Consider the following 63,892-nt stretch of genomic DNA (forward strand, 5'->3'; position numbering starts at 1 on the left):
GTAAAGCTGCCATTCATCTTCTATAGGTACAGTCACTGCCATGATAAGAGGCCATTGGTTTTGCAATGTAAGGCTTGTGGGTCCTCCGTGGGAGAAGGTGATATGGGCTCTGGGCTTTGTTAGTAAGTCTCTTCTCAGCAGGAAATTGGGCATTCTGGTAGGTATAAGAATTTGTGAGTTACCATGTGTCCAGGATCCATAGAACTGCAGTTTGGGTGCCAGTGGTGCTGACTATTGTAGCCCCGTACTCAATGACAGGGGCTCTGTGCTCTAGTGACCATGGAGTGTTCAGTACCTGTATCAACCATGAAAATCATTGATTGGGCCCCCACTTTCATTTTGACCATAGGTTCTCAGGGGCCCAGTAGTAAGGAAACTGGTTTCCCCTAATCTGATTTGATTCTGGTCAGACCAATGAGGTTCTGGGTTTTTGGTTTGGGTTACCATTTTGTCTTCTTCCCTGAAGCAGTCTTGTTGGGTCCTTGTGTTGGTCCCTTAAGGTGAGGACAATCATTCTTTCAGTGGCCAGTCTCCTTGCAATGGGTGCATTGGTTTTCTCAGAGGGGGCTCTTCTATTGGGTCCCCCCTTTCATGGTGGGGTTGACTGCCCAGTCAGGTCCAGTTTCCCCAGTGCTGCAGTCAATAAAGACACTTTGATTTTCATTCTCTTCTTGGCTTCCCATTTGACCTCATGGCCTCAATTCACAAAGACCATGTTTGCCACTTCCATCAGCTGAGTGGTATTCATTCCAGTGAAGTTCTCAAGTTTCTGGATTTTCTGTGAATGTCAGTGTATGGTTGGACCACAAACATTGTGTTGACCATTCACTGGTTTTCTGGTGCTTCTGGGTGAAAGGCAGTATACAATAGGAAGGCCTCACACAGTCTCTCATAGAAGTTAATTGGTGACTCCCTTGGTTTCTGGATAACTGCTGTGGTTTGGGACATGTAAGTTGGTTTCTTAGCTCCTGCCAAGCCCGCAGGAGGGCAGTACAGTATTGGCTGAGGGTTCCTTGTCCATCTGCTGTTTTGAAGTCCCAGGCAGGCCAAGTATCAGGGATACCTCTGTTGCCCAAGCTTTTGCATCTTGGGTTCCTGCTGGGGCTTGACCTTGAAGCCAACAGTCAGCCTCCGTCAAGATTCCTTGTTGTTCATCTATGTTGAAAAATGTCAGGAGGATCTGGTAGCAAGCACCCCAAGTAGGTTAGTGGTTCTGAAATATGGACTCTAGGAAGTTGATTATGGTCCGGGACTTCTCTGAATAGGGTGATGTGTGGTTTCTCCAGCTTAGGAGATCTGTGGTACTGAAAGGTTGGTAATAAAGGATAGAGTGCCCAGGCTGGCCCATGCTGTCAGCATTGATCTGGAGTGGCATCTGGAGGGTCACAGTCAAAAGGGCTGGTGCTTGGGATAAACAAAGCAATCATCTCATGGGCTATGGAACTGGGCTACAGGCCAGGGGAAGGCTTAAGATGCTGTCTGGACTGGGAAGCTGCTAAAAAGGTTGAGGGGGACTCACTGAAGGCAGCAGGATATCTGGGAGATGCAGCATTAGTTGCCTCGGTGGTGTCAGCATGCTAGGAATGTATGGTGGGGGCACAGATGGCTTATTCTCTGGCTCCCCTTGGACAGGTTTGGTCAGCTCATGGTCTTTGGGTTTCTTTACCTAGGCCACAAAAACTGCTTGTCCCCCCCCCCTTTTCTTTGTTTGACACAGAATCAGACTCAAGGAGGCAGGGTCTGGCTATCTGAAGCCAGGAGTTAATATAGGGGAACTGATCTGGGTGTCTGGGGGTCCCTATTACACTTGATAGATAGCCCTAACAGTAAGTCTTCAGAGGGCCACTTCAATTTGCATAGTGTGTGCGATTTTCCTGGAGACATTTTGATCCCAGAGTCTCTTGAGAATCCCTTCTTGAAATTTTTAAGCATACAGTCAGTCTTCAGTTTCAAAGAATTTCTACCCATGGTCATCAGGAGTGCTATTTCCCCCCTATGTGTTTTCCCCTTCTGAATCAGTGGTGCAAAGACAGACAAGGGTGGGTGACCCTTCAAGAGAAGAGACCAACCAGATATCTGCCTGGCTGCCTTCAGAAGGAACTTAGGTGCCCTTAGTATCAATGGCAAGGTATCATGACTCTGGTTTGGGTTGCCTAGATGCCACCTTAAGCTGTATGAGGGCCACCACAGAATCATAGGACAGACCCACTCAGACTCCATAGCTTTCCACCATGGAGCCTCAAACTCAAATCTGAGACAACAGCAAATCAGGTCACTCATTTACACGCGCATTTACAGATCAGAGGTTATTGCATTTCCTCCCAGCTTTGGGAAGTCCCTGACCTGTAGAGTTCCTTTCGGAGATTCCTAGGAGATGATCAAGCTTCCCTTCCACTCGGCGGGATGGTACCTGACTGGGGACTGACTTTTCCTGGGACTTACTGAGTCTGGGTGAGTTGCCAAGTGAGTTGGTCCATTTCTCCTTGCAGTCTGGTTGGGGCAAGGCTGCCTGGAGGGTAAGAACTCCAAGGTGAAGGAGGATCCAAAATACCTATGGGTACAATGCAGCCTCATGGGTCCCTTCCTACTCTGGTGCAGTCCAGCCACTGGCTGGTGGCTCAAGGGGCCAGAACATTGGGATCTCCCTGGGGCCTCCAGAAATGTGGAAAAACAGACTGACAAGAAACCAAGAGAAGGGCTGGGGTATAGCTCTGTTGGTAGAGTGCTTGCCTCACAAACACAAGGCACTGGGTTCAAACCCCAGCACCGCAAAAAAAAAAGTGACACTCAAATCAGAAGAACTTGGGTTTATTTATGCTGGCAGACACGAGGAGCACACACTGGAAAATTCTGAAACCCAAGCAGTGGAGTTACAATGCAGTGCAGGAGATCAGGTTACAAGGAGATAAGGTAGTGCAGGAGATCAGGTTACAGAGTGGCACTGGCTACTAATAGGTGGATACAAAATTGGTAAAGCACCTAGGACGAGGCAGGAAGCTTGTGGCAAAGCCTGATTTCAGAAGCTGAAATGGCTGTTATCTCTGTGTGGTGACTTCCACTTTGGCTCTGGGCACATTTCTGGTTTAACTGATAACGTCTGTTCTCCTGTAGTCTACTGGGTCTGTTCTGGGTAATTTTCCTGTTCACTAGAATTGCAAGATCTCTAAACCGTATTTTTGATGGGATGATCATCCTGAGCTAAGCTTCCAGAAGAGATGGAAAACTACTTAAGGCTGATGAACCCCTAAGAAAACATTTTGTGGGTGCCAAGTAGAGCTTTAAAGCTCACTTCGATGTGCCAACTTATAAAGAAAGGAACATTGAGTCAGTCTCCTCAGCTCAGACATGCGACACAAGGAGACATATAGTGGTCTTGGTGAAAGAAGCGCACGGAGCCACTGTCCAAAGCAAATCACCGGAGAAGTTCCGCTTTATTCTGAAAATGCATGCTCTTTTATAGGGCTGGGAAGAGCTAATAGTTCAGGGAGAGAGGCGGGGTGGCAGTTGATTGGACAGGGCCCTATTGCTGAGGTCCTGGAACAGGGTGGCAAGGGCTGATATGCTGCAGGTTCGCCCCGGGGGGGAAGAAGTTATGAGGAGTAAAATCAGGAAGAGAAGCTTGGCCAGCGCCATGTTGGCACCTGGGGTGGGAGGTGACCTTATAGTCCTCCCTTTCTTGTTTTATATTGGAAGGGGGCGTAGTTCAGTCCGGCTACTTCCTGCTGGATGGGGGCGGAGTCAGGGACGGGGTGCGGGAATTGGGAGGAACATGGTCAAGAAGTCCCATAACAAGGCTGAAAAAGGGAAGATCTGTTGGGGACTAAAGTCACAAAATGTTCCCTGTAGCCAGAGGTCCTGCATTGCTTCATTCCATTCCTCTAGGTGGTAGACAGGTGGAATAAGCCAGGCGTCCTGATGGAGGGCCACTAGGAAGGAGGTCCATAGGTTGGTTACAGCTCCCTCAACAGGTAGTGAGGTGTTCCTGAGAGGAGGCGCTGGGCTCACCTGTTGCCAGTAGCTGATAATTCCTGAGGAGAAGCTGGTTAAAAGCCTGGTTAGAGATTTTACCCACTTGGTTCTGAAGGAACTTAATGATACAGGGTATAAAGAGACAGGTGAGAAAAACGATGGATAATGGTCCTAGAATGGGCCATACCCATGTTAGAAGGGGAGACTGGAACCACAAGGAGAATGGGGAATGGGGGGGGTCTTTGTAGGTCTGCTGCTAAATTACGTAATTTGACGATATTTTGTTCCACTAGGCTGGATTCATTAATATAATAGCAACATTCTTCTTGAAGGAATATACAGGTTCCCCCTTTTTCGGCTGTAAGGAGGTCCAGAGCCCGGCGATTCTAGAGAGTCACCTGGGCCAAGAAGGTTACCTGCTTTTGCAGAGAGGCAAGGGAGGAGGCAGTAGAGGAGAGAGCGCTTTCCAGCTGGGTGTTGATATCCTCAACAGCCCATAAGGAGTGGGCAAGAGCACCTCCTGATAGACCCGTCCCAGAAAGGGAAGTGGTCAATGAAACACCAACCAGTATGGGTAGGAAAGCTGCGCGCTTAGCACGTGAGGGTGGGGACATAAGGAACCGAAGTTCTGAGCTGCTGTAAAGGGTTAACAGTGGAACAATTGTAACAAGGACACAAGGGGAGGTTAAGTTCTTAAAGAGGACATTTGTGAGGCTTCTTCTGTTACACCAAAAGAAATGTCTGGGTTGGGCATAAGTAGCTCTGTTAAGAGTGATGTTAATGGCACAGGTCATGGAAGGAGCAGCTTGGGTTTGGGTTCCGTAGATGCAGGTTCGGGGAGGTGAGTGGGAGGAGATGTCCTCAGGTTCCCACAAGGGGATGTGAGAAAAATGTTTTATGGAAGACTCCTGAGAAGGGAATGTGTAGCTTGTAGCATTTAGGGGAACCGCAGCTAGCAGAGGTCGGTTTAGAGAAGTGCAAAGAAAACAATCGGCTAATAGTGGGAAAGATGTGATTGAGGAGTCCAATGGTGTCTTTTAGTATCTGAAGCCAGGAGTAAAATGAGTCAGAAGAGGAGGAGGAATTTTGTAAGGCCTGCGTGATGATTTTTTCTGAATGCTTGATGTCAGAGGATACCTAAGACACCTGGGTGCCTATGGAGACATATTCCCGAGATATGTGGAGGGATCCACATGGAGTGCGAGAATATCCATTACAGTAAACGGAAGCAGTTACTCCCGAAGCCCACCGAGGATCCCATGAGTCCTTGATGGTGAGATTGTAGGTGTGGGCATTGCTATCGTAGGAAAAGATGCCTATGTTCAGCTGTCCCAAAAAGGCATCATGAACCCTGCAAGACCAATATGGGCAGCCTCCATAGGTGTCAGGCCACCATTTGCAGTAATCTCGGGTTTGATCGTATAAAAAGCAAAGGTAGGGGCGGGTAGCCTGTTGAAATAGCTTGGTAGTCAGGGGAATTGAGATATGAATAACGCTAGAGCAACCCATCAGGGGACAGTCGGCTGTTGCTGCCAGAGAGGTGGTCTTGGCGTTCTTTTCTGTGTATGTTTGCCTCACCTTAAATCTCCACACAAAAGGTGTGGAGGTTATTAAGAGGGGCATAAGGAGAAGGGGTAGGAGGATAGGGGTTAGGGCTGGACTAACATGGATCATGTTCAGGAACTGGCTCAAGAAGGGAGACGTGGGAAAAATGAAGCTTTAAGGGGTTATGAGGAGAGGGAGAGCAAGAATATTTTGTTTGAGGTCCGCAGGAAGGTGTCACTGAAGACTCCAGGCGACTTCTTCAGGGCCCGGGGAACTGGAGACTGGCTTTAGCCTGGAAATATGAATCAATGGAGTAAGCCGATTGTTAGGGAGGGTCAGCTTGGCAGCTGTCGGAGTACACGAGATCACCGAAGTTGGGCCCTCCCATTTTGGTTTGAGGGGGGGGGTCTCTCTCTCCCGGGGGACAATAGTACACAAACTGACCAGGTGTTAGAGGGAGGGAGTTCTGGGAGAGGTCGGGGTCAGGGAGAAGCCAGTCTTGGTGTTTCCATAATTTAGTTCGGAGGTGGAAGAGAAGGGGTAGGGCATAGTTCTCGGGAAGGGGTCAGGCTTTTGGTGAGATGCCAGGGGGAAGAAGAGGGCGCCGTACATAATCTCAAAGGGGGAAAGGAGTGAGGGTTTCTTTGGCAGAGCCTGCAGGCGGAGAAGGGCCAGAGGAAGTAGCTTCACCCAATCCATACTAAACTCCATGGTGAGCTTTGTAAGGATATCTTTGAGAGTTCGGTATGTTCTTTCAACTTTCCCTGATGCGTGTGGGCGATAAGGACAATGGAAATGCCAAGGAAAGGACAGAGCCTGAGTGAGAGACTGGGTGATCTGTGAGGTGAACTCCGGGCCGTAGTCGGGCTGGATTGAGGTGGGCATTCCAAATCGAGGAATGATTGGAGTCATTAGAGTGGAGGCTACTGTAGAGGCTCTTTTGTTGGATGTAGGAAAGGCTTTGACCCAGCCAGAGAAGGTGTCTACTAAGACCAGCAGATATTTTATGTGTTTAACCCTGGGCATGTTGTAAAGTCAATCTGCCAGTCTGCCACAGGGGTGTGCCCGCAGGCTTGGTGAGAGGGAAAAGATTTGGGTCGCAAGGGTGTGTTGGTGTTGGTTCGCTGGCAGATGCGACATGTTGAGGATATGTGTTGCAAGAGGGCTTTGTTGTCCGCAGAAGAGGAGAAGAAAGATTGGAGGAAGGTTGACAGGCTTTGGGGGCTATAGTGGAACAGGGAATGAATGAAGTGAAAAAGGTGTTTATGGTCTTCCTTGTGCATATCACCGGAGGGGGTGAGCATGAGCACAGTGGAGGGGTTCGGGGTTTTGAGGGTGGCTGCCTGTATCGCTTGGTCAGCCCTAGAGTTTCCGACTGTGATGGGAGAAGAGCCAGATTCATGTGCCTTGCAATGAGTGACTCCAAGCCTGGAGGGCACTGTGCAGCCCTGAGTAGGTGAGAAATAAGTTTGGAATTGGTAACAGAAGTGCCCTTGGATGTTAGTAGTCCTCTTTCCTTCCATATGGCAGCATGGGACAGCAAAGTGTGAAAAACATATTTAGAATCTGTGTAGAGGGATAGAGCTTTCCCTGCTGCCAATTCACAGGCTCGAATAGCTGCCAGAAGTTCGGCCTGTTGGTTAGTAGAGTTTGATGGGAGAGAGTTGGCTTTGCTGCCAATTCACAGGCTCAAATAGCTGCCAGAAGTTCGGCCTGTTGGTTAGTAGAGTTTGATGGGAGAGAGTTGGCTTCTATTGTTGAATGGGAGACGACAGTGTATCTCGCTCTCCGTGTGCCATCGTGCATGATTGAACTACCATCCGCAAACCAAATAAGGTTGGGATGTGGCAAAGGGCCTTTGGAGATTGAAGTGGGACAGGGTAAAAAGGTTTCTAAGGTTTCTGTACAATTGTGTATGGGGAAATCAGCCGGGGGAGGGGAGGTCGGGAGCAGAGAGGCAGGGTTTAATGGAGGGCAAGGTTTAAAGGATACCACCGGATTCTGGAGAAAAGACACAAGTAAGGAAAGCACCCTAGAGGGGAGAAGTGACTGGAGTCCCTTGTAGGTTAGCAGGTCCTTCAGGTGGTGTAGCGAAAGAATGGTAAGAGGGGATCCAAAGGTCAGCTTATGAGCTTCCTTCTGGAGGACCTGGCTGGCAGCTAGGGCTCGCAGGCAAGGTACCCACCCTCTAATGGTGGGATCTAGCTGTTTAGAAAGATAGGCTACTGGAGCGAAAGTGGGGCCATACTCTCGTCCTAAGACCCCCAAACCTTGGCCTCCCTTTTCATGAACATACAAGAGAAATGGTTTGGATAAATTAGGCAAGTGAAGGGCCGGAGCTCAAAGGAGCGCTTGTTTGAGCGTCTGAAAAGGCCGTCCAGCGGTTGAAAGTAGTGGCTACAGAGGAGGAGATCATCTACATACTGAAGGAGGGTGGAGGGGCAGGCTGAGTGGAAGCCTTCCAGGTCCACTGCCAAAACCTGCCCAAAGATATGGGGACTATCCCTAAAACCCTGAGGAAGGACAGTCCATGTGAGTGTGTCTGGTTTTTGGGTCAGTCCAGGTGAATGCAAAAATGTCTTGGGATTTAGGTGCAAGGGGAATAGAGAAAAAGGCATCTTTTAAATCAATAACAGAAATGGGTAGAGGTGGCCGGGATCTGGGAAAGAAGAGTGTAACGGTTTAGGGACCAGGGGGTGGATAGGAATAACAGAGGAATTAATGAGGTGAAAGTCTTGTACCAACCGGTAGGTACCATTAGGTTTCTTAACCGCTAATATGGGGGTGTTATAGAGAGAATGGGTAGGAGGAGAACCCAAGGCCCGTCAATCGTTGTGTGCCAGGCCCAGGAGATCAGCGTTAGGGTTCCTGGCCGCAGCTCCCCTTCGGGAGGTGGGACAATCTGATCCCCAGTTACCCATTTGTTGGCATTTCAGGCAAGGGGTAATAGGGGTCCTTGGGGTGGGACATGCTTTCGCCCAGTGGCCTTCTTTTCCACATTTGAAGCAGGCACCTCGAGGATTTTTACTTTGTGGATGATGTTGGCGCCGAGTCTGGGGGGTCCCTTGAAGGACCTGAGCGAGCATCTGAAACTTACTATGGTCTGCCTTTTCATATCTCTGGTATTTGCAGCGTTCAGTTTCCTCATCACGGTTATGGAAGACCTTGAAAGCCATAGCCAGAATTTCAAACTGAGGTGTTGCAGGCCCTTGTTCAAGTGTTTTTAATCTAGCCTTAATGTCAGGGCTAAATAAGAAAATAAGTCATAAGGACGTGTGTACCATCGGGGGTCTCGGGATCTAAGTTGGTATATTGTTGGAGAGCCTTAGTGAGATGATCTAAATACTCAGAAGGGGTTTCATCTTTTTTCTGCATTATTTCCTGGATTTTTTGGAAATTAACTGCCTTACGGGCAGCCTTCTTAAGGCCAGCAACTATGCAGGTAGCAAACTGATTTCTCAGCTGCACTCCAGCTGCGGTGTTAGAGTCCCACTCTGGGTCCTGTTCAGGAACCGCATGGGGGACGGTGGGATGGTTAGGATTAACACGATGGGTGTCATCTGCATGGGCTTGGGCTAATTCCCATACCTGCCTACGTTCTTCAGGAAGAAGGGTATTGGCTAGAAGCATGTAGATGTCATGGTGGGTGAGACTGTAAGCCTAGAGGACCCACTGGAATTCCCGAATATATTTAGTGGGATCAGTCATGAAAGAGCCCAATCTCTTCTCAAGCTGGGTGAGATCAGTCATGGAAAATGGAACATGAACCCAAATAACCCCTTCGGGTCCAGCGACCTCTCGAAGGGGTGCCAGGACATGGGAATGGGTGGTTTGGGAGCACAACCTAGTGGCTGGAGGGCTGAAGGAGTTAGGGGCAGGGGAGGGTGATGGTGAAGAGGACTCAGGAGAGGATGGTGAAGGAAAGGAAGGGACAGAGGGAGGTGGGCGGTAGGGGGGTGGTTCTCCATGGATCAAAAGAGGAGGTGGTAGGCTCGGCAGTAGGGGAGGGTTTGCAGGCGAGGAGAACCTGATGAGGGCTGCAGGAAGAACAGAGATTGGGGTGAGAACGGAGGAGGGTAAAGGCTTCAACATAGGGGATCTCCTTCCACTTTTTCCAGCGCTGGCAGTAATTGAAAAGATCCTGGAGAATTTGGGGGTCAAAGGAGCCTTCGGGAGGCCACCGCCTAAGATTGTCTAATAGGTACGACGGCCAATCTTGGGTGCAGAATTTAATGAGGTTTTAGGTTTAATATCTGGAGTGAGTGAGAGACCAGCCAAGTTGGAGAGTAGGCATTTTAAGGGGGAGTCGTTTGGGAGGGAAGAAGAGGCCCCCATTGTTTACAGAGGAGAGGAAGTGAGGGAGATGAGAGGCAGAGGAGTGGGAGAGGGAGGGAGAGAGGGAGGGAGAGAGGGAGGGAGGGAGAAGGAGGGGGGGAGGGAGAGAGAGAGAGATCTCCGGACTGGGGGAAGTGAATGGCGACTCATTCAGGCATCCCCAACGAGCGAAACCATTCACGGGACTTGATAGAGTCGGTGGCAAGGGAAAAGTCAGGGTGTCACCCGAGATTTTCCCTGCCAGGGCGAAATGCCGGAGGTCACGGAGTACCTAGCGCCAGGATTTTGCCAGGCGGCGTGGGAGAGGAGAGGAGAGAAGAGAGAAAGATCGAGAGAAGAGGAAGGGGTCTGTTGTTCCCTCCCGACCAACTGAGGCGAGGAAAGAGGCACCTAAGAGTCCACCGAGGTCGTGAAGGCCGAGGTGGGGTGTGGTCTCCCCGTATAACCAGACGTCGGGGTTTGCCAGACGATCACCACCAAAGTCCCGCGGTAGTCTGATTAAGGGTGGTCGCCTCTCAAAGGGTGACTCACCTAACAGTTGGCCGGTGATGGTTGGAGGGTAGCCAGCGCTGGAGAAGGTGGAGGAGGGCGAGAAGCTTTGGCTGGGTGGATGGAGGGGGTCCTCAAATGAGGAGGGATCTCCCTCCCGGGTTTCGGCACCAATGAAAGAAGCGCACAGAGCCACCGTCCAAAACAAATCACCGGAGAAGTTCCGCTTTATTCTGAAAATACATGCTCTTTTATAGGGCTGGGAAGAGCTAATAGTTCAGGGAGAGAGGCGGGGTGGCAGTTGATTGGACGGGGCCCTATTGCTGAGGTCCCAGAAGGGGGTGGCAAGGGCTTATTTGCTGCAGGTTCGCAGCGGGGAATAAAATCAGGAAGATAGCTTGGCCAGCGCCATGTTGGCAGGGGGCGGGGGTGTGACCTTATACTTGGGCTCAGCTAGAGATGAATACAATGTGACTGTCCAGAACCCAGAGTGGTCCATATCTATAAAACTGACCGGATATCGCAGCACCATTAACTCCCACCAAAGTCCCACAATTAACAAAACCAACCTCACCACACAGGTGAAACAACTTTTGAGGCAATAAAAAGTACACAGTGAAGATCACTACCGTCGTTTACAAAATTATCGTTTTTCATCCTTATCTATCATCACCTCTCTGACACTAAAATAGCGAAAATTGTATTCAGCGCAAGGGTATTTTTGGAGGAATCGATCAAGTGCCTTCAATCACTGTCTACTTGATTCGTACCAAGATTCGTAGTTAAGGAAGAAAAAAATGAAACGAAAAGTTTGTACTTACACAAATCTACGCCGGGAAACCCGAATGCCTGAAGGTGGTGCCGGGATACGTCGGCATTGCACGCGACAGCCACTGACACAGACGCCCTCTGCATCCGGGCGCGCACCCGAGCGCAAGCCCGACGTTAACGGCTGCGCGAAGTGCGTGCGCATGCGTCCTCCGCCAGGGAAAACTTTTACTTGCGGGACCCATAGTTGAGCTCTAGAAGGCGGGGTAGCTGCGAATCACAAGCAGAAACTTCCGTCAGCGAGTAGTCGTGATTGGTGGATACTAGGAGAGGGGCGGGTCACCGGGCAATTCGAATGGGAGAGGCGGGCCTGAAGGAGGGAGTGGAATGGACGCGGGGGCCTCTGTTCGGCTGAGGCGACGCGAGATGGCGGCGGCTACCTCAGGTACACGGACCCGAGAAGGGTCTAGCGGGGTACCAAAGTCTGCAGCCTGGCCTGGGCTCCGTGGGTTGCCAGGGAGAGTCCTGGATGGCGCAGGGACAGGGCGAGGGAGAAAGTGGGAGTAGGGGTTGCGAGCGTCAGGCCTCGGCCCTCACTGCTTCCTGCTCTCGGCTTAGATCAGTAGACTCAGGTTGAGACCCTACCTCGACCTAATTGCTTGGTTTGAGACTGGTGCATTTTTTCCTTTTTGAGCTTCAGTTTTTTCGTCCGTAAAATAAGGACAACGACCCCATCCCTGGGGGTTACTTGAGTAATAAGGGTTTCTGACGCTCTGACTCTAAGGATAAAAAGGAAGGAGTTGGTTGGGTGTCTGAGAAGGTTTTTGTGCAGGACATGGAGTTTGGGTGCGGAGAGGTCCCTGGAGATGCAGACGTGTTAGTTGAGGTTCGCACTAGACTGCAGGTGGGTGTGAGCTGACAGCAAAAAATGAGCCGAGATCACAGAAAAGGAAATTAAAGGACTGTTTCCTTCCCCTCTAATCGTGGAAGTGAATGCTGTTTTAGGATTAAAAAGACTGTTAGGACATTTAGAAACGTGTATGCAAGTGTTTGTTTACATGGGCCTCTCCTCTCTGCCTATGGACCGAATTCTGATCAGTGATTATGGTGGACACTATAACAACTATAACAAATTATATGAGCCCCTGTTTTTCAGGGAAACAGGCATTTAGGAGAGTGTCCAACACACGTTGAGCTCTTACTGCGCTTCAGACACAGTTGTAAGCATTTTATGATTATAAATCATTTAAGGCTCACACAGTTTTACTAGGTGGTTACTGTTATTGTCCTTGTTTCCAAAATGAGGAAACTGCGGCATAAGTGGGTTAAATGACTTGCTCAGCATTAACAAAACTAGTAAAATTGGGGTCTGTATTCACGCTCAGTCAATTATTTATTTTGCTTATTTATTTTTGAGACAGGGTCTCCCTAAGCTGCCCAAGCTGACTTCAAACTTGTAATCCTCCTGCCTCAGCCTCCCGAATAGGTGTCACACTAAAAAATGTTTGAAGTGGGTTTCAACAGCTGAATAGGAGTTTGCTAAGCATTTATAAGAAAAGAGCACCAAGTGTTATTTATAATGTAAAGAAGGCCAAAGATTCTGTTGGCTCAATCTCCTCATCCATAAAGGAGAGAAAAGTTGAATGAAACTTGGGAATTGGAGAGGAGAAAATTAACATCAGCCAATCTCAGGGTTGTTTTTATGATGAGAGAGAAAAATTCTTGTACTATAAGCAGTTCTTAACATGTGCCTCTCCTTCTGTCCTAGATTGTGAGCTGTGGGGCAGGGATAGCAGTGAGACATTTTAATGAAGAAAATGTGAAATGAACAAGCCAAATCATCAAATCTTAATTTGTTCAGCAAGTACTTCCTGAGTACCTATTCTGTGCCAGGCATTGGGAATAGAAAGGAGAGCAGGGTAAAACCTGTTCTAGCAGAGTTCACCAACAAACCTGCAGTTACTATGAAATACTTGGATGGAGGAGCTAAAGAGAGCAGTGGGTGCCCCTGGCAAAGCCTGAATGGGGTAGTAATGACTACAGGGGAAAGGCTTTTTAAGAGGAGAATCAAGATTTGATATTTCAAACACTTGGAAGTGAGGGATGAAGAACAGCAGTTTCAGAGAGAGAGAATAGCATGGACAAAGGCCCAAAGGTGTGAAAGAACTTGATGTTTTGTAAAAACTTTAGGAAATTTAGGATAGCTGAAAATTTAAAGAACAAAAAAGGAAGTGGAAGAGTGGAATATTGATTGGAGAGGAGTGAGACTGGAAGCAGCAAGACCAGGTAGGAGGCTGCAGAGATGACTACCATTTGAGCAAAGGTAGTGCTGTGGGATGGAGAAAAGTGGACTCAATAAAGAGATATTTAAAAAGATCAAATTGACATATGTTAGCTGGGCATGGTTGTGAACACCTGTAATCCCAGCAACTCAGGAAGCTGAGGCAGGAGGACTGCAAGTTCAAGACCAGCCTCAGCATCTTAGTGAGACCTTTCTCAAAAACCAAAAGAAATTAAAAAAATAAAAAGGACTGGAGGGGCTGGGGAGATAGCTCAGTCGGTAGAGTGCTTGCCTTGTAAGCACAAGGCCCTGGGTTCGATCCCCAGCACCCCAAAAAAAAAAAAAAAAAAAAAAAGGACTGGAGATGTAGGGATATAACTCAGTGGTTAAGTGCCCCAGGGTTCAATCCCCAGTAGCAAAAGCCAGGGAAAAAGAATTGACATATATTAATCATTAACTGATGTTAAGAAAGAAGGTAAAGTTGATTCCCATCTTTAGGATCTGTGCTATTCGTGTGTTACAGAGCAGATGAGAAGGCTGCAGAAAGATGGGATGGATTCAGTTTAAGACAGGAGGAGTTTGAGTACCTATCTAAGAGATGTCAGGATAGCATCTTAGAATATGAATCTATAGTTCAAAAGAGTGCCCTGGTGTAGAAGTGCTGAGTAGAAGTCATCAACTTTAAGAAGACAACTGAACTCAACAGAGCAGGTGGTCATGCCCATGAACTTATCTGGAATGGTTTCAACTGTGGGGCACTTTTGTCCCCCATTGAACAGAGTGGAGGTACAGAATGCTACTGGGACCTACTGAGTAGGTCCCAGCCTAAAATGCACAGGACAGCTCCACAACAAAGAATTATCTAGCCCAAGAAGTCAGTGGGGAGGAAGTCAAGAGACCCTGGTCTAGAGAGAGGATAAATATTGAAGAATGACTAAGGAGCAAACTGAGAGCTAGTAAGACAACCTGAGGAGTGGATAGCATGGTAAAGGAAAATAGTGTGTCTCCCAAGAGTGTTGAATACTGCTGGGAAGTCAGATAGGATTGGTACTGAGTGTATCTACTGGATCTTGTAGAGAGGTTATTGGTGACCCCGCTGAATAATAAGGGCAGAAGCAAGTTGCAGGGGTTGAAGTGTGAGTAGTAAGAGAGTATGATAATCATAATAATGATAGCTAATTTTTACTGAGTATTTGCTGCTAGGCACTTTGCTAAATATGTACATTATTACTTTGAATCGATCTTATGTGGAATATATACTGTTATTTTTATAAAGAGAAATTGAAGTTTGGGTGGTTAAGTAACCTTTCCAAGATTACACAGCTAATGGATAGAACTTGTCTCTGACTCCAGGTGCAACAGGGATACAAAGATGGAAGGGGCTGAGGAGGGATTCACATACAGACTTTGAAGTTAGACCGTCATTTGAAGCTGTTACTTGCTAGCTGTTGAACATGGGCAAGTAGATTAATCCCTCTATTCTGAGATTTCCTTATGTGGAAAATGGGGATGAATATACAATAAGACAACTGAGCTTTTTATCAAGTACCAGATGCTGTTTTAAGTACTTTTACATGAAATATTTTACTCCCCTAACAACCCAATGAGTAGGTATTTTTAATTTATTCTCATTATATGGTTAAGGAAATTGAGGCACAGAAATGGAAAATCATCTCTCTAGGATATTCAATTTGTTGAACCCAAGTCATTTTATCTTGAATAATGACTCTCCCTACTATATGCTAGTCACTGTGCTGGCATTTTGTAGTAATTCCTTCAAATCCTCATAACATCTTTACAAGGCCCACCCCCACCTCTGTTTTCTTGTTAGTTTTCTTAATGGCATTGGGGATTGAACCTAAGGGTACTCTGCCACTGAGTTACATCCCCAGCTCTTTTTATTTTGAGACCAGGTCTCACCAAGTTACACCAGGCTATCCTCAAATTTGTAATCTTGTAAAATCTTTGTAAAATTGTAATCTTCCTGAGTAGCTGGGATTCCACTGCACCTGGCCAGAACTGGAATTTATTTATTTATTTATTTATTTATTTATTTATTTATTTATTTCGGTGCTGGGGATCGAACCCAGGGCCTTGTGCTTGCAAAACAAGCACTCTACCAACTGAGCTATCTCCCCAGCCCAGAACTGGAATTTAAACACAGCTGTCTGATTAAAATCTATACTCTTCCTCATTGTAGACTTGACCTCCTCTTGTATGGATCACTGAGCTTCCCTAAGTATTTATAGCTTTCCTCTTTGTTCTCTCAAAACACACTGGAAAAAAGAGAGGAGGCTCCTGCACACATTTTTGACAAGACAGTAAAGCTCTCTGCACCTCAATTTTCTATCTACACACATGCAATTGCAGGTTTTTACCAGTTGGCTCCCAACTTTCAGGACTGCCATGAGGAACAAATGAAGACTAGAAAGCCAAGTGGTTTGTGAACCATACAGTGGAAATGGAGTTACTGACCCCATTTGTCAGATGAAGAAACAGGCCCAGTTTTTCAAACAGGCCCTCTACTTATGGGCATGCCTACTTATGTATAAGATTTTTTCCAGGGGCAATGTGTCTGCCTTTTTGTCTTGCTGTTTCTCTGATGACTTCATACACCAACCATTCTTTTGACCTCTATGAGGCCTCTGACTCCCAGCAACCAGCTGCTGCCACCAGCAAGGAAGAGAAATTCAGAGTTGCCAAGAGCTTTCCACATTAGTACATAAAAAGGAGGCAATACAGCATCCTTGTTAAAAACAGAATTTTGGGAGTAAAGGGATCTAGGTTCGAATCCTACTATTAGCAATCAGCTTTAGTATTCTATCTTCCAACATAAAATAGAATAATGCCCTCCTCAGATGTTTTTTTTTACCTCACTTAATCCCAACAAAAACAGGATTTTTTTTTTTTTTTTTTTTTGGTGGTGCTGGGAATTGAACCAGGACCTTGTGCATGCTAGGCAGGCACTCTACCAACTGAGCTATATCCCCAGCCCTGCCACTGTATTTTCTAATGATAAAAATAATTCATAGTTGCTATTTTTTTCTCAAATGACTTAGATTTAATCATCAGAAGAAAACTAACAAAAAGCTTATGAGAAAGAAGAATTATATGTCAGTACCTTTTGCAGAAAACTAGGGCAGAAAGGGACAAGGGGCTGTTCTTCAACCTAATTCCTTCCAAACAAAAACATCCACACTGTTATTTTTTTAAAATGTCACTGTTACAGCATTACAGAGCACCATAAAAAAATAAGCCCACATAATCCTCCATCAGGAGAAAACCACTATTAATTGTTTAGGGGGATGTGTAAGGATATTATAACCTCAGATAAGAAATAGAGGCATAGCCGGGCACAGTGTCACATTCCTGTAATCCTATCCACTGAGGTTAAAGCAGGAGGATTGCCAGTTCAAGGCCAGCCTCAGCAACTTAGTGAGACCTGTCTCAAAAAATAAAAAGGGCTAGGGGTATAGCTTAATGATTAAGTGCTTCTGGGTTAGATTCCCAATACAAAAAAAAGTACAAACAACTTAAAACTACTGTCTGGTTTTAAGCGGGATCAGATGTTGCCTTTTTTTTTTTTTTTTTTTTTTTTAATTTTTCCCCAGTACTGGAGGTACTGAGCTATATCCCTAGCCCCAGCCCAGATATTAAGTGTTATTCCTCAGAACAACTCTATGAAGTACTTAGTATAGTACTACTATACCTTGACAATTCAAAATAAGCCCCAACAGCAGAGTGTCCAGGAGTTCTTTAGAAATATAAAATCTCAGGTTTGATCCCCAGCACTTCAGAAAAAAAGAATAAGAAATGCAAAGTCTCAGGCATCACCCTATGGACTCAAGACAAATTTGAATTTTAACAAGGTAATCCCAGGTTATTTATATACACAGTACAGCTTGAGAAGCCTCTGTACCCCAGTGAACTTGCAGAGAAGGTAGGAATTCGGCCTAGGCTTGCAGAGGTAGGAGGGCACCCACAGCACAACCAAGCATGGAAAGAGTTTTCCCCTTAGTGACCTGTGGCCCCTGGGCCTCCCAGCAAAGTTGGTCCCTGTTTCCTCTGTGCTACCACCATACTTTATGCCCATACCTTCTCTTCTCCAGGAGCTGGTCGCTGTCGGCTAAGCAAGGTGGGGTCTGGCCGGCGCCCGCCTCCAGCTCGAGTAAGGGTGGCTGTGCGGCTGAGGCCGTTTGTGGATGGAACTTCTGGAACAAGTGAACCCCCCTGTGTGCGAGGCATAGATAGCTGCTCTCTTGAGGTTGCCAACTGGAGAAACTACCAGGAGACTCTAAAATACCAGTAAGTTTCAGGCTACTCCTTCCTCTCCTAGGCCTGCTCATATCACTTTCCTTTTCAGTTTCTTAGATCTGTGTCCCTAGGATCCTGCTCCCTCAGTACAGCTTTGTTCCCTAAACCTTCATTTGTTTATTCAGGAAATGTTCATGGATGCACATGCTGACAAGTCCTTTGTAGGAAAGACTAGAGGCTGAATCTGACACACATTACTATTCAATCTTATGGGGGAAACTGGCACAAATGGAGGAAGAAACAGCAAAGGGAAGCAGGGGATCCTCAAGAAGCGTTTGGGGGACATATGGAAGGATAGGAAAATATAGACCAGCCAGCCAACCCAGGCTACAGCTGGGCAGTGTCAGAGGGGATCACCCAGATTTTGGGAATGGAACTCATAAAGGCAACTACTTGAAGATTCCATTGGGGATTCAAAGTTCAAACTCCTTGGCCTGTTATTCTAGGCTGGGGGTGGCAAGGCTGCAGGTCAGATCTAACAAGGAGTCTTTATGTAAATAAATAAAATTATATCACTTGTTTACATATTGTCCATAGCTGCTTTGGATAGTAGTCACAGAGTTAAGTGACTGAATGGAACCACATGGCCCATGAAGCCTAAAATATTTACTGTCTGGCTCGTTACAGAAGTTTGCTGGCTCCTATTCTAGCCCCTTAATAATCTGGCTTAAGTTTCTTTGCAGCCTTATCCTGTCAACATGTACTAATTTCCCTGTTGTAGCCTAAGTCACAGCCTCTCTGCCAGGGTGTAGTGAATGAGCTACAGGTGTGTTGAGCATCCTCTTAGCTACTCCCACAAAATACTATTCTGTATGTGCTGCCATATGAAACAGATTGGGAAGCTGAGCCCTTTCACATAATGTCTTATCTATGTGCTATTCTTTATACTTAATTTTTAAATTTTTTTGTAGCAGGAATTGGACCCAAGTGTGCTCAACCATTGAGCCACATCCCCAGCCCTTTTAAAAATTTTTTTTCATTTTGGGACAGGGTCTCACCAAGTTGCTTACAACCTTGCTAAGTTGCTGAGGCTAACTTTGAACCTGTGATCCTCCTGCCTCAGCCTCCCAAGCTGTTGGGATTACAGGCCTGTACCACCATGCCTGGCAAATTTCTTTCTTTCTCTTCTGGCAAAATCATTCTCCAGCAGAATTAACTAACTCCTATTATGATCTTATTTTTGTTTTCTGTTTCATAGCAAAGTATGGGTATTAATTTGTCTATCCCACTAGATTGCAAAATTCCAAGAGCAGCAACATCAGATTTATTTCAGTTTTCCTAACACCAATGCAGAGACTGGGACAAAGGAGCTGTTCAGTGGATGCTTTTAAGGTCTTTGAACCAGAAAAAAGGGATAGAGATTTTCTTTTAATCTAAAATCAGTGTGCTCTGGGTCTGGGTGTTATCAGAATGCCCAGCTAAAAATCCTTCCTACCTACAGGTTTGATGCCTTCTATGGGGAGAGGAGCTCTCAGCAGGACATCTATGCAGGCTCTGTGCAGCCCATCCTGAGGCACTTGCTAGAAGGACAGAATGCCAGTGTGCTTGCCTATGGGCCTACTGGGGCAGGTAAGGGAGCCAGAAGGGAACAACTATGGTTCAGAAAGGGCTAAGGAAATAGGAAAACCTCATAGCTTTCTCCACTGTTTCTCCAGGGAAGACACACACAATGCTGGGTAGCCCAGAGCAACCTGGAGTGATTCCCCGGGCTCTCATGGACCTCCTACAGATGACAAGGGAGGAGGGTGCTGAGGGCCGGCCATGGGCCCTCTCTGTTACTATGTCGTATTTAGAGATCTACCAGGAAAAGGTGAGGCTCATCTCTGGTTGGGGAGGGAAGAAACAAAGAGCCAAGACAGGGTTCTAGAACATGAAGCTCTACTGAGGTAAGGGTAGCAGATTGTACAACTTTTTGAGAATCCAATAGAGAAAAAGAGACTGGTCCCTAGGAAATTAGCAGACTATGCACGGAGAATTGGCCCTACCTGTTACTCCTTAGGTATTAGACCTCTTGGACCCTGCATCAGGAGACCTGGTGATCCGAGAAGACTGTAGAGGAAACATCCTGATTCCAGGCCTCACACAAAAACCCATCACTAGCTTTGCTGATTTTGAGCGGCACTTCTTGCCAGCCAGTGGAAATCGGACTGTAGGAGCCACCCGGCTCAACCAGCGCTCCTCCCGTAGTCATGCAGTGCTCCTGGTTAAGGTGAGACCCATTGGCAAAGGGGAAGCCCTGGCAAGCCCTGGGAGTCTGAACTAAGCCTAGTGCCCTTACTCTTCCCCTTCAGGTGGATCAGCGGGAACGTCTGGCCCCATTTCGGCAGCGGGAGGGAAAACTCTACCTGATTGATTTGGCTGGCTCAGAGGACAACCGGCGCACAGGAAACCAGGGTCTCCGGCTCAAGGAGAGTGGAGCCATCAACACCTCCCTGTTTGTACTGGGCAAGGTGGTGGATGCGCTGAACCAGGGCCTCCCTCGTGTACCCTACAGGGACAGCAAGCTCACTCGCTTACTGCAGGTCAGACCCAGAAAGGGCCAGGAAAGGAGGTTCTTAGGCTTGCTGGGGGTTGAGAGAATAGTGGTTGGGAAGGCTAACATTCTGACCCATCCACTCCAATTCCCATCTGTCAGGACTCTCTGGGTGGCTCTGCCCACAGCATCCTCATTGCCAACATTGCCCCCGAGAGACGCTTCTACCTAGATACAGTCTCTGCACTCAACTTTGCTGCTAGGTCCAAGGAGGTGATCAACCGGCCTTTCACCAATGAGAGCTTGCAGCTTCATGGTGAGAACTAGGGGAAGCAAGTGGAAAGGCCAGGTCTTGGCAGTTGGGGGAGTTTGCTGAAGCCACCCTTCACCACCCCCCATATACTTTGCCCCAATCTTTTAGTCTTGGCACCTGTTAAGCTATCACAAAAAGAACTGCTAGGCCCATCAGAGGTGAAGAAAGCCCAAGGTTCTGAAGAAGAGGAGATTGGAAGCCCTGAGCCCACAGCAGCTCCAGTCTCTGCCTCCCAGAAACTCAGGTGAGAAGTGGTACCCTGGGTGTATCCCCATTCCTGCTAGATCTCAGTGAGCTACAGAATAACAGTGGGTTTATCTTGTCAGATCCTTGAGCAAAGACCTCTGTGAACTTGTTCTTCACCCAGTGAATTCACTCAAAATCCTACTCTGTTGAAATACTGAAGTGCTAAGATCAGTTTGTTCTCAGTGCCACTGCCTTGGAGATATATGGAAGCCTCTTTGTTGGGCTTACGGCCTCCTCCCTTTCCATTTTCCAGTTCCTTTACACACCTTTGGCAAAACTTCAAATTTGGGGGCAGCTGTTTCAAGGATGAGCAGTTTGCTTTTGGTTCAAGAATAATCTGAGATCTTTCAGGTTCAGAGGTGATAGCAAAGCAAAGGAGTCAAGGAAGAGATGAAGACAGATGCCTCACTTGTGACTTCTCAGTCTGTGTTAGGGGCCAGCCTCTCCAGGATTCTAAGGAGCTAGCTGCTGTCTACCCTTAATCTCAACAAATCCTTCCTCCCTCCCCATTTTTGATTGTCCCATCTCATGCCCAGTATATACTAATTCTCAGATCACTTCTGTTCAGTGGTCTTGGATTTTCCCTGACCACTTGACCTTCCCTGACCCCAAGGAGCCACTTTGCCCTTATTTTACCCCTGGCCACATAAAGCCACTATATAAGTGCTAAGACTACTGAACAGAGGTGACCTAAGAATGCCAAGGATCACTGGACACCTCAGGGGGCAGTAATAGTTGAGGAGGATGCCATATACAAAAGGTGCTTGCTTATTCATGACCCCATCTCTCAATCTTGTCTTTCCCAAGCCATATGTTAGCAGTTCCCTCTCCTATGTGCACAAACTTTAAATTAGAGAAACTTACACATTTGTATTATATAAACAGGAGGGTTCTCTTATCAAATAGATAGTCTGATAAGGGGAGCCCATCATACTCAGACCCTGAGGTTTCATTTTTCAGGAGGGGTAAGATTGGAATGTTAGCATGTGATGTCAGATAGGTAGTATAGAGAGAATAAGTTGCTAGTTCTGTGAGAGCAAACAAGGAAGAAATGACTTTTAGTTTGCCCCCGTGTATTCTGATCTAGTCTTCTAAGGACTTGCACATTAAGAACAGGATATTGTCCCTGTCCTTGATGAGCTAGTTCTTAGTGTAGCAAAGAAGATGCACAGTTACTCTGAACATAATAGGAAAGGCAGCTTCAGACTAACTTTGAAAGATAACTGAGATCAGAGAGATGAGGGGTGATGTTCCAGGCAGAAGGAATGAATGATAGACATTACTGAACACAGCCAGTACTTAAGACAGGCCTTTCCCACTGCCCACAGGTTAAAGGCTTGGCATTTCAGGTTTTCAGTGGCTCTCCTAGCCCTGCTAAAGATGACCTCCTCCAGAGCCCTTGCTGTCACTCATTATGATCTCTTTACTTATTAGACAGTGAGTTTCTCCAGGGCAGGGCACTGTCACAGATTTCTAATACCTGGCACTTGTGTTCTTAGAGGTTACTTAGCCTAAAATATAATAGAGAGGCTGGATCACTTATTTAGGATTCTGAAATCATAGATACACCAAATTGAGCAACAAAAGGTGATGAGAGGAGGGAGAAGGGGAGTAACTTCTTTGTCTGCTCAGCCCCCTTCAGAAGCTAAGCAGCATGGACCCAGCCATGCTGGAACGCCTCCTGAGCTTGGACCGCCTGCTGGGTTCCCAGGGGACCCAGGGCACCCCTCTGCTGAATACCCCGAGACGAGAGCGGATGGTGCTTATTAAGACAGTGGAGGAGAAGGAGCTGGAGATTGAGGTAAGTGTTGGAGGTGGGCTAGGGTTCTTACTGGTCTTGAGAAGTGATCCCAGTATCTCCAGACAGGGAAAGACACTCAGGCTAGACTACAGTCCAGTTTTCACCCTGTACTGAAAGCTCTCAGACTTGTGCTTGAATGCCCTTAATATGACTGAACTTTGAAAAACAACTGAGATGAGATGTGAGGAGGTAAGAGGAAAATATTCCAAATAAATTTTGCATTGTATTTCCTAAAACCCAGCTCAACTCTATTTGAACAGTCTTTTCTTCTGTATTTACAAATAGTCGCGTTCCACCTCTTGGTAGCCCCTTAATCATTCAAAAGCCCTTAGTTATTTTAGGTCTTACCTGTGTCATGGTAGCTTCTCCCTGTTTCAAGTTCCTGTTCCTAATTTGCTGCTCTGGGATGGGATCTGGGTCATATCTTCCTGAACCTTTCCAACAGAGGCTTAAGATGAAGCAAAAAGAACTGGAGGCCAAGGTCCTGGCTCAGGAGGCCTCGGACCCAAAGGAGAAGGAGAACTTCTCACTCACAATGCTCCGACCCCTGCCCCGTCGCACAGTCACAGCAGCAAAACCCCTGAAAAAGGCTGTGGTGATGCCCCTACAACTCAGTAAGTTGGATCTGGGGACCAACAGGGCCCAGATAACTGAGCTCCTGTAAGGAAGGGTAGGAGTAGCCATCATGTCATTCATGTCCTCCCAGCATATACTGGCTCCAGGGAGGGTTGAGATCTGAAGCAGTGCTGGGTGCCATGCCTTTAGGTGTTTAGTACGGTGGTAGAGAGATAAGCATATGATTGATATTATAATGCAAGACAACTGAGATTACTTCTGAATACAGATATAAGAAAGGTCATGTGGTCACGCAAATGGTTAACTCAGGGTGGAAGGGGACTGGGGAATTGGATGGAAGAACCAAGTGGCTTTCAGGGAGGAGGGGGAAAGTGGCCTCTGCCCTAACTCCAGTTGACAATTCCTGCTTTCAGTTCAGGAGCAGGCAGCATCCCCAAGTACTGAGATCCATATCCTGAAGAAGAAGGGCCGAAAGAGAAAGGTGAGACTAGCTGGAGATTTAAGATGCACATCAAATCTAACAGAGGTAAGGGGCAGTGAGCTCTAGGGGCAGGGCACTGGCCTTGAAATCATACATCCTGGCTGATACCTGATTTTAAGTCTTCCAGCTTGCTCACCCTGTGTCTGGTGATGGTGCCTGCTAAGGCATTTAGAGTGAAATGCAACAATGTGCATGTCCCTAGCATGTTGGTTATTTGCCACCTGTCAAGTTTCCTTCCTTCCAGCTGGCTCCCTCCCTCAATCAGCAGCTGACTACATGCAGTGAGTGTGTAGCCTTGCTTGCTTAGGCCCTCCGCAAACTTAAGAGCCCACTAAGAGAAATATGACATAAGCACTCAAGAATCTTAAACACACACAAGCTCCTGTGTCCAAAATCAAACACTAGAACTACCCCAAAACTTAGGACTTTCAGGAGGTGCTTATTTATGGCTTTCTCCTGTGCACTCTCCCAGGAGAAAAGCATTCTTTTGAGAGGTTTAAGCGTTTGCCTTGTGCTTTACATTCATTAATCATCAGAATGCTGAGAAAGGTACTAGTATCACCTCTTCTATAAATTGACTAAAATAAGAACTAGTTTAGAGGGAAGGATTTTTGGTCACACATTTGACAGGAGGGAAGAGGCTGGAGAGGGCGGGGAGGTAGCTGCTGCTAGTCTTGGCAGAGTTGTCCAAAGCGCTTTGCTGCTGTTTCTGTCACTCACCTCCCTTTGCCTCACATAGCTGGAGTCCTTGGATGCCTCAGAGCCTGAGGAGAAGGCTGAGGACTGCTGGGAGCTACAGATCAGCCCAGAGTTACTGGCCCATGGGCGCCAAAAAATACTTGATCTGCTGAATGAAGGTTCAGCCCGGGATCTGCGGACCCTGCAGCGCATTGGCCAGAAGAAGGCCCAGCTTATCGTAGGCTGGAGGGAGCTCCATGGCCCCTTTACCCAGGTAACAACCCTGGGTGGGCAGCCGGGTTGGGGGTGGGGCAAGGTGGGCCTTCGCCCCCAGTCCCCTTCCCCCATCGCTACCTTCCTGCCAGGTGGAGGACCTGGAACGTGTGGAGGGCATCTCCGGGAAACAGATGGAGTCATTCCTAAAGGTAATCTCGCGCGCACACGTGTACACACACACACACACACACACACACACACACACACACTCGCTCTCCCTGGCCTCTACCCTGCCCCCAGCTCTAACGTTGCTCTCCCCTTCTTTCATGTGTTGCAGGCGAACATCCTGGGCCTGGCCGCGGGCCAGCGCTGTGGTCCCTCCTGACTGCCAACTCCTCGCGCTGCCTTTTATATATGTATTTTTGAGTCCTTGTATCACCGCGTGTTGTAAATACAGTTTTTCCTCCCGTGCTTCAGTCTGGTTTTTTGGGGGCGGGGCCAGAGGTGTAATTGCCCTTGGGGTCGGCCAGGAGCTGTGCGGGGAAACTTCTTTAGACGCCATCTTCGGGAAACCACGAACCAGGACAGGCTTGTAAATAAACCGCTGGAATGGGGAGGGGAGAGGACGGTGGCCGAAAAGAAACAAAAAGCTGACGCGAAAATTGGAGGACGCCGACCGTTAGACGGGCGCGCGCCTAAGTTGGCTCCGCCCCATCCGTACCCCCGGCGCGCGCTCCCCTATTCTCCCGCTCAGCAACGACAGCGGTGTTCTGTGCGCGTGCGCGCGAGATAACGGCCGCTGGCGGAGGGAGGTGGGGGGGTGCAATCGTTGAAGGGGGGGAAGAGAAGAGAAGCCGCCCTGTCTCCCGCGCACCCACCACCTGCGCCATCGTCAGCCAATCAGCAGCCGTCTCAGGGGTCTCGCGCTTGGGGCGACTCGGGCTGCCGGGTGGCTCCCCCGTCCCTCCTCCCGTCAGAGTCCCTCCCGTGCCTCCCCCCTCCCGCTGGCCTCGCGCGCGCTCGCGCTCGCGCCCGCTCCAGCCTCTTGTGTGTCCTCGCGCCCCCCGCCCGCCCTCCCCGCGCGCAGTGTGCTCCGCTCCCCCCACCCTCCTCCTCCTCCCCCCTCCCCGCGCGCCTCCTCCCCAGGTTCCCCCTCCCCCACTGCCGCCTCCTCCTCCTCCCGCCCCAGGGTGAGCGCGAGCCACCTCCCTCCCTCCCTCCCTTCGCCATGGATCCCAGCAACTGGAGCAGCTTCATCTTCCAGGTAACAACCCCCTCCCCCCGCCCCCCACCCCCCCTTCCCACACCCCCTCCTGCCCGCCCTCCCTCCCGTCCCACCCCCCCTCCGCGCGCCCGGTGCGCGCGCAGCTGTCCCCCTCCCTCCCTCGCGCCCTCCCCCGCCCTCCCCGAGGCGCCGGCTGGGCGCGCGCGCGGCGGGGGCCGAGGCTGCTCCCTCGCTCCCCCCACCCCGCCCCGCCAGGCTCCAACCGCCGCCGCCGCCGCCGCCGCCGCCGCCGGGCCCCCGCCCCCGGCCCCGGCCCCCGGCCCCGCGGGGCCTCCCGCCCCCACCCAGGGGGCGTCGCCGCCGCCGTCGCCGCCGCGCTCCGCGGCCCGCAAGGCGCCCTCCTTCCCTCCCTCCCTCCCGCCGGCCGGGGTGCGCGGGCGGCGGGGCGGCCCGCGGGCCATGCGTTCGGCGCGGCCCAGCCCGGCCGGCCGGGGGCGGCGCCCCGAGCCCGGGCCCCGCGCGGCCCGCGCCCCCGGCCCCCGCTGAGCCCCGGGGGCCCCACCGTGGCCGAGGCCATGTTCCCCGTGTTCCCTTGCACGCTGCTGGCCCCCCCCTTCCCCGTGCTGGGCCTGGACTCCCGGGGGGTGGGCGGCCTCATGAACTCCTTCCCGCCACCTCAGGGTCACGCCCAGAACCCCCTGCAGGTCGGGGCTGAGCTCCAGTCCCGCTTCTTTGCCTCCCAGGGCTGCGCCCAGAGTCCATTCCAGGTGAGTAGGGGCCGGCCGTGGCGGGCCGGGCCGGGCCGGGAGGGCGCCGACTCGCGGCCGCGGCCCACACGGTCCTTGTCTCCGCAGGCCGCGCCGGCGCCCCCACCCACGCCCCAGGCCCCGGCGGCCGAGCCCCTCCAGGTGGACTTGCTCCCGGTCCTCGCCGCCGCCCAGGAATCCGCCGCGGCTGCTGCGGCCGCCGCCGCTGCCGCCGCCGCCGTGGTGACTGCACCCCCGGCCCCGGCCGCCGCCTCCACAGTGGACACAGCGGCCCTGAAGCAGCCCCCGGCGCCCCCTCCGCCACCCCCGCCTGTGTCGGCGCCCGCCGCCGAGGCCGCGCCCCCCGCCTCTGCCGCCACCATCGCCGCAGCGGCGGCCACCGCTGTCGTCTCCCCAACCTCGACGGTCGCCGTGGCCCCTGTTGCGTCTGCCTTGGAGAAGAAGACAAAGAGCAAGGGGCCCTACATCTGCGCCTTGTGCGCCAAGGAGTTCAAGAACGGCTACAATCTCCGGAGGCACGAAGCCATCCACACCGGAGCCAAGGCCGGCCGTGTCCCCTCGGGTGCTATGAAGATGCCCACCATGGTGCCCCTGAGCCTCCTGAGCGTTCCCCAGCTGAGCGGAGCCGGCGGGGGAGGGGGAGAAGCGGGTGCCGGCGGCGGCACGGCTGCAGTGGCCGCCGGTGGCGTAGTGACCACGACCGCCTCGGGAAAGCGCATCCGGAAGAACCACGCCTGCGAGATGTGCGGCAAGGCCTTCCGCGACGTCTACCACCTGAACCGACACAAGCTGTCGCATTCGGACGAGAAGCCCTACCAGTGCCCGGTGTGCCAGCAGCGCTTCAAGCGCAAGGACCGCATGAGCTACCACGTGCGCTCACATGACGGCGCTGTGCACAAGCCCTACAACTGCTCCCACTGTGGCAAGAGCTTCTCCCGGTGTGCAGGGGCCTCGGTCGCCCACTAGGCCGGTGGGGAGGGAGGGACGCCTACGGAGGTGGCCTGGCCTTGGCTGGCGGGGAGGGAAGCGGCTCCGAGGATGGGGAAGGGGAGCCACTCCCAGGGAGGAGGGAGGAAAGCCTCTCCTGGTTACCAGGGAGCAGGGGGTGGTACTCTGCAAAGGAGGTGGGTCTTTGGGTTGAGGGAAAGCGTCGGTGGGAGGAGGAGGAGGAGGAGGAGGAGGAAGTCGGGCTGGAGGGGAGGGATTTCCTGCTTGTGTAGGACCATGAATCTTTGGGAGAAAATGCGGGGACTTTGAACAGCCTGCGGTGGGAAACTAGGCAAGACTTGGGGCAACCCCTCACCCCAGGGCCTGGGCCCTAACCCCCAACCCCAACGTGTCCCCAGGCCGGATCACCTCAACAGTCACGTCAGACAAGTGCACTCCACAGAGCGGCCCTTCAAATGTGAGGTAGGAAGCCCGCCTCCTCCTGTCCTGGTTTTCATGATTTTGATCCTCATTGTAGTTGTCTGAGTTCAGCCTCTCAGACCCCCTTTTTCTCTCTCTTCTTTTTGCCTTTTCACTCCATTTTCTCATTTCTTCTTCAAGGCCTCGTCATCACACTCCCATTTCCTACAGATCAAAGATCCCCAAGGCTCTGATCCCTTTAACCTCTTGCTCCCTTCTCCCCACCCCCGGAAGCTTTAACTCTCCTGTGACACCCCCCACGCCCCTCCCCCCTCCCCAGAAATGTGAGGCAGCTTTTGCTACGAAGGATCGACTCCGGGCGCACACAGTACGACACGAGGAGAAGGTGCCATGTCATGTGTGTGGCAAGATGCTGAGCTCGGCTTATATTTCGGACCACATGAAGGTGCACAGCCAGGGCCCTCACCATGTCTGTGAGCTCTGCAACAAAGGTACATGCTCAGGGATGTCAAGAGGGACAGGGACGGGGGAAGCACAAAGCTGGTGGCTCTTCCACAGAGTGGGTTAAAGGTGCTGTAGCCAAGAGCTCGTGGCATCTAGAGCCCTTTGGGAAGCAAACCAAGCAGCATTGGGAACAACTGAACATCACTAAATTCTAAGAAGCTATAGCTGGAGGAGCCAATCTACCAGAGATTCAACCTCCTGGGTGTTTGTGGGAAGAATGGGAGTGGGACATGGCTGCTTTGGGAAAGGAGTAGTCAAGAGAGCCAGTCCCCAAGAATCGGAAGACAAGGTTTCAGCCATGCAGCCACAAGTTCTTGTCTCCAGCTCCTGGCCAAGTGGAGTACACCGGCAGGGGTTTAACAAGCACATGTCCTGGCCCAGTAGCAGAAAAAGTTGCTTTTAAATGCACTTACTCAGTAACTGGGCTGAGACTGTGGGGCACTGGAGGGAAGGGACACAGCCGTCCTTGCTGAGAGTCAACCCTTAAAGTAGCTAGGAATCAGTGTCCTATTATCCCTGGAGAGATGTCCCAGCCATGGAGAAAGAATGAGGTCTGGGTTCCCAGGCTGAGAAGTGGGCACCACTCCAACCAGGCCCCGGGCTCAGGAAGGGGCCTTGCCCCACCAGCCCCAGCAGAGTAGATGGCCCCAGGCTACCAAGGATGTGGTGGGAGGAGGACAGGGCCATCTGAGGAGGGCGTCCCCAGCCTAGGAGAACAGCCCCGTCTCTGGGGTCTCCATCTGGCTGACCCCCATCCCCCCATCCCAATCCGCCCCCCCATAGGCTTCACCACAGCAGCATACCTGCGCATCCACGCGGTGAAGGACCATGGGCTCCAGGCCCCGCGGGCTGACCGCATCCTGTGCAAGCTGTGCAGCGTGCACTGCAAGACCCCTGCCCAGCTGGCCGGCCACATGCAGACCCATCTGGGGGGGGCCGCCCCCCCTGTCCCGGGAGATGCCCCCCAGCCACAGCCCACCTGCTGAGGGGGACCCCGCACCCACCAGGCAAGGCGTGGGGCATGGCTGGGGGGGGCAGGATGGGGTGTGTGGGACAAGGGGGCTCAAAGGGCCCAATAGGGGATCTCAGGAAGGCTAGGGATGCCAATGTGTCATTTAGGTTAGGGAGACTCCAGGGCCAGGGAGGGCCCTTCAGGAAAACTACTCTGTCTGGGTAAGAAGTCAGGCCAAAGCTTCTGGGGACCAGATAGGAAGTGAACAACGGCTGTGTCCCAGGGGAAGTAGTCTGGAAAAGAGTCTGGGTTAAGGGGCATGGCTCTTGCCATTCAGGTCGCACTGTGATCCTTGGTATTTCTCCCTGTGCAGGTACTGGTGAGGTTTGTCCAATGGCAGCAGCAGCGGCGGCGGCGGCAGCGGCGGCAGCAGCAGTGGCAGCCCCTCCCACAGCTGTGGGTTCCCTCTCTGGGGCTGAGGGGGTGCCAGTGAGCTCTCAGCCACTTCCCTCCCAGCCCTGGTGAGCTCCAAGTTGGTGGGGGGAGAAGGGAGAGCAGAGGATAGCCCCTTGGTACAGTCTCCTCTCCCCCTCTCTTCCCACCAACTCTCTACTCCCCCACCAACCAAGGAGCCTCCAGAAGGAAAGGAGGGAGAAATGTGTTCTTAGGGGAATTCACTAGGTTTTAACGATTTGTTTCTCCTGCTCCTCTCTTCTCCCTATCAGAGCTGACCCTACACACACCTGTTCCCTTGGTTGTGTTGAAGTTCCCTGGACAGTAGGCAGGGGTGGCAGAGGACAGGAGCAGCCACTGCCCTCACCCCCCTCTCCTCTCTGTAATCCCCTGCCCTGCCCTCCCAGGGATTTGTGAGCCCTTTCCCTCCGTGGTCCTTGCTCTCCTCCTTCCAGTCCTCTCCCTTCAGTCTACTGCCCCTCCCTGGGGAGTTGGTGCTTTTTTTTTTTGTTTTGTTTTGTTTTGTTTTGTTTTGTTTTCCAGGGGGAGGGAGGAGAGGAAGGAGGGGAGTCAAAGATTCTGTCCCAGAGAGGGAGAAAGTTGAGATTAGAGAAGGGGCAGAGGCAGGGAAGGCAGAAGTTGTACCTTCATTAGGTAGGGTTGTTGGGGTTAGTCCCTAGACATCATCCTACTTGAAAATCTGTCAGGGTGGGGAAAGTCAAGGGGAGCAAAAGAAGGAGCCACTAGGGCCAGAGGCAGAACAAGAAATGGAGTCTGAGGGGCCCAGGGTAAACAAGGGGAACCAGGGACTAGAGGTGCTTCCTGGGGGTAGGGGGAATGCAACCAGTGTCTCCCCCTTCCCTCTTCCACCCCAGCTCCTGCCCTGGTCTTTTCTTTTCATCCCTCTTCCCCATGACAGAAGCTGTGGCCCTGGCCATGTCATCGTGTTCCTGTGTCCCCTGCATGTTCCTCACCCTCCACCCCCTCCTTTTGCGCGGACCCTATTACAATAAATTTTAAATAAAAACCTGGCTCTGGCTCTGGGTTCAGTGAATTTCCTCACCAAGCCCCTCGTCCCTACCTCCAAGGGGGTGGTTCTTGTGCCTGGAATCAGTCCCAGCCTTGCTTTGCCCTATGTAGTTCTGTGCTCTGGCTCCTCCCTCCCCAAGGACAGCCCTAGGGGTGGCAGCACAGATTTAGGGTGTGGCCAAGGCTCCAGTGGATGTGGAGAGCAAGTTCCAGGGCTCCCAGGTCTCTGGGGAAACACCCAATCTGGACGGGTCCAGAATAGCCACTAAAGGTTTGAAGAGGCCCAGGTTAGGCATCCAAACAGCTATTGACATAAACCCTGCTCTCCCTTAACTACGTACGCATTGCCTGCTTGCTGCTCAGGACCCCAGCCAAATACCTTCACATCCTTAACCCTGAAAAGCGATCGTGGGTAATAAAGGTGCAGAAAGATTGAGGAAACCTTAGCCCCAGGGCCAGGAGCAGTAAGATTCAGAATAACTGCACTCCACCCGCACTATCTCGGCATGGTCGCTCTGCATTTACGGTGGCTCCTCGGTCCTAGCCCCTCCTGTTCCAGGCTGTCCCTGCAGGCTCCGTTGGAATTCCCTTGCCTTGCCTTGCTCCATCCTTTCCTGAGCCTTCCAATATCCAACTTCTGCTGCTCCTTCCCTGGGGATAGGGAGATTTACTGTTCTGCAGTCTCCCTTCTTTTGAAACCCCACCCTGCTCTTCTGCAGTCTCCCAAAATTTTGCCCCATCTCCCTTGCCCTCTTTCTGCTGTAGGGGTGCCTCCACCCTGTCCTGCCTGCCTCATTAGTCCTGTCTCTCCTCGCAGACCCCGGGTCGCTGCCAGGACCCCCGGTGACCGTTGGCGGGAGGGGCCGAGGACTTAGGAAGGGGGCGCCCCGCCGGGAGGCGCGCGTGGGAAGGGGTAGGGAGGGGTCGCGAGTGGTCCCTGGGTCTGTTGCCTTGGTAACGCAAGGCCTGGCACGCGAGGCTCCCTTGGGCTGGCCGGGAGGGGCCGGAGGCGTGCAAGGGGCGGGGGCGGGCGCGCGGCGGCAGTGGAGCGCAGGGGAGGGGACCGGAGAAGAGGGGACGAGCAAACGCGAGAGGAGGGGAGACCCGCCGCCTCCCTCCTTCGTTCGCTGACTTGCTCCCTCCCGGGCTGCGGCTGCTGCAAGGGCGGCAGCGGCGGCGGCGGCGGCGGCGGGAGCAATCTGGAGGCCGGCGTCGAGGTGAGACTGGGACAGACTTAGGCTGCGGGTAGGAGCGGACCTACAGACGGCCGGGTTGCACGGAATGCGGGCGCCTGGCGAGCTGGAGGGTGCTGGGTGCCCCGCGCCATGGGGGGAGGAGGTGCCCGCCCGCGGAGGGCGAGGGAATCTCTGAGAGGGGCTCTGAAGCAACTCAGGAGATGCCTAGGTCCCCTAGGTAGGGGCAGGGGCATCTGCGCCCCAAACGCGCAGCAAGAAAACCGGCACCGCCTGGGCGTCAAGGGAGGAGAGAAGGATGCTGAGGGAGTGGAATGTGTATGTCAGATCCCCAGCCCAATCTGCCTGTCGGAGTTTCCGCTGTCAGCTGCACAGCTTGTTGATTTGGGGTGCGGGGGTATCCGCTGGGATATGAGAGTCTGAATCCTGTTGGATGGACTGCAGAGGAAAGCCTGGGGAGAGTCCTGTTTATAAAAGGGTTTTTCTTCCCTGGGCGCCCAAGCAGAAACCTTTGAGTAGAGCATGTCTCCCTGAGGGATGTCCCACCCCAAAACAAAGGAAACCCCAACTTTTCTTCCTTACCCCAGAGACAGCACAAGGCTGGCCTTGAGACAGGAGCCTGGCCCTCTTGGGGCTGCAGTGCTGAGAGCCTCACTTCTCTCCTCACACCAAGCCTGCCTCCTCCTCTTGCAGGGTTTGCTACTGTCTCTGCTGTTCTCTCCCCACAGGGGCTCTCTCCCCTCTCCGGTCTCAAGATGGCAGCCAGCAGCTCTGAGGTCTCTGAGATGAAGGGGGTTGAGGAGAGTCCGGAGACCCAGGGAGAAGGGCCTGGCCATTCTGAAGCTGGAGCTAGCCCTCTCCAGATCCTAGCAGAGGTCCCAGACCAGCTAGAGGCCCCGCAGCCAGGCCCAGACACCTCTGCAGCCCCTGTGGACTCAGGGCCCAATGCTGGGCTGGCTCCAGAAACTACAGACACCCCATCTGGGGCCCCAGAAACAGCCCAGGCCACAGACCTTAGCTTAAGCCCAGGAGGGGAATCAAAGGCCAACTCCATCCCTGAAGAGGCATGCCAAGAGCCAGCATCCAAACCAGAAGTGAACAAAGAGGCCACTGCAGACCAGGGGTCTGAGCAGGAATCTGCAGCCCCTCCCAAGCCAGCCTCAGAGCCTGCTTCCCAGCAAGAACCCCAATCAGATCCTCAGCCAGCTTCCCAACCCACCCCCAAACCAGCCCTTCAACCAGAGCCCCCTACCCAGGGGGACCCCACCCCTGAGGTCCTGACAGAAAGTGTGGGGGAAAAGCAAGAGAATGGGGCTGTGGTTCCTTTACAGGCTGGGGATGGGGAAGAGGGTCCAGCCCCCGAGCCTCACTCCTCACCCTCAACAAAAATGCCCCCAGCCAATGGGGCTCCCCCCCGTGTGCTGCAGCAGCTGGTTGAGGAGGACAGAATAGGAAGGGCTCACAGTGGGCATCCAGGATCTCCCCGAGGTAGCCTAAGCCGCCACCCCAGCTCCCAGTTGGCAGGTCCTGGGGTAGAGGGAGGTGAAGGCACCCAGAAACCTCGGGACTACATCATCCTTGCCATCCTGTCCTGCTTCTGCCCCATGTGGCCTGTCAACATCGTGGCCTTCGCTTATGCCGTCATGGTGAGCCCCAGGAGAAACCACACCTTCCCTACCCTCTCTGCATGGTTCCCACTTACCCACTTACAGGGCCTTTGCTGGTCCTGCCCAGGATCTAACTCTCTGAGCCACCACTGCCCTATCCCTTCGGTGGGAGGAATATGGAGACGTGTCACACAGCCTCACTGACCTGTGCCCTCTTCCCCCTTCCTCCCTTAACCTCATGGGGCTGGCCTCTGGACGACTCACCTGATCCCTGCTGGGCTGGCTTCTCCTGACCTGGGCCATGGTACCTCCATCCCTCACCCTAATCCCAGTCCCGGAACAGTCTACAGCAGGGGGACGTGGATGGGGCCCAGCGGCTGGGCCGAGTGGCCAAACTCTTAAGCATCGTGGCGCTGGTGGGGGGGGTCCTCATCATCATCGCCTCCTGCGTCATCAACTTAGGCGGTGAGTGGGGGTCAGGGACACACAGGGGAGGAGTGGAAGGGTTGACAAGGGCAGCTTTACTAACCCCTGCCCCTGATCTCTCCTGTCTGTTCTCCCTACTTCTCCTTTGTCTCTCCTTGTCTCCCCTTTCTCCCTGCCCCTGTCTCTGTCTCCCACCCTCTCCTCTCCCACAGTGTATAAGTGAGGGGCTCTGCCCTGCATTCCAAGACTTTTCTTCCTGTTGGGAGCTGCCTTGGGTCCATCCCTCCCTTGGGGGGAGCCCAATCGATGGCCTGGCCCCCATCCCTAGGGACCAAGGGAGCCTGAGCGGCCTTGTTTACAGCTTCTTTCCTGCTCCTGCATCCTGCCAGGCTCCTCTGCCAACCGTAGGCCTCCCCCTCCCTTGCACTGTTTCCAACTTCCCTGCACTTCTGCCTGTGGATAACCCCTCCAGCCTCTTGGTCTCCCTAACTCTGCACTTCTGGAAACCTCCCTACTTCTGGAGACCTCCCTGAACATCTCCCAAACTCTGAGCTCTCGGCGTCCCTGCATCTCTCCCAGTCTTCCTGCACTTTCCCCAGCCTCCTGAATTCTCGCAACCTCATCCCTGCCCTCCTTTTCCCAACTTTCATTGTCTTGGCATCCAACCCATTCCTTGCCTCCTTCCCTTATCATTTTCCCTCCCCTTTCTACATCCCCCACCCCCTTCCTCTTTCAGCCTACTCATCTTTCCTTAGCGTCCTCTCCTCCACCCTTCTGCCATCATTTATTCTGCAAGAGCTCCAGCACTTAGATCAGGCTGGGGGAAAGGGAGCAGTGTTGGGAGAGGGCTACCTAGCCTGGGGCTCCGACTGTTCTTTGCTGGGACTACCCTGGTTCAGCTCCCCGCCCCCGCCCCGCCCCGCGCGCCTTTTGGGTCGAAGAGCTGTGAGCCAGGCCGCACCTGGAGACTTGTGCAAGGGTGGAGACATTTCTGAACACAGGGGAGTAGGGAGTCGTGAAGGCGGTTGAGGAGTCAGCTGGGGTTGACCCGCCCACCTGGGCTTTTTAACCTCAGTCTGCGAGCTTCTTGCTTAAAGGTGTAAGAGTTCGGGCCACTTGCGTGCTTTGTAACGAAAGAAGCCCAAAAAATAGGACCAAAGCTCTCAGTAGCAGGGAGTGAGGGAGGGGCGGGTGAGCTCTGTAATTGTTTTCCAAGAGGAAGAGGGAGGTTTGTTGCACGCGACAGCCGCTGAGGAAGCAGGGAGCCAAATACGACTAGGTTTAGAGTTGGCGGGTTTTTTGTTTTCTAAAAAAAAAAAAAAAAAAAAAAAAAAAGTCTGGGGAAAAAAACTAAAATTCCTTTAAGAAAAATATATCAAACCGATTTTCCCTTTTTGTATGCTGAATGCTGCATGAGTCTGGAACACCAATAAACGGAGACTGCATGAGACTCGCCTCCAGTCTCTTGGTCCCTGCGTTCGTCTGCCCGGCCAGAGCACTGCCTCCAGGCAGAACCCAAAGGGTGGTATACGCATGCGCCGTCACGGTGGCCATCTTTACTGTGGGCCGAAGCCTGTTTGCCAGAGGCCTACCTGCGCATGTGCAAGCCTTTCCTTGCCTTCCTCTCTCAAGTAGCTTTGACTAGAGCGGAGCCTCCCGCGCCATTTCTGTGCGCCTGCGTACTGTGACCCTGCGCAGCCCGGGAGGCAGGTCTTAGCTCCAGGTGCGTACTGCTGCTGAGTTGACGCGGCCCTGAACTGCAAGGTCCGGGGAGAGGGTGCTGGGCCCACGTGTGGAGAGGATGGATGTGAAGGCGCGACTACTGGGTCCGCCCCTTTCCGGCTTGGAAGGTGGATTCTGCGGGACCTCGGGACCGTCAGAGTACCGGATCTCGATCCGTGGGGTGGGGCCCTACGTTGCAGGGGTCTGAGCGCCCCCTCCTGGGGGCAGGCACACTGGCCACTCAGTAAACTGTTGGAGCCAACCGAAGAGTCGTTTTGTCGTTTTCCTAAAATCTTGGGGATCCCAATCACTTGGGGCGGGAGGACCCGGTTTGGTACTCCAGCATTTCCTATATTGTTAGGCCCTTCCCTAGTGGCTTATGTCCCTAGCCCGGGGTCATGGAGATATTGCCTCCACCACGGCGGCGCCTCTGTCCGAAGAAGGAGAAGTGACTTCCGGCCTCCAGGCTCTGGCCGTGGAGGATACCGGAGGTCCCTCTGTCTCGGCCAATAAGGCCGAGGAAGAGGGGGAAGGAGGACAGGAGGAGGCCGAACCTGCCGGGTCCGGGACCGAGGAGGCACCAGAAGCACCCAGCACTGAGGGGGAGGAGCGTGTCGAGGGAGAATCCGAGGACTGGTGCGTGCCCTGCAGCGATGAGGAGGTGGAGCTGCCTGCGGATGGACAGCCCTGGATGCCCCCGCCCTCCGAAATCCAGCGGCTCTATGAATTATTGGCTGTCCAAGGTACCTTAGAGCTTCAAGCAGAGATCCTGCCCCGTCGGCCCCCTACGCCCGAGGCCCAGAGTGAAGAGGAGCGATCTGATGAGGAGCCAGAGACCAAAGAAGAAGAAGAGGAAAAGTGAGGGCACAATCTTACACCTTGTCACTAGGGCTCCTCTCCTGATGCCAGGAGAAAATAGGGAGGGGAAAGGGTGGGACCCAGGATCTTAGAAAGTGGAGGAAGGGAACAGGAAAGGAAGAGCCGGCAGGTTGGGTAGAAACTTGTGTGGGTGTTTGAAAGGGCTACCCTTATCCTTTATTCTTTGTCCACCTGTCCCAGACCCCACATGCCCACGGAATTTGACTTTGATGATGAGCCAATGACACCAAAGGACTCCTTGATTGACCGGAGGCGCACCCCAGGTACAAACAAGAGGGGAAGGTTGGCGGGGAGGTGTAGGACATCTCCTCCCAGTTACCCCCAAAATTACTCCCCTGAAGAGGCCTTTGCTGTCATACAACTTGTAACTGCTTCAATGAGCATTTACACAGGGGCACCGTCTTTCTGGCTTAGGTTAATACCCTATCCTTTTTTTTTTTTTTTTTTTTTTTGGTTTTGGAGATCGAACCCAGGGGTGCTTAATCCCTGAGACACATCCCCATCCCTTTTTATTTTGACACAGGATCTCATCAAGTTGCCTAGGACCTCCCCAAGTTATTGAGGCTGACCTCGAACTTTCAAACCTCTTGCCTGAACCTCCTGAGTCCCTAGGACTAGAGGCATGCATGCTCCACCATGCCTGCCCCTATCTTATTTTAAGAGACTGTTACAGATAGTTCTATCACGTTTCCCCTTTTTTTAATCCTCTCCTCAAAAGTCCAAGTCCTGGTCATTATTATCTAGATCTACATCCCTGTATTACTATGTAAATTGCCTAATCTGGCCCAATTTCCCACCTCCATGACTTTCTAGAATTTACTCTGGAGTCATTCTTGACTTCTCTTTTTCTTATCTGAACATTCAAACCAGCACAAGTACCATCAGCTCTGCCCCACAACATTTCCAAGTCCATCTGCCGCTGTCTACTTTCAGCACCACACCTTTATCCATGCTGCCATCTCCTTTGCCACATAGTTGCAATAGCTCTTAACTGATTTGTCTGCTTCCAGTCTCAGCATCAGAGTGGTCCTTTTAAAACAATTCATGTCACTTCTCTGCCTGACATCTCCAGGGATTCCGTTGCAGGGGTTGGGAGAAAGCATATTGAGGGAGAATCAGATTCCCCCTACCATTTTGAACAGACCTTTCTTCCTGCCCCAAGGCCTTCACACTTGCTCTTCACATTAGTGGTTCCTTCTCATAATTCAAGACTTTCATTGCTATGCCCAATCCCAAACCTTAGAATCTCCATGCCGAGACTTGGAAACCTGGGTATTAAGCAAGCTCCCCAAGTGATGAATGAGATCCACTGCTTCGATTCCTTCCACATTTCCTACCTTCCTCTTCTTTAGGAGGTTCAGCCCGGAGCCAAAAACGGGAGGCCCGCCTGGACAAGGTCCTCTCAGACATGAAGCGACACAAGAAGCTGGAGGAGCAGATCCTTCGTACTGGGAGGGACCTCTTCAGCTTGGACTCGGAGGACCCCAGCCCGGCCAGTCCCCCACTCCGGTCCTCGGGGAGTACTCTCTTCCCCCGGCAGCGGAAATACTGACTGTTGTTGCTACTGCCTCTAGAGTGCAGAGACTGTATCTGCTAGGGCCTGAGCCCTCCTTTCCTAACTTTCCTAACCCAGGATGCTGGGAAACTTGGAGAAAGAACACCAAGTTCCCAACATGACACCTTGCAGGAAAGAGGGAGTGTGAGTGTGAGTGTGTGTGTTGTGTGTGCATTGGGTTGAATATCAGTTTGGATACCTGGGTGAAATTTTCTGAATCGCAAATAAAATGTGCAAACTTAACTTCTCTTGAGGGGGCTACAGCTAGAGCCCAAACAGTTGGCCACACTTGAGCAGAGAGGCAGAATCATATTCCCCCAGTTTGGAAAATGAAAGCCAGATGGGACAGAGGAGGACTCAGTCACCATCTGCCCTCCTATCTCAGGCCTTCTGATCCTCCTAGTCTCATTCCAGTGCTGCCAGCTGGCTTCGAGGCAGAAATTCCTGCGTGTGGAATGAACCATGGTGCCACCAGCTGTAGCCAAAGTAGCCCAGAGGAGAAAATGAGCCCAGTTGCAGGGGCCCTTTAAACCTCCAAGCCCCGCCCCTGCCCCGCCTCCCCCCGTCCAGCCCTGCCCAGGCCTGCACAGCTGGGAAGTGCTCCCTGGACTGTGAGAGCGTTTCCTGACCAGAGGGGTGCTGCAGCTAGCCTGGCTTCTAGATGTGAGTACATCACACTGGCCCCAAAACCAGTGGTGTGTTTCTGTCTTCTCCAAGGCTGCCTTTGACCTCCTGCTTTCTTGGGCCTTCTGCTGGGGTAGGCAAGACGTCCCTGAACCAGGGGAAGAAAGGAGGGTGGAGACTGCCTTTAGGAGTGAAGATAGATTACTGGCCAACACTCCCACCCTTCAAATCTCAGGCCTCTCTCTGACTTCAGGGTTCCACCCGAGGCACAGTGGTCCCAGACTTCAGGACCCGCCTGAGCAACCTAGTGAGACCCTTCGACTCTTAAAAGGTGGAGGACTGGGCTGTGCCTCAGTGGGAGAGCACTTGCCTAGCATGCACAAGGCCTGAGTTTGTTCCCCAGCCACGTACACACAAGGAAAGATGAGGACCCATTCAGACTCCATCTTGGAGCTAGACTGGTTTGGCTATTCTTGCCTACCATCACCCTTCACCCTCTAGGGACCTGGGTTCTGGCCTGTGCCTTTAAGCTCCTAGAATGTGATTTGTCCCCATTGAGGTTCCTTAACTCTGCCAAATGTTGAGGCTTTTCTACTGCCTTTTGCAGGGCTGTGCCAGTGGTAAGCCTGGGCCAATCACTTGAGAGGTCATTGGCAGAGTGATCTTAAAGTGGGCTTGATTTCCAAAAGGTGAAGTTGGTGAGTGAGACTTTTCTCTTGGGGAGGAGGAAGTGAAAAATAGGAAGCTCAGTTGGACCCACCAGTCTGTGATTTTGGGGAATATTGGAGCTGTTACTCTGGAGCAGAGCACTTGAGGTGAGGACTGATAGTTGATAACATGTCCCCTGTGTATTCTGCCGGGGGTGAACCCCTGGGATATGGGGGAAAGACTGACTGCCCTGTGGAATGTGCCTGGTGACCCTCCCTGGAAACTCCTACCTGCTCTTGCCTTTGGCACACACGGCACCTGGCCTGCCCTGGGGTGGGGCTGTTTGGACAGGACAGCTCTCTGTAACCATGAGCAGTCACCTTGAGTGAATAACCTAGAGACAGCCTCAGGGCTCTAAGGAAACTGGGTGCTCAGGCTTCCTTGGGTGCTGCTCCCCCAGGTTCTGGAGGAGCAGAAGTGGGCACTGGTCCTTCCTGCACTGGAGAAAATGTTCACCTTTGAACCCCAACTGGGACTATTTCTTGGGCAGCACCCAGCCCCACCCAGGCTCTTAGGTCCTCATTCTAAGATAAAATCTGATGCTTCTGCCTGTGATCTCTGGTCACAGTACCTTGAATGATCCCGAGGAAGTTCCTTAACTTCTAGGTTCTTAGGAGGAAAAATGAGTTGACTTAAAGGCACTTAAATCCTGGTACAGGTTAGGTTTGCAGTAAGAGCTTTTATGCAAGGGTACTTTTCTCAAATATAAGTTCTAGAGTCTTCTAGAAACCTTGTCCCAGTGGGTTCATGCTGGGAAATCGCATGAATAGGATTAAGTATCCCAGCCAGACACCAGGTATGGTGGCATGTGCCTGCCACTTGGGAAACTAAGACAGACTCACTTGAGCCTAGGAGTTCAAGGCCAACTTGGGGAACAGACAAGACCCCTTGTAGCCAAGTCCTATGATTGGGTGAGTTTAGGAAATACTGATTTAGCGGGTGGGGTGGTGTAGCCATGTATTTCCAGTGACTCGGGATAGGGTAGGAGGATGGCAAGTTCAAGGCCAGCCTCAGCAACTTAGACTGTCTCAAAATAAAAAATAAAAAGACTTGGTGATGTGGCTCATTGGTTAAGAACCCCTGGGTTCAATCCCCCCCCCGCAAAAAAAAAAATATTGATCTAGATTAGGAGTTCTGAATTCTGGTTCCTGGGTCACTTCTAGTCTACAGTCCTTACCTTCAGTGATGGGTATTTATTGGCAGCATCCAGGAGATAAAAGGAGTGGGGTTATGGACTGACAGAGCTACTCTGCCCTCCTTGAGTCCACCAAGCTACTCCACTTTCCCCAAAATGGTCCAGTTGGGTTAGAGCTCAGGTAGGATTTTTTTTGGGAGGAAAACCTTCTAAGACTTTGCCACCCAAAAATTTTAAAATGATTTATGTACAGCAACAGATTCTCAATTCTCATTAATAGTCCCCTAAAGCAGGAAATAGTTTTGATAAACCGAGAAACCACCAAGTGAAAAACAAGCTCTCTGCAACTTCTGAGTCATGTGACTCACAAACTAGAATGTTTAACTTAAAATCATGAAGGAAAACACCATTGAAGAGAATCCCTGTTTAAACTGAACTTCACACATTTTTTCCTAAACCTAAGGTTGATGGAGATCTAGTGGCAGGGCTAGGTGACCATCCTCAACCTCAGGCCTACCTGGACAGAGACCCTAGAAGTGAGGGCGAAGGGGACTGCTTGGAGCTAGGACAGGGGAAGGGATGAAGGAAAATAAATGGAATTCCCTGCCCTCGAGGAGCATTCTGATTTGAGCTCCTTTTCATTCTTGCTCGTAGCTAAGTTTGCTGAGCTTCTATGCATTAGAGATTTCCTTCTTTCTCTAATTAATGCCTTCAACTTCAGGAGGCCTCACATATTCCCACTTCACAATTGAGCAGAGCAAGGCTCAGGGGCTAGTAAGTGACCCAAGATCAGGCTGACAGTGCCAGGACCTGATGGATTGACACTTTACCCACTGGTTCTCAATGCTCACTGTATCTTAGAATCAGTGCTTGGAAACCTCCCCAGCCCAGAGATGGTGGCTTTAAAGGATCTCCAGGTGCCTCTAATGTGCAGCCTGGCTTGAAAGGGGCTGCTGTGCACCTGCCCCTCCCATACTTTTCCATGTGCCCAAATCCTCAGGGAATCTCATGAGAATGATGGTTGATTCTACAGTTATGGGGTGGGGATGGGATTTTGTATCACTATCAAGCTTTTAGTTGGTGCTCTGCCATTTGCTCACTGCAGACCACACGCATGATGTGGTCACTTTGGCATCTGCCATTTCAGATTCACTGCGTCAACCACTTACAGGTGGTTCTGAAAATCTCTGATAAGTATAGGAATTCGGAACTCATTAATTTTGGCTGAAGCATAAGTTTTATTTTAAAGATAGGTGCTTGGAATCGGGAGCCCCTCTGTTTTATTTTGTCTTTCCAGTTCTGGGGATCCAACCTATGGCCTTGTGCATGCTGGGCAAGCATTATACCACTGAGCTACTCCCCAGCCCAGGAGCCTGTCTTTGAAATAGAGGGCGAACGCAGCTTCTGCTGCAAACAGAACAGGCTGTTTAGTTCTCTGCCCATCCATCCCTGCCATCCATTACCCCTGGTGTGTGTAAGAGGGACAGTAGTCTCTGAGACTTCAGGTGAAAGTTGGCTGTGTTTCTTGCAGAAAACCTCATGACGTTTGAAGCACTTGTGGTCAAGCCAGGCTCTCCAACCTCCCTCCCCCAGCCAACTAGGGAGCAGATCTTGCAGGCAAAGTAGATCTGGGGAGTAGAGCTGGGGAACTAGGGTCAGGCCTGAAATCTGAATCTTCCAAAGGCCAACAATCCTTCACCACTGACTTTTTTTTTTTTTTTTTGTACCAGGGATTGAACCCAGGGGTACTTAATCACTGAGCCACATCCCCAGCCCTATTTATTTATTTATTATTTATTTATTTATTTATTTTAAGACAGGGCCTCATTAAATTGCTGAGGCTGGTCCTGAACTCATGATCCTCCTGCCTCGGTCTCCTAAAGCTGCTAGAATTATAGGTGTGCAACATTGTGCCCAGCCTACCATTGACTTTTTTTTAAAATTTCATTTATTTATTTTTATGTGGTGCTGAGGTGTGAACCCAGTGCCTCACACATGCTAGGCAAATGCTCTGCCACTGAGCCATGACCCCAGCCCTCCTTTTTTTTTTTTTTTTTTTTTTTTTTGTGGACCTTGACATATTGGAGGTAAAATGCTCTAACATGTTTTACTTGACATCTGGTGAGCCACAAAAGTCTACATCTGAGACTTGTCACAAACATGATGGTGAGGTATAATATAATGGCAAGACCTGCTCTGAGAGAATTTGGCAAGCAGTCTAGGTGAAAGGCACAGCCTTAGGGCATGTGGAATACTCAGGGATAAAACAGGGACCTGAGGGTACTGACACCAGGGCTTGTCTTCAGAATGAGGCAGGATCCCAGCCTGATCAGCTATGAGGAGGACTCTCGCTGAGTCACTGAACTGGGCGAGGCTCTCGGCCCCCCTGACTGGGCCCAGCTGGAGTGGCAGATGGTGAAGAGGCCTCAGCCTTGGGGGAGCGGGAGATGGCCCAACAAGGAGCCAATCGAGGCTGATCCCACAGCCTGCTTACAGCCTGTATGGCCTTCTAGAGTTAAAATCTTCCCTGGGGGGGCCTCAGAACCCTGCCTGCACCTCCGCCTACAGCCGGAGCACTTCCTCTTGCCCCATCTGGTTTCCTGGCCATGATTCCCCCCTGCAGAGAACCTGGCAAAGGAAATCCCTGGGAAAGCTTCACCTGGCCGTCAGGAGCCCCTACTTTGCTCTGCCTCTAGCCCTGCAGCTGGGGTGACACAAGACTTGTGACCTTCCCGGTCAGCAAACAAACGTGGGTTAGGCCAGAATGCCAGGTAGGGGAAGGCTCTGTGGTGCTGGGTAGGACAGTTGGGCCTTGGACACTGTCCCTCCACAACAAGACACACAGTGCTTAAGAAGAACCTGGTGCTGCTCTGAGCACTATATATAAACTTACTCTCGCGATGCTGAATTAAGAGGCTATTGTCTGTCCCCTTTTTGTAGGCGAGGAAACAGGTACAGGGAGGTCAAGGGACTCACATAAGGTCACCCATCAAATAACGGTTAGAGCCACCGTCCAGGCAGTACCAGTCAGTGGACTCCCACAAGGAGCCCTTCCAGAGTAGGGCCCCAGATCATGCTGTGGAGCAACTAGGAAATGGAAGCAAAACCAAGCAGAACAAGCAACAGAGAGAAAGGAAAGAAGGCTTGGATAAGAGACAGGCAGAGAACAGGGCCAGGAGATGAGAAATGAAGCCCCTTTTCCTCCAAACATAAGAAAGGGGACTGTAAGTGGAAAAAGCCATCTTCCTGCAAGTTAGGGAAATGAACCTCAAGTAAAAATGAGCCACATACAAAATTGCAGGATAAAGAATGAGGAACCCAGCACAGTGGTCCACATCTGTAATCCTGGCAGCTCAGGAAGCTGAGGCAGGAGGATCCCAAGTTTGAGGCCAGCCTCGCTAACTTAGTGAGACTTGAAGCAACTTAGTGAGACCCTGTCTCAAAATAAAAAGCAAAAAAGGGCTGGGGATATGGGCTCAGAGGTAAAGTGCCCCTGGGTTATATCTCCAGTACTGGAAGAAAAAAAAAAAGAATAAGTAGCAGAGTAACCACCATGTGATGTGAAAAGCCACCAGGGGGGAAAATGGGAGATAAGACAAGAAAGAAACAGATGAGGCAGGGAAGAGCGAGTCGAAGTTGTAACCCCAGGCAATCAGAATCCATGTCCATAGTCACGCACCATGCTTCCTTTTGAGGAAGAAAGGACCAGAAATCCATCTAGTTCTGATAGTATCACTGACTTGTTTTGTGTCCCTGAATGACTCATTGACCCTTTCTGGTTCTCAACTACTTAAAGCTATACTGTCCATTATAGATCAACTACCCTCATTTGTTTATTTCAATTTTTTTTTTTTTTTAAATTTGAGGTATGGTGACACACACTTGTAATCACAGGATTGCAAGTTCGAGACCAGCCTCAGCAACTTAACAAGGCTCTGTCTCAAAATAAAAAATAAAATAAAAAGGGCTGGGAATGTGGCTCAGTGGTTAAGCACTCTAGGGTTCAAACCCTGATTATTAAAAAAAAAAAAAAAGGGTGATGCCAGGGCTCCCATACGTGCTGAGCGCATGCTTTTACCACTGAGCCCCCCAAATTAATTAAAATTAAATATTTTCTTGATACACTAACCACCTTTTTTTTCTTTTTTTGGTACTGGAGATTAAATCCAGGGGCGCTTTACCACTGAGCTACACCCTTGGCCCCTTTTATTTTTTATTTTGAGACAGGGTCTCACCAAGTTGCTTAAGATCTCCCTAAGTTGCTGAGGCTGGTCCCAAACTTGGGATCCTCCTGCCTCAGTCTCCAGAGTTCCTGAAATTATAAGCACACACTACTGCACCCAGCAGATACCCTAGCCACATTTCAAGAGTTAAGTTGTCATATGTGATTAGTCCAAAGATGGAGCAGATTTAGAATATTTCCATCATTGTAGAAAATTCTGTTGTTCATGCTGAGTTAGAGGACTTTAAATAGGAGCCAAGCAGCTGATATGCATGCAGCTGCTCAGGTATAATAGGAAGTGGCAGGGACTGTGGCAGCAGAAAAGTCTGTGTCTCATTGAAAGGGTGCAGCTTGCCAGCCATGGTGGTGCAAGTGTGTAAACCTAGGAACTCAGGGAGGCTGAGGCAGGAGGATTGAAAAAAGTTCAAGGCCAGCCTCAGCAATTTAGCAAGAGACCCTCAGTGACTTAGCATCTCAAAAGAAAAAAAAAAAAGGACTGGGGATGTAGCTCAGTGGTAAGGCACCCCTGGGTTCAGTCCCTAGTACCACAAAAAGAAAGAAAGAACAAGGATGTAACTATTTGGCTCTTGCCAACATCGCCACCTGGGAATGTGGGCGTTGTGTTGCTGGTCTTCTAAATCTTCAAGAGAAGCAGGAATTGGGAGTGTGTGAAGGTTCATGATTTGTTTGCAGGTTGTTTTTATTTTCTTTTTGTAGCAGGGACTAAACCCAAGGGTGGTTTACACCCCAGTACTTTTTATGTTTTATTTTTATTTACTTACTTATTTTGTGGTGCTGGGGATTGATCCCAGGGCCTTGTGCACTCTACCAACTGGGCTACATCCCCAGCCCTATTTTTTATTTTGCAATAGTGTCTCACTATGTTGCTGTGGCTGGCCTCAAACTTGTGATCTTCCTGCCTCAGCCTCTAGAGTTGCTGGGATGATAGGCATACACCACCATGCCCAGCTAAAATCTCATAATTTGTGACAAATACAAACTGAAAATTTATAGATAGTGTGGATCAAGTAAAACTCTTCTCTCAGGCCTCTTCCAGCGTGGACTCTGTCATTTCCTGGCTTCTGCCTATTTGTCCTGTAGGAAACCACTTCAAAATGATCTCATTTTCATTGTTACCCAAATGGAACTGCCTGAGTGAATAAATGAAGAACCACCCCTTTCTGGTGGTGACTTCAGAAATATGTGATGGCTGAGGGTGTGGCTCTGTGGTAGAGTGCATACCGGCATGGGGCCCTGGATTCCACCCTGATGTCACAGAGCAAGGACCTGCCATTCTTGGGATCACACTATAAAGATTTCAGACACGTCGCTCAGAGTAACAGCAGGAGTTTATTAGAAGGGATAGGAAAAGGGAAAGGGGGGGCATGTTCTCAAGGGAGAGAGGAGGGTCCTCTCAGAGAGGAGGATGGCACAACCCTGCTGCCCACCATTTTTAATGGGGGTCCCAGGGATGACAGGATCGCATCAGATGCCTCCACTTTGCATTGCCTTGCCCCAGGGAGGGAGGATTTTACGTTATAATGACCTGCTGAAGATCCAAAGGCAACTGACTCTGAGTCACTTTGGCCCACACTGACCAGTTCTAATTGGAATCTGTTAGGGGGAATTATCCTTATCTCCCTGAGTTTAGGGATCTGGTCTGTGCAAGGGTCACAAAAGTGCCCCTTCCCCAGGGTAACTTGTGTTCTGCATTTCTCCTGCAGATAACAAGTAGTTTGCTGAGGAATGTAGCATATCTTGTCGAGTTAAGCTAGACAGGGCTGCCGGTAAATTACTTTTTGAAAGAAAGCATGTGGGGTCTGTCGTGAGCAGTGAGTAAGAGAGGAATTGAGTTTGGTTCCAACAAGTGGATTTTATTCATGCAATACACACTCAACCTAACATTCCTAATAATAACAAGTCACAAATACATTGAAGATTCACTCCCTTATTCACCTAGAGTCCAATCCCCATGGACTTACTCAATGCAACGTCTCTTAGCCAAGAAGCCAGTCAATAAGACCAAGGGGATTCTTCTCAGCTGTCCTCTCTCAGCTCCTCAGATGTCTTCGAATGTCCTTAGGTGTCCGATAAGCCGGAGGCTGGATGGCAGTCTTCGTCACGGGAGAGGTGGTTAGTCCTCCGGCCTCAGTGACAATGATCAATCAGCAATAGTGTGGACAGCAGCCAGGACAGTCAAGAGGCAGAGCGACATGGAGTCCTCTGGTCACGGTGCTGCTGACAGTTTGCTCCAAAAGTCCCGGGGTTTAAGTAGTGATTTTCAGCCCAGTCATGCTCTGGTCTTCATTGATAAAGACCAGAACACGACTAGACCAGGAGCTCCCACTTAAATCATAGATAAAGCTTCATATCAGCATTGTTCAGGAGTGTCATCCTGCCACATAGCAAGTTTGTCACCAGGCGCCTTTTATGATTTTAGTTTTATAAGTCCAGGCAAATACCAAATACAGCTTATATTACTACATAATACACAACTATAGCAATTCCTATTATTTCCTTGTCTCATTACAGGGACAGCATGTTAACCTTATGTTCCCACCGCTCACTGTCTATAACCTACCACCCGTTAGGGTAACTGGAGCAAATATCCATGAGAGACATAGGCAAAGACAGTCAGGCAAAGAGAGAGTCTTCCAGGTGTACAGCCTATAGGAAAAAACTTCTTAACTATACAGTCGTGTACAATGGAGTAATTAAAAAATAACCTGTTTGACCCTGTGACTGTTACTTGAAATCTTTGCTTTAGTTTCTGTACTTAGGGACTTTTTCAGGGTGGGTCTACTGAGAAGGTCATGCCTGGATAGACAGGTGCTGATTTTCAAAATGGAGTTACTTTGGCCTAAGGCCCTAACACCACCGAACATTGCAAAAACAAAACAAAGAATAAAAGAAGAAAAAGATTGACTATAATCTGAGGACAAGGCTCAGAGTTGTGTAGTGAACTTGATTCCCTTTGTCTGACTCAAAGAAACAAGCCCAGAGTCCAAGGGGTGGGATATAGGGATGGGCATTAGGTAGGGTATGTGATGTTCCTGAACAGGCCAACAAGCTCTGGATGAAATAACCCCGGATATGGAGGCAGGTGTCATGGGAGTGGGTGGAATACACAAATTATTCCCCCCATCTTTCCCTCCTGCAGCCCCACAACAGCAGGGTGGCAACAAACCAGAAAGAGGACTAGAGGAAAAGACTGGAATAATCTACTGTTATTCATCTGGTTGATTCTCTGGGAGCATCAGTTGGGTCTGGGATCCCTTCCATGGTGGATCACATCTTACCTGTTCACCCCAAGGATTGCTTAATGCTCAAGGAAGGGGAGGGATGCAGAAAAGGATCATGCAAATATTCTTTGGCTGTAGGCTAACATTTGCATGGTGCCTGGCCCTTGGGATCCCCTGAAATAAAAGCTGCCTGCCTCTGGAGGAGCCAGAGAGCTGTGCAGAGCAACTGCTTCCCCACTGTGTGCTGGGCCAGGCTATGGCTTTCCCCATAGACTGATCTACACTCCCAGCTGGAGGTAGCTCTTACTCTGTGCACCTAGAGACTGGGAACCTTTTGAACTAAAACCCCTTCCAGTGTGGCAGGCAGGGTAGGGGGAGGGAGTGGATGGGAGTGAGGGAAAGGAATTTAGCAATGATCCCTGGATGGCTGTTCATAAACTCTGACCAGCAGTGTTGGCAAAGGTGAGGTGTGGATGGGCTTTGTTGTCCTGGGTGGGGAAACAAAGGGAGAGGTGGGGATAGGGAATGGAAAAGGGGGTAATCTGAGCTGGAAAATGAAGGGCCACCCATAGGGCATCTTCAGACTGGAGCCTGCCCCATCCCAGGTCCCCTGTGCTTATCTTGTGTCTTCTTTTCATCTCTCTGTCTAGCCCTGCACTTAGGAGTCACCATGGCAACTGAAGAGTCCATCATCCGCATTCCCCCATACCACTACATCCATGTACTGGACCAGAACAGCAATGTGTCTCGGGTCGAGGTCGGACCAAAGACCTACATCCGGCAGGATAATGAGAGGTTGGTGCGGGGCCCTTGGGGTCAAGAAGGGCATATTGGTCTCCACCCTGTTCACAAATTGGGCAGCAGGGAGGTTTCTCCTGTGTTTGCTGCCTCTGGGAGCAGGGACCTGGGTCTTCACAACCCTTCTCGCCTGCCAACAGGATACTGTTTGCCCCCGTGCGCATGGTAACTGTCCCCCCACGCCACTACTGCACAGTGACCAACCCTGTGTCCCGAGATGCCCAGGGATCAGTACTGTTCGATGTCACAGGGCAAGTACGACTTCGCCATGCTGACCAAGAGATCCGACTGGCCCAGGACCCCTTCCCCTTGTACCCGGGGGAAGTGCTGGAAAAGGTACCTGGCTTGCCTCCCCACCCCCCACTCTGCCTATCCTAAGGCTCTGCCCCGTCTTCTAAGGGGACAGCGGAAAGAGCTGGGAACGTTCGCTCATCCTCACAGAGCAGAATTGACTCACTGTCCCTCTGCACACCTTCCCAGCCACCTGCTTCCTCCTCTGTCCCATCCCTACCCTCATCTCTTATCTACACCTTGGAACCTTGAGGAGATTCCTCTGCATCAAGTGGACCCAGGAACCCAGCCCATCCTCTGTCTTTGAGGCCCGTTCCTCACCTACCTCTTCTCTCCCTTCCATCTCTGACTTCTTAGTTGAGCAAGGAGGTGCTCACCTGTAATCCCAGCAACTCGGGAGGTTGGGGCAGGAGGATTGCAAGTTCAAAGCCGGCCCCAGCAATTTAGCAAGACCCTGTCTCGAAATAAAAATGAAATATAAAAAAGGACTGGAGATGTGGTTCAGTGGTAAAACTCCCCTGGGTTCAATAGAAATATTTTAAAAATCCATTTAAAAATATTAAAAACAAAACAAAACAGGGACCAGTTCTTCCACTGAGCCCCTGTTCAAAGGGCCTTCCCAAACACTTCTTCAAGTGAGTTTCTGCAGCACCTCCCTCCCTAACATCTGTAGTCTGGGGAGAATGGCCTGTGTCCTGCTTTATCACCCTGCTGGAACTGGAACTTCATAAAGACAGAGGCCATGTTCTCCCTCATGATGACCAGAGTGTCCTGCATATGGGTGAACAGGGAAAGGGAGACTCCAGCCCAGGGTGTGGCCAGTGGTCGAGTGGTTACTCTACCTTTGGCAGCGCAGGGCCAGTTTGGTTGTAGTCAGGAGAGCAGGCAGGCTTCACTAGGATTCAAGTTTTTTTTTTTTTTTAAAGTTGCAGAAGGACCCAATACCTTTATTTTATTTATTTTTATGTGGTACTGAAGATCAAACCCAGCACCTCACATGTGTTAGGCAAGTGCTCTATTACTGAGCCACAGCCCCGGGATTCAGGTCTTGATTCCATTCTTTTTGTTTTTTGGTTTTTTTTTGTTTTTTGTTTTTTGTTTTTGGGTGCTGGGGATCGAACCCAGGGCCTTCTGCTTGCGAGGCAAGCACTCTACCGACTGAGCTATCTCCCCAGCCCCTTGATTCCATTCTTTACCAGCTGTGTGACTTTGATCATGTCTCCTAATGTCTGTGATCCTTTTTTTTTTTTTTCCCTTTCCTGCCTCTCTCAGAACATTGTCAAATATTAAATGAAGTCATGTCTGTAGAGACATTTGTACAAACTTTTAAAAGGTGCATCTACTTTTTTGTCAGATCTCCCTTCCTGTCTCAAGGAGATGTGATGACTGGGCACCAATGACTATCTTGTAACCATGAGGCAACCTTGAAAACAAAGTCATGTGTTTAAAACTTGCCTATTATAGCATTTTATATCTTCCTCCTTTTTATACTCCCTGTAGAGCACCAGGGAACACCAGACCATGAAATTCCATTGATTCAGCTTCCCAGATATGTCTAACACATCTCAAGCCTTCTGCTCAGTCTCCCTCGTAGATATTAGCCCTAAACAACTCCTGAGCACTTTCTACAGAGGAAAGTTTGTTCTTGGCTCATTGACAATAGCATCCTCTTGCTTGGTCTATTCCATCCTTTAATTCTTCAGATCAGATGTGCTTGCCTTGGTCTTATTTTGGGGCTTGTGCTGTGGATTCTGACCTTCAGAGTATCCACCTTCAGAGTATCAGATTTGACCCCCAAGGTCATAGCACTGAATGCCCCATGACCTCTTCTTCCCCCACTAGGATATCACCCCACTGCAAGTGGTCCTGCCTAACACTGCCCTCCATCTTAAGGCATTGCTGGACTTTGAGAATAAGGATGGAGACAAAGTCGTAGCAGGTGACGAATGGCTATTTGAGGGACCAGGTAAGTTAACTCTCCCCTGGGGGAGGTCAGGGTCTTTGTTCAGGGACAGGGTCCTTCTGCCCTCCCGCCTTTCTGCTCCCCTGACCTCTGCTCCATCCTCCCTTCCCAGGCACGTACATCCCCCAGAAGGAGGTGGAGGTCGTGGAGATCATTCAGGCTACGATCATCAGACAGAATCAGGCCCTGCGGCTGAGGGCCCGCAAGGAGTGCTGGGACCGGGATGGCAAGGAGAGGGTGACAGGTGGGGTCACCAAGGGGCACTGATGGCGGGTGGGCAGGAGGGGTCTTGCCTACAGGGGAAGCCGGGAAAGCCACTTGCCGCCCAGGGACAGCGCTTCCTGTTTTTTGTTTTTTTTTTAATTGGAGCATCATAGTTATACATAGTAACTGGGTTCGTTTTGACAAAACTCTGGCATTTCTTTTCTTTTTTTTTTTTTTTTTGGTGCTGGGGATCGAACCCAGGGACTTGTGCTTACAAGGCAAGCACTCTACCGACTGAGCTATCTCCCTAGCCCTCTGACATTTCTTGAGATCTGTTGAGGGCTATCCAGTGCTTCTTTGCCCACCCACCTCTCAGCTGGCTCTGCCCCAGCCCCAATCCTCTGATCCTGAGCACTCGGGCATGGCCTTTCCCTCTCACACCCTTCACCGTGGCCAGGTCTTATCTGATTCTGGATCAGCAACGCAGAGGTTCAGATACAATGAACAAATGCAGCCAGGTGCGTGCCAGATGTGGATCAAAATGCTTTATAAATCGTAACTGATTGAGTCCTCCGACAACCTCGAGATGTGACTGTTCCCATTTTCCATATGGCAAGACTGAGGCACAGGGGTCAGATGCCCTTGCCCATGGTGTGTGACCAGGCAGGGCAAGGCTGTGGCTTGCACCCAGGCACCCTTGCTGCTCCAATAAACAAAATGACATCCAACACTCTAATAGAGGCACTTCAGCCTGTTTTGGGGAAGGAAAAACTTGGTCTTTGGGGCCCAAAGAAGGAAGCACAGGGTGTTGGCATAGTGGCACCTTCAGCATTCCTGTCAGGCCCTTGAACCTGGGGGCAGTGACTTCTCTTCACCTATGAATTCCTGTCCAGTTATCTAAGCTGTGGAAAGGACAGCTGGGGGAGGCTGGATGACCTTTGACCTTGACCTCCTACCCTTGACCAGGAGAAGAATGGCTGGTCCGCTCTGTGGGTGCCTATCTCCCAGCAGTGTTCGAGGAGGTTCTGGATTTGGTGGATGCTGTGATCCTTACGGAAAAGGTTTGTGGCCTGGAAATGAGTTAAGAGACCCTGGACTAGGGAATGCTCAAAAGTGGCCAAGAATCATGAGGACAAAGTAAAAGAGAAGAGATCTTTCTAGGGTCACTAAAAAACACTCAGAGGTCAGATCAACTGAGGAGTATCTCAGGCTATCTGGAAGGGTAAAGTTCTCCTGGGTTGATAGACATTGTCACTCAGACCTGGGAGCATAGTTAGTGGCCAGTGGTGTTCCCAGTTCCCCCAAGAAAGTGGCAGGAGGAAGTGGGAGGGAGACTCACTGACACCCAGCATCCCCTTCTGCAGACAGCCCTGCACCTCCGGGCTCGGCAGAACTTCCAGGACTTTCGTGGAGTGACCCGCCGCACTGGGGAGGAGTGGCTGGTGACAGTGCGGGACACGGCAGCTCATGTGCCTGATGTCTACGAGGAGGTACTGGGGGTCGTGCCCATCACCACGCTGGGCCCCCAACACTACTGTGTGGTCCTGGACCCAGTCGGACCAGATGGCAAGAACCAGCTAGGACAAAAGCGTGTCATCAAGGTGAGTTCCTCCACTTCCCCAGAGCCTGTCCTACAAGGGTTAAAGGTCCTGAGTGACAGGAGGTCCCCTGACCTCCACGCATTCCATGCCACGTACACATTCTAGAAACACCCTGGGTGGCTTTGCACACTTAGTTCTATGTGCCTAGGACTCTGTCTCATTTGATTCCCAGTCAGCCTCCAACGTCCCCGTCAGAGCTCAAGGACATGCTGCCTGCTCTGCATCCTGGCCCTGCCCATGCCGAAACCCTGTCTCATGTGTCATGCCTCTGTGTTCTGAAACCTTGGTCATCTTGTGTAAAGCAAATCTCAGTTTACCCTCCTCCCCTCCCCGGGGACTATGTGTGGGGACCCCAGGGACTGCACATGTCCTCTAAAAGTCCGAACAGCAGGTAGTTTAGGACTGTGAGAACACAGCTGCAGTTAAAGCCGAGCTGTTGTCTCATGAATGCAGCATAGATGGGCAGCGCGGAAACAGATGAGGCCGCCGTGTGCCCAGAATCTTTCGTTATTTTATTTGCTTTTATTTATCTACTTATTTATTTTGGTACTGGGGATTGAACTCGGGGGCACTCTACCCCTGAACAGCAACTCCAGCCCTTTTTTATCTTAAGCCAAAGTCTTGCTTAAATTGCCCAGGCCGTCCTGGCATTTGCGATCCTCCTGCCTCAGCCTCCTGAGTTGCTGGGATTATGGGCATGATCTGCATCCAGTTTCGTAACTCTGTGAATAGGTTAACTCTTAACGGTTTAACTCGTAGCTGAGTGAGGTGGTGCGTGCCTGTAAACCCAGTGGCTTGGGACCCTGAGGCAGGAGAATTGCAAGTGCCAGGACAGCCTCAGCAACTTAGCGAGGCCCTAAGCAACTTAGCAAGACACGGTCTCAAAATAAAAAAATTTAAAAAGCTGGGTATGTGGTCAGTGGTTAAGCACCCCTGGGTTCAGTCCCCAGTACCAGAAAAAAAAAAAAAAAAAAAGCAGGGGAGGTTAACTTGTTAGGACCCAGGTGCTGACAGTTTACAGATTCTTTCAAAGATGTGTTTGACGAAATGAGATTTTACAGCCTTTAGTATAAAACCTCCTGGTCCAGATAATGCTTCACGGTATTATAATGTGGGGTGGGGTGTGCTTTGGGGCTCCTGGGCTCAGCACAAGCTCAAGCTAGCACAGGGCTGGGGAGGTGCCCTTGGAGGCACCTGTAGCCCTGGGAGGCAACAGCTCCTGACTCCCTCCCCACCCGTCTCCCCACAAGGGCGAGAAGTCTTTTTTCCTGCAGCCAGGGGAGAGGCTGGAACGTGGCATCCAAGATGTGTATGTGCTGTCGGAGCATCAGGGGCTCCTGCTGAGGGCTCTGCAGGCCCTGGAGGAGGGGGAGGAGGTGGAGAAGGTCTCGCACCAGGCGGGGGACCGCTGGCTCATCCGAGGGCCCCTGGAGTACGTGCCATCTGCCAAGGTGGAGGTGGTGGAAGAGCGTCAGGCCATCCCTCTGGACGAGAACGAGGGCATCTATGTTCAGGACGTCAAGACTGGAAGGGTAACTGCCGAGGGCTGGGCGACTGTCACTGCTATGTGACCGTGGTGGTGGCTTCCTCTGGGCAAGTGTGTGATGCTGATAGAGAGAGGTGGGGGAGGGGCCATCAGCAATATCAATAAGAACATCTGTGGGGGCTGGCTGGTGGATTCCAGAGCATTCTATGTAATAGTTGCCATCTCTTTGTCTTTTTTGGTGTGGGGGGGTACCAGGGATTGAACTTGGGGCACTCAACCACTGAGCCACATCCCCAGCCCTATTTTGTATTTTATTTAGAGATAGGGTCTCACTGAGTTGCTTAGCGCCTCACCATTGCTGAGGCTGGCTTTGAACTCATGATTCTCCTGCCTCCGCCTCCAGAGCTGCTGGGATTACAGGTGTGTGTCACTACACCTGCCTGGCCCATCTCTTTGTCTTAAATATCTCACTTCCAAACTGCAACTGAAGCTGGGCATGGTGGCACATTCCTGTAATCCCAGAGACTTGGAGGCTGAGGCAGGAGGGTCACAAGTTTGAGGCTAGCCTCACTAACTTGGTGGGACTCGAAGCAACTTAGTGAGACCCTGTCTCAAAAAATAAAAAGGGCTGGAGATTTGGCTCAGTGGTAAAGGACTCCCTGGGTTCAATCCTTGGTACCAAAAGCCAAACTCTCAAACTGAAAGGTTGAACCCAATATTGGGATAGGAATTCTGCCACACTGCAAATCTGGTCCTAGCTTAAATGCCTCCCTGAAGTGTGACATAGGGACAATAAGATCCTCCTCCCTCATGCCAGTATGCTGTGTAATCTTTCCCTTTTACTGATTCACCTAAAACCTAGACCTTCTTTGACCGAGGACCACATCTCCAACCTCTTTCTCTAAGAATCCAACCTAGAAACAGTTTGGAATCCAGGGAGGTGCTTCCTAGGAGTGCATCTGTCTCTGTGATGCCTTCCAAGCTGTCCCAGAAAAATAATATCAAGCACTTGCTGTATGCTACGTGTTGTTCTCCGAATGAGACACATGAAACAGTTAGGTCCTCAACCCCACAAGGGTCCACTGTCATGTCCACTTTACAGATGAGGAAACCAAAGCATAAGGGTAGAGTAGCTTGCCCAGATGACAGAGCTGGTAAGGGGCAAGGCCCAGACCATGCCCTGGACCATGCTGACCCACTGTGCTGCTCCACTGTGGACCAGGTCTCCTCAGGGCTGCTGGGCGTCCCTCTTATCCTCACTGATAGCACCTCTGCCCATCCCCACCTCTCAAGGTACGCTCTGTGATCGGGAGCACCTACATGCTGACCCAAGATGAGGTCCTGTGGGAGAAAGAGCTGCCCCCTGGGGTGGAGGAGCTGCTGAACAAGAGGCAGGACCCTCTGGCAGACAGGGGCAAGGAGGACACAGCCAAGACCCTCCAGCCCTCAGCTCCCCGGAACAAGACGCGTGTGGTCAGCTACCGTGTCCCTCACAACGCGGCCGTGCAGGTGTATGACTACAGAGAGAAGAGAGCCCGGTGAGCAGCTGGCCCTTGCCTGGGGGTCCAGGGGAGAGGCTCTCCTCCCTCCTGATCTCTGGCTCTCCCTGCAGTGTGGTCTTTGGGCCAGAGCTGGTGTCGCTGGGTCCTGAGGAGCAGTTCACGGTGTTGTCTCTCTCAGCGGGGCGGCCCAAACGTCCCCATGCCCGCCGTGCCCTCTGTCTTCTGCTGGGACCTGACTTCTTTACAGATGTCATCACCATAGAAACAGCAGATCATGCCAGACTGCAGCTGCAGCTCGCCTACAACTGGTGAGGGCTGGGGAGTCTTGGGTGAGGGCCTGCTGGGTGCAGCCCTGGGGAACCCTGGGGAAGAGCAGTACCTCTTAAGGAGGACAGAATACCTGACTCTGCCTGTGAAGAGGGAAGCCGGGCATCTAGAAAACCCAGGGAAGTTGCGGGCTCACATTCTGGGACTTCAGGGAACCAGTAGCTGGACACTACCCCAGGCAAACTCCCAGCATTCATTTAACACAACACAACTGCAAGGTTATTAAGAGATCAATGGGATGCAGCCAGCAGGAGTGGACAGGCCATGTGGCCAGAGCACCTCTCCTGAACCACAGCCTGGGGTCTGTATCTCAGTCCTACTGCTCACTAGCAACTTGGTCCTCTCCTCAGTTTACCCATCTATAAAATGAGGATAACAACATCACCTACCTTCCAGGGCTGTTGAAAGGATGCAGTGAGAATTAGAGCAGCCCCTGTGAGTTCATGTGGAGAGCTGAGACAAGCCTTAGGCGGAACTAGTGCTCACCAGCTCCCAAGCATGCGTTCCTCCCGTCCCGGCTGAGAGTACAGTACCACGATGAGGTGGATGGGGTTCTGGCATATCCCAGGGCACCATAGCATGATTATTAATTGACAGATTGCCTAGATTCAGAATTCTTTCCTGCCACACATTGTATGATCTTGGGCGAGTCAGTTTATCTCTGTAAAATGGGGAGAATGTTTATCCCCACTTGCTAGGGTAACTGAGAAGATTAAATGGAAACATGTGGTCAGTTCCTTGGGACTTTCCTGGGCATAAGTTAGCATTATCTATTGTAAGGAACCCTGCCTGACTATACTGAATGTTGAAATTCTACTCAAAAAGAAAGTTTTATTTTTTTACTTTTTTTATATTCTATTTTTTCGCCCAGGACTGAACCACTGATCCACATCCCCAGTCCTTTATATTCTTGATTTTGAGACAGGGTCTCACTGAGTTGCTTAGGTCCTTGCTAAGTTGCTGAGGCTGGCTTTGAACTTGCAATCCTCCTCCTCGGCCTCCCGAGCTGCTGGGATTATAGGCCTGTGCCACCACTCCAGGCTGGGAAAATAGCTTTCTCTCCTGGGCCTCTTTGTTCACAGGCACTTTGAACTGAGGGACCGGAAGGACCCTCAGGAGGCAGCCAAGCTCTTCTCGGTGCCTGACTTTGTGGGTGATGCCTGTAAGGCCATCGCATCCCGGGTGCGAGGAACCGTGGCCTCTGTCACCTTCGATGACTTCCATAAGAACTCAGCTCGCATCATTCGCACAGCTGTCTTTGGCTTTGAGGCCTCAGAAGTCATGGGTTCCGATGGCATGGCCCTGCCCAAGCCCCGGGACCGGGCCATCTTCCCCCAAAACGGGCTGGTGGTCAGCAGTGTGGATGTGCAGTCGGTGGAGCCTGTGGACCAGAGGACCCGGGACGCCCTGCAGCGCAGTGTCCAGCTGGCCATTGAGATCACCACCAACTCCCAGGAGGCAGCAGCCAAGTGAGTGAACTTGGGGCGCAGCTGCCTCACGGGTCTCTCTGGGGCCTCCATCCTGTACTGCCAGGGCTTGAGTAGCGTGGAGCCCACTTATGGTTTGCCTGCTGCCCTCCTTGCCCTCGAGGATCTCTTCTCTACCCTATGGATAATGTGACCTGCTTAAAGTGTCAATAAGATGCCACCCCCACTCCCTTAGCTTCCACCTTGCTCCTAGGGACAGGGGTATAGATCAGTGGGACATGCTTGCCTAGCATGCATGAGGCCCTGGGTCCCATCTCTGGTACTGCAAATGGACTCCTTTCTAAGGTCTTCCAAGTCTGGCCTCCCTGCACCCCAACTCCCAACCTGCTCCCCTGGTGGACGAACATGTTCCAGCCTCACTGACTCCCTTCTGCTCCTCACAGAAGCAGCTTTTTCCCACCTACAGCCTTGCCTTTTGCTGCCCGGAAAGCTTTCCCTAGAACCTTTTCAAGACAGGCTCCTCCTCCTGGTTCAGCCTGAAATTGTCACCTCCTTTCTTTCTCCCACCACAGCAGTAGCACCCTCTTTGCCCAGTCACCCATTTTACCACCTCCAAGGTGCTTGTTTCTATCTGAAATCGCCCTTGCTTGCTTGTTTTTTCCCACTATGGGTCGGGGGACACTGTGTGAAGTGGAGTCCTGAGCACGCCCCGCCCCCAAGTCTAGAGTCACCCTGGGGATGTGAACCACGTATACCCTGTTCTGAGTGGAGTTGTGTGTCCAGTGCCTTCTGGAGGCCAGGGTCTGACCTGGCTCCCTACAGCTTGGCAGTCTCTGCCCTTGGCACTCCTATCCAGCTCTGGCCCCCTGCCAGCATCTCGACTTGTCCCTGATCTCATCCAGGCATGAGGCCCAGAGACTCGAACAAGAAGCCCGCGGCCGACTTGAGAGGCAGAAGATCTTGGACCAATCAGAAGCTGAAAAAGCTCGCAAGGAGCTTTTGGAGCTTGAGGCTTTGAGGTGGGTGGAGAACCAGAGGAGCAAAAGACTGGCAAGCGTAGAGGGTCTTGGGAAACAGCTGGTGGGGGCAGCAGCGTGCGTATGAGACAAAGCAGTATGTGGCATGGCATAATCAAGGCCCCAGGTGGGCAGGGCTTTCTTTTGAGTCTTACGGGACTCTGCCTCCCCTTCCAGCATGGCGGTAGAGAGCACCGGCACTGCCAAGGCCGAGGCAGAGTCCCGCGCAGAGGCAGCACGGATCGAGGGTGAAGGCTCCGTGCTGCAGGCCAAGCTGAAGGCCCAGGCTTTGGCCATTGAGACGGTGAGCCGGGGGCTGCCTGTGGAAGGGTGTGGACTTGGAACCTGGAAGAGGTCCATTCACTATGGTCCCTGAAGCCACATGATACCAAGCACCCTTATACAAAGCCCTCTTCAAGTACTGTTTTAAAAAGTTCTTTGCCCTGTACCAATGCATGCAATACATTGCTTGAAGGTAAGGATTATTATACCCATTTTACAGATGAGTGCTCAAACCCTGGTTCCTTTGTGCCAGATATGTAAAGTATTTTATGTTGAAATCCCATTGAGGTGGGTCTTTTCTTTTTCTTTTTTTTTTCTTTTTTTTTTTTTTTTGTGGTACTAGGAATTGAACTCAGAGGTATTTACCACTGAGCTACATCCCAGCCCTTTTTTATTTTTTATTTTCACCCAGGATCTTGCTAAGTGGCTCTGGCTGGCCTCAAACTTGCTATCCTCCTGTCTCAGCCTCCTGAGTAGCTGACACAGGCGTGAGCACCATGGCACTGATGCTCAGATTAAGGAGCGCCTGTGCATGGGTCCATTCCCTCTGCCTCAATTCCTTCAGGCTTGCTGCCTAGGCCGACTTTCTGGCCAGTTCCCAGGGACCATATGATCTAAAGCCAGCCAGCTTTCTTCCCTTCCAGGAGGCTGAACTCCAGCGGGTACAGAAAGTACGCGAGCTGGAACTGGTCTATGCCCGGGCTCAGCTGGAGCTGGAAGTGAGCAAGGCCCAGCAACTGGCTGAGGTGGAGGCAAAGAAGTTCAAGCAGATGACAGAGGCTCTGGGTCCCAGCACCATCAGAGACCTGGCTGTGGCTGGGCCAGAGATGCAGGTGAGGGTTGGGGGAGTAAAGGGGAGTGTCTTGAGACCAGCCTTGAAACTAAGAAGGCAGAAGGGAGATGACATCTAGAAAGACATCAGGGGAGGGAAGGAGCAAACAGCCCTGTATCGCTTGTCATTTGAGCACAGTGTCATGCTGTGTCAACCTCAGGCACTGTATTGGACTCGGCAGGGAGCTGGAAGTCTTAGGGGAGATGGTGAATACAAGGGGTATCAGTCTGTGACAGGTGCCTCCAAGGAAGTCAAGCCAGGTGATAGGATGAAGGGGGAGCTGACACTTCAAATCAGTTGGTTTCAGAAGAGTCGCTCTGAAGTGTGAGAGGCGACTAGTACCTGACCCTGTCTTCTCTTCCCCTCCAGGTAAAACTGCTCCAGTCTCTTGGTCTGAAATCAACCTTGATCACTGACGGCTCATCTCCCATCAACCTCTTCAACACAGCCTTTGGGCTGCTAGGCCTGGGGTCTGAAGGTCAGCCCCAAGCCCGAAAGGTAGCCACTGGGCCCAGCTCCCAGGAGGGCTTACATTTTCAGGGCCCTCCTGCCCCTCAAACTCCTGGAGGCAACCAAATTGTGCCCTAGCTCTGACCTGCACTGACAACTGACCAATAAAATGGACATTTCTGGGCATTTACATTCCTTTCTATTGTCTCAAGCCTGGGCCACAAGGGAGCTTAATGATGGAGGAACGTGTACCCCCGAAATCTGGAAGATAATTACTATAGATTTTGAACATCTGTAAAGTGAAGGGGAAACCGAGGTAGGGAGATTAGCCCAAAGTTGCACTGATTGGAATAGGATCCCCAAAGCCTTAGCAAGCTGTCTATCCTTTAGTGAGTCAATGTTCCTAGATCCCAGGTCAGGAAGAGGATGTCACGAGGTGGGAGAACGAAGTCTGCCTGCCCAGCCCTCCGGCATGGCTGGAACTGGCAATATCTCACAGCCCATTCATTCCTCCAGGAACCCAGCTTGGCTGGGCAGTTCACCATGGAGCCATCCCAGCCTATTTAGGCAACTTCCTTTGGCGCCACCTGCTGGTCATAACAGCAGCCCTCAGTACCAGCGGGTGTGCTAGGACAGTACCCAGCATTTGCACACTTTGCCCTTCTCAGATGGGGATGTCACACTGAGGAAGAGGACCATGCCCAGGGGTTGTAGGAACTAGAGCACCCCCTGGGTTTCTGGTCTGGGATAATGAGGAGCATCAAAGGCTACCCTTTTCCCAACCTCCCCCACAACCAGTAAGGGCCCCTTATTTGGGAGGATCCAGGCACAGTCTAAGTACACCAACCCTTTGTGCCAGGTAAAGCTGTAGGTGCCAAGCCTGCCTCCTCTCCACTGAGGAAGTAAAAATATCCTAGGTGTGCAGAGAAAAGAATGGGCTGTGTGGCCAGAGGCAGGTTATTCAACCTCTCTGATCTCTTTTCCCATCTGTAAAATGGACCAGCAAGTCCCCTACTGAGAAAGGTTGATGCAAATATAAGAATGATTCCTTTTTAAGGTCTTACTCCTATTTCCCCTCTGTGGCCTGACCCCATGAACCTTGTTTCTTTTTTTTTTTTTTTTTCATAAACATGTTTTAGTTGTAGATGGACATGATACCTTTATGTATTTATTTATATGTGGTGCTGAGGATCGAACCCAGTGCCTCACACATGCTAGGCAAGTGTTCTACCGCTGAGCTACACCCCCAGCCTTATTTGTTTCCAAGTTGAGCTGCATTTGTGTGATCAGTGGCTCCACTCGAAGCTGAGTGTGCCGAGGCCAGGGACCGTGTACTTAGCTCACAGCACTGGATGATGCTGCCTATGTCTGTGGAATAGGCAAGTGACTCAGCCCCTCCCCCACACACTCCCACTTCTTCCCTCGAGAGATAATTAATTTAAGGTTCTTCATCTGGTACCTGGCATGTATTAAGTGCTGCTGTGTTAGTGCTGTATATTAATAAGGGCCTCTGGGGACAAGAGACAGAAGCAAGTAAGATTGTACATGGTGGGTATGTTCCTTCCTGCATGGCCAACCTTGACCATGGCCATCCCTTCACCTTGCTTAACATTGCTGACAACTGCACCACCTCTGGAACTTCAACTCAAAGCTTCAGTGATCTTGACCCCAACCACCTTTTCAGCCCCCATCCCTTCTCATCTCAGTTTTACCCAGCTTAGAGTCTGTGATCTGTCCCAGTAATTCATTCACATGAAACCTCCCCTAACTCCTTGTCTCCCCATCTCCTGTGATGATCAGTGGAAAAAGTCCCATCCTTCTTAACAGCCCTGGCTGCCTCTGCCAGCCCCTGACCAGCTGCTTATTGCTGGAGGAGGGACACCCCACAGAGCCCACTGGTCTCATTTTAAACTCATGGCCCAAACTTCAGGGGAGGCCTGCCTCCTCTGATTCTGCATCTCCATCTAGAGTGAGGTGCCCTTCAAAACAACCATTCACACCTCCTCTGTTCTCAACTCCCACATTCCTGCCCACTTTTTCTCACCTCTTGGAGAAAATAGAAGCCAATTGGGCAGGAAGCCTCTCCCCTCCCAGTAGCAAATCAACAAAGTGTGGGCATCTGGACTCTTTGTCCTCCCTCCTGTTCCCAGCAAGAACTCCTTCCCTAGGACCCTAGATCTCACCTATCATGTCTTCCAGAACTGTACCCCTACTGCTTCTCCCTTGGGCCACTGTCATCAGTATAGAAACACGCCCTACTCTCTCTGCCACATAAAACAGGTAAATGATCCCTTAGCCCTACCTCCCCTCCAACTCCCACCTCTCCTTCCTTTTTCCTTCGTAGCCAAATTTCTCCAGAGTTCTCCATGTTCTCTGTTTCCATTCCTCAACACTTGTTATGGTGTTCATCTGGAATGTCCCCCCAAAGTCTCATTTGTACAGAGGTGGGGCTTTGGAGCATAAGGGCTCTGACCCCATCCAGTGGATTAATCCATTAACAATCCATTAACATGGACCACTGAGACAGGACCTCGCTGGAAGAAATAGGTCACTGGAGTGTGCCCTGGGTTTATTTTTCTCCCAATCCCTTCCTCTGTCTGTCTCTCTTTCTTTCTTCTTCCTGGCTGCCATGAGCCTAGAGCTTTGCTCAGTCATGATGTTCTGCCTCACCTCAGGTCCAGGGCAATGGAGCTGGTCAGCCATGGACCGACTCCTCTGAAACTGTGAGGATTTCAGGATGAAAAATAAACTTTTCCTCTTTTGTTTCTGTTGGGTATTTTGGTCACAGTGACAAAAAGCTGACTAACGGCACCTCTTCAAACCACTCCAATTAGCTTGTCTCTACCCGTTGCTTTTTTGAAACTGCTCTAATGGGCCTCCACAGTGACATTCTGTTACTAAATCCAGGAGGTAGGTCTTTTTGTTCAGCCTCGGCTGTCATTGGGCACAAGTGGCCACCCCTCCTTCCACACGGGCTCCCAGGGCATCACCTCTCCTTTCCTTTCTGCCTTTCTGGCTGCTGCTCCTGTTTCCTTGGTGACCCCACCTTCTCTGCTTAGTCTCTGAATGGTCCCCCAGGCCCTTTCCTCCTACCTACATTTTCAGTCTCATGACATCAAATCATGTCTACACCACTGACTTCAAAGTGCATTTTCTCCAGCCTTAACCTCACTCCTGAGCTCCAGACTCATTTCCAGTTGATTCGATCTCTCCACATGAATGTTCAGTGGCCATCAGTCTGGCTCATATGACTCACTGTAGCCAATGAAATGTAAGAATGACATAACCACTGTACTCTCTTTTCCCTTTTCCATATAAGAGGGTGATCAGAAATGTCCTACATAAAAATGACTCCAACAGCCTAGATCCCTGTGAGAAAATAGCAAAGAAATAGAGCCACAGCTGACCCACAATAGGTATGTAGCAGGAGCAAGAAATGTTCACCACGTGAAGCAAGAGATTTGGGGTTTTGTTAACCAGAGCACAACCTGGCCTGTCCTGACTAGACATGCACTTCATGAGGTTGTATGATCCAATAAGCAACAGGGAGACTGCTCCAAATCATATTCATGAAGATGAGCCTAGCAGGATTTGTATGGTGGGGAGACAGGTAAACC

The 63,892-nt window shown here is 51.0% G+C and overlaps 5 protein-coding genes and 1 long non-coding RNA gene across 15 annotated transcripts; 5 read left to right on the forward strand and 1 right to left on the reverse strand.

The window, feature by feature from the left end:
- Window positions 1-2,801: 2,801 nt before the first annotated feature.
- Window positions 2,802-11,372, reverse strand: LOC124969792 (uncharacterized). The gene is made up of 3 exons (XR_007106036.1): window positions 11,160-11,372; window positions 10,381-10,571; window positions 2,802-5,806 (listed from the first exon to the last, which is right to left on the reverse strand). It is a non-coding gene; the product is annotated as an uncharacterized LOC124969792 (long non-coding RNA).
- A 64-nt stretch (window positions 11,373-11,436) lies between these two features.
- Window positions 11,437-24,956, forward strand: Kif22 (kinesin family member 22). 4 transcript variants are annotated; one of them, XM_047532715.1, is made up of 14 exons: window positions 11,437-11,551; window positions 17,497-17,692; window positions 19,143-19,270; window positions 19,357-19,511; window positions 19,701-19,910; window positions 19,993-20,223; window positions 20,337-20,490; window positions 20,596-20,731; window positions 22,366-22,534; window positions 22,980-23,148; window positions 23,524-23,636; window positions 24,331-24,543; window positions 24,635-24,694; window positions 24,823-24,956. In XM_047532715.1, the coding sequence occupies exons 1-14, from the start codon at window positions 11,494-11,496 to the stop codon at window positions 24,868-24,870; spliced, it is 2,040 nt and encodes a 679-aa protein (XP_047388671.1). In that variant the 5' UTR covers window positions 11,437-11,493; the 3' UTR covers window positions 24,871-24,956. The 4 variants fall into 4 exon arrangements, with proteins under 4 accessions (XP_047388671.1, XP_047388673.1, XP_047388672.1 ...); XM_047532717.1 differs by having other exon boundaries at window positions 23,524-23,591; XM_047532716.1 differs by lacking the exon at window positions 11,437-11,551 and adding an exon at window positions 12,916-12,970.
- Window positions 24,957-25,626: 670 nt separating this feature from the next.
- Maz (MYC associated zinc finger protein) lies at window positions 25,627-30,785 on the forward strand. 5 transcript variants are annotated; one of them, XM_047532721.1, is made up of 7 exons: window positions 25,627-25,749; window positions 26,391-26,477; window positions 26,565-27,415; window positions 27,824-27,887; window positions 28,165-28,336; window positions 29,133-29,356; window positions 29,675-29,808. In XM_047532721.1, the coding sequence occupies exons 1-6, from the start codon at window positions 25,714-25,716 to the stop codon at window positions 29,333-29,335; spliced, it is 1,413 nt and encodes a 470-aa protein (XP_047388677.1). In that variant the 5' UTR covers window positions 25,627-25,713; the 3' UTR covers window positions 29,336-29,356; window positions 29,675-29,808. The 5 variants fall into 5 exon arrangements, with proteins under 5 accessions (XP_047388677.1, XP_047388678.1, XP_047388679.1 ...); XM_047532722.1 differs by lacking the exon at window positions 29,133-29,356 and having other exon boundaries at window positions 25,629-25,749; window positions 29,675-30,785; XM_047532719.1 differs by lacking the exon at window positions 25,627-25,749 and having other exon boundaries at window positions 25,914-26,477.
- Window positions 30,786-31,845: 1,060 nt separating this feature from the next.
- Window positions 31,846-35,459, forward strand: Prrt2 (proline rich transmembrane protein 2). Its single transcript, XM_047533381.1, has 4 exons — window positions 31,846-32,000; window positions 32,705-33,622; window positions 33,916-34,048; window positions 34,222-35,459. Exons 2-4 carry the CDS (start codon window positions 32,732-32,734, stop codon window positions 34,230-34,232), a joined length of 1,035 nt encoding a protein of 344 aa, XP_047389337.1. The 5' UTR covers window positions 31,846-32,000; window positions 32,705-32,731; the 3' UTR covers window positions 34,233-35,459.
- On the forward strand, window positions 35,400-38,417 carry Pagr1 (PAXIP1 associated glutamate rich protein 1). 2 transcript variants are annotated; one of them, XM_047533382.1, is made up of 4 exons: window positions 35,400-35,732; window positions 36,093-36,589; window positions 36,791-36,873; window positions 37,963-38,417. In XM_047533382.1, the coding sequence occupies exons 2-4, from the start codon at window positions 36,111-36,113 to the stop codon at window positions 38,160-38,162; spliced, it is 762 nt and encodes a 253-aa protein (XP_047389338.1). In that variant the 5' UTR covers window positions 35,400-35,732; window positions 36,093-36,110; the 3' UTR covers window positions 38,163-38,417. The 2 variants fall into 2 exon arrangements, with proteins under 2 accessions (XP_047389338.1, XP_047389339.1); XM_047533383.1 differs by having other exon boundaries at window positions 35,401-35,732; window positions 36,105-36,589; window positions 37,963-38,416.
- Window positions 38,418-38,687: 270 nt separating this feature from the next.
- On the forward strand, window positions 38,688-60,478 carry Mvp (major vault protein). Of its 2 annotated transcripts, none has more exons than XM_047533379.1 (15): window positions 38,688-38,828; window positions 48,747-48,891; window positions 49,035-49,230; window positions 51,028-51,151; window positions 51,261-51,392; window positions 52,319-52,413; window positions 52,717-52,953; window positions 54,204-54,485; window positions 55,733-55,977; window positions 56,052-56,249; window positions 57,351-57,737; window positions 58,598-58,714; window positions 58,889-59,015; window positions 59,638-59,826; window positions 60,195-60,478. In XM_047533379.1, exons 2-15 carry the CDS (start codon window positions 48,767-48,769, stop codon window positions 60,411-60,413), a joined length of 2,673 nt encoding a protein of 890 aa, XP_047389335.1. In that variant the 5' UTR covers window positions 38,688-38,828; window positions 48,747-48,766; the 3' UTR covers window positions 60,414-60,478. The 2 variants fall into 2 exon arrangements, with proteins under 2 accessions (XP_047389335.1, XP_047389336.1); XM_047533380.1 differs by lacking the exon at window positions 38,688-38,828 and adding an exon at window positions 39,473-39,604.
- The last annotated feature ends 3,414 nt before the right edge of the window (window positions 60,479-63,892 follow it).

Source organism: Sciurus carolinensis, chromosome 18 (assembly GCF_902686445.1).
Source record: "Sciurus carolinensis chromosome 18, mSciCar1.2, whole genome shotgun sequence".
In the NCBI taxonomy this organism is placed as follows: Eukaryota; Metazoa; Chordata; class Mammalia; order Rodentia; family Sciuridae; genus Sciurus; species Sciurus carolinensis.

What these genes read in the sequence shown, in the direction of transcription:
- Maz (XM_047532719.1), top strand. Translation starts at nt 26,286, where the DNA reads ATGTTCCCCGTGTTCCCTTGCACGCTGCTGGCCCCCCCCTTCCCCGTG. An exon ending in GCGCCCAGAGTCCATTCCAG is followed by an intron (nt 26,478 to 26,564) that starts GTGAGTAGGGGC and finishes TTGTCTCCGCAG; the next exon opens with GCCGCGCCGGCGCCCCCACC. An exon ending in TGTGGCAAGAGCTTCTCCCG is followed by an intron (nt 27,416 to 27,823) that starts GTGTGCAGGGGC and finishes ACGTGTCCCCAG; the next exon opens with GCCGGATCACCTCAACAGTC.
- Prrt2 (XM_047533381.1), top strand. Translation starts at nt 32,732, where the DNA reads ATGGCAGCCAGCAGCTCTGAGGTCTCTGAGATGAAGGGGGTTGAGGAG. An exon ending in CCTTCGCTTATGCCGTCATG is followed by an intron (nt 33,623 to 33,915) that starts GTGAGCCCCAGG and finishes CCCTAATCCCAG; the next exon opens with TCCCGGAACAGTCTACAGCA.
- Mvp (XM_047533379.1), top strand. Translation starts at nt 48,767, where the DNA reads ATGGCAACTGAAGAGTCCATCATCCGCATTCCCCCATACCACTACATC. An exon ending in CTGCAGCTCGCCTACAACTG is followed by an intron (nt 56,250 to 57,350) that starts GTGAGGGCTGGG and finishes CTTTGTTCACAG; the next exon opens with GCACTTTGAACTGAGGGACC. An exon ending in TGGCTGGGCCAGAGATGCAG is followed by an intron (nt 59,827 to 60,194) that starts GTGAGGGTTGGG and finishes CTTCCCCTCCAG; the next exon opens with GTAAAACTGCTCCAGTCTCT.
- Pagr1 (XM_047533382.1), top strand. Translation starts at nt 36,111, where the DNA reads ATGTCCCTAGCCCGGGGTCATGGAGATATTGCCTCCACCACGGCGGCG. An exon ending in AAAGAAGAAGAAGAGGAAAA is followed by an intron (nt 36,590 to 36,790) that starts GTGAGGGCACAA and finishes CACCTGTCCCAG; the next exon opens with ACCCCACATGCCCACGGAAT. An exon ending in TGACCGGAGGCGCACCCCAG is followed by an intron (nt 36,874 to 37,962) that starts GTACAAACAAGA and finishes CCTCTTCTTTAG; the next exon opens with GAGGTTCAGCCCGGAGCCAA.
- Kif22 (XM_047532715.1), top strand. Translation starts at nt 11,494, where the DNA reads ATGGACGCGGGGGCCTCTGTTCGGCTGAGGCGACGCGAGATGGCGGCG. An exon ending in ATGCAGTGCTCCTGGTTAAG is followed by an intron (nt 19,911 to 19,992) that starts GTGAGACCCATT and finishes CTTCCCCTTCAG; the next exon opens with GTGGATCAGCGGGAACGTCT. An exon ending in GCACATCAAATCTAACAGAG is followed by an intron (nt 23,637 to 24,330) that starts GTAAGGGGCAGT and finishes TGCCTCACATAG; the next exon opens with CTGGAGTCCTTGGATGCCTC.